At 39.7% G+C, this 54,138-nt stretch overlaps 1 protein-coding gene across 1 annotated transcript; it reads left to right on the top strand.

Annotated features, from left to right (window-relative positions):
• Window positions 1-3,351: 3,351 nt before the first annotated feature.
• Window positions 3,352-41,072, top strand: hoga1 (4-hydroxy-2-oxoglutarate aldolase 1; the record flags this gene model as incomplete). The annotated part of the gene is made up of 5 exons (XM_038308006.1): window positions 3,352-3,510; window positions 4,012-4,146; window positions 27,453-27,549; window positions 38,765-38,898; window positions 40,852-41,072. Coding segments are annotated over 5 exons (675 nt in total), but the record flags the coding sequence as incomplete, so codon positions are not given.
• Window positions 41,073-54,138: the final 13,066 nt, after the last annotated feature.

Raw genomic sequence — 54,138 nt, 5'->3', positions numbered from 1 at the left:
TACTTTTTAGACCTAGAAGCCTTTAAAAAACATACCCAGGAGCAAATTTCACAATAAAAGTCTCCCATTTACGCTCTAATACAGCATCTATTCACCCAATAACATGGAAAACCAGTGATTTCATATTTGGAAATGGATTCTATATCACTGCTGGGCATGATCCTTCCCTTGACACACATCCATGATAGACTTTCAAAATAAGACTAAAGGGAACCTACAAAATAAAAGCCTCTTCCTTACGCACACTCATTCATTGTGCCGTATGGCTTGTAGCCATGACCCAAAGTCAACCAATTTCTTCAAATTACACTACCAAGGCCTGTTGACCACACACCTCAGTTTACATATCTTAATAAGGCTCTAAGATTTACACTGTAATAAAGCATCTGCTAACCTAGTAACATGCAGCCTAAGCCTGCCAACGGTGCTTTCATCACCACAGCGGCTCGTATCATGCAGGTTAGTTTTTTTTTTATAAATTCAGCTCCTTAAGTTCCTCTGCTTCTCATGGTTAGTCTTGCACATAGGTTTGTAAATGTTCAATCCTCAAATGATGACACTGTTTGCTTTATGCTGATGAACCGACACATTTTAAATAATTTTCCAATTGTTTTGCCAAGTCTTGACATTTCCACATATGATTTCAAAATGTTAAGACTTATTCAATACCATCGTCCTCAACATTTTACTTCCCATCCTTAAGCTACTAATTTTTTCTTCAACCAGATAAGATTAAAGTTTTTCTTTGTAATTTCTTTTCTACTTCAGCTAATTTCATACTTTTCAGCCTATGTTGTGAACTTTGGCTTCATTCTGCTCTGTTTCTGGACAGGAATTAAGCTTTTCTTTTTGCTGCATGGTTTGGCTATGCAGCTTTTAAGATGAGTTTCTTTCTGCCATTTTAGTGCCAAATAATTCTACCCTAAAAAAATCTTCAGATGATTCAATTGTTTTCTGCAGTTTGAAGTTTCTGATGACTTCCTATCACATTTTCATATGTTCTGCAGTTAATTTCAGCTTTATTCATTCAGCAAAAGCATTCCCACTTGCTGTTTCTCCGAAACAGCTTTTTCTAGTTGACTATTAGTCATGAAAACTTTGTTTGAAGTACCAATGCACTAAACACTTACCAAAACATGCTTCCGCAGATTAGATGTGGAGTTATTGAATGTTGCCAGTTCAGTCACCTTTGGCAGACACATCTGGCATTGCATGATGATACTGTCGGCACTCTTGAATTTAAATGAAAAGCAGTCTTTCAAATGTGGCCAAGGATTTTTGTCGTTTTGGGCAGCAGAATTCGATGTTTCAGCTAGCATTTCTAGTGAAACGTTCTCTGAACCGTCGTAGCTCTCCTGATCCACCTCCATCTCGTTCCCGATCTCCTACAGAAAGACTTGGCGCCCGGTAGCCTAGATCTACATGCTGATCACGTCACTCACTGTAGTACTTCCGGGCCCGATTTTTTGCCTTAGTTTCGGTTTTCCAAAGTTTTGTTTTACTCAGTAACGGATGGGATTTGTAATGTAACGAAATACAATACTTCACTCAAAACGTAATCAAGTAAAATTTAAATTACCGATTTTAAAAACTACTTGAAAAATACAAAATACACAAAAAACCTACTCAATACAGTAACTTGAGTAAATGTATTTCGTTACTTTCCAGCTCTGCTTTTAGATCCTTTTATTTCCGATTGTACTCGAATCTTCATTCTGACATATTTACTAGAAACATTTTTGAGCTGATCAGGCCTTCAATCCAATTGTATCCATGTAAATGTAGGTTTTGTTTAAACATCTCAGGTCAATTATGGAAAAAGATTGATATTTATTTCACATATGGTACACATGTGAATCCAATGCAAAAGCACATGTATACGTTTGCAACTGAAAATGTTCAAATTAAAAGTATGTCATTTAGATGCAAAAACCCATGTGCCTCAAATTTGAATCACAGGTGCTTTAATAGGAATATTATTTTCACATGTGAAACAACATGCGTGATCATGTGGAGAATGTAAACCACGTGCGAAAGATGGGAATCATCTGTTTATTCAGTGTGTTGATTTCTTAGTGAATAAACTTTGAAAATGCGTATAAGTAGTCACATGCCTAAGTGGGCGTAAGGCTGCAGACTTACTGCCGACTCTGAACATCAGATGTCTTCGGTCTAATTAAAATGTAACCTCTGGGATGCTGCAGCCTGCTGCACTGAACAGGCAGTTGTTTTACATAATGAATATTTAAAGATGCTCTGGCTGCCTTGGCGCTCATAAACCACCGACCATCATCAAGCCCTCCCCATAAAAAGATTCAGGGGGATGTGGCCACATGTGTTAATGGGTTTTAAGTCCCTACAATAAAATAGGGATGGGATTCATTTTCAAAAAAATTATATTTTATACTGTTGTTAAACCAGTGAAAAGTATAACCAACGCCTTATTTCAGGGCTCTCCAATGCTGGCCCTTAAAGGGGAACACCGTTTTTTTTTTTTTTACATTGGGCCCTTGATTTTACGTTATTCCATCATGTTCTACTCACCCATATGAGTTTTGTGTCATTTCAAGCCGTTCTGAAGATATTCCGTTAGGTTATATCCAAGTAACGTCTTCCTATGGGCAACGAGGTGAAGGCACAAACTAAACTGTTCATAATTTATCATTTATGGTACGCCAGCATGTCCCCCAGACATCCGCGGTTATATTTTTTATATTTCTATTTTTTAAAAACAAAGCAGAGCGTGCTGATGAAGATTCTCAGTCATCCAGGTTGTAGTCATTCCGTAAAAGTTTAAAAAACAATCCACTGGACTTGTTTTTCCAAGATTTGAAGACGTTTTGCTACCTCTTCAGGAAGCTTTCTCAGTTCAAACTCAAACTCACAGCGGATCCAGACATTTGAATTATTTTATTTTATTTTTTATATATATATAAATACAATTTTTATATAATAAAAAATATATATATAAAAAAAATAATAATCAATGGCATTTAGCTGTATCAAATCTCTTATTTCTTCACATAAAATATGAAATGCTGAAGTAAGTATCCAAGCTTATAGAAAGGAGTGTGATGATTAATTAGATTAATTGATTATTGAAATAATCATCAACTGATTTGGTAATTGAACCAAATTTTTACCCAGAGTAATTATACACTGACTAAAACATGATATTTGGCGAATGAATAACCTACTAGATCCTTAATTAAGATAGAACATTAAAAAAAATAAGTATATATTTAATGCATCTATTCGGTATTTACAATTTATTTAAATTGTGAAATCACTACGTTTTTTTATTTTCAAAAATTCTAAACATTTGTTTATCAGAAATGTTAACTGACTTTATGTAATTTAGTTGCTGGTGTTTTTTTTCCAGCCACCAGGGCAACACTCCGGCTCACGGAGAAGATGGTGGCGGCCGGAGCAGATGCAGTCCTGGTGGTAAACCCTTGCTTCTACAAGGGCAAGATGGACAGCAGCGCTCTAATTCATCATTTCTCAAAGGTCAGCGAACAGGTTTAGAGTATGAACTCATGCATTTTTGGAAATTATGACCTGGGACATAAAGCTAGGACATACACCAACCAGCGTACAGATGAGGTGAATAATAAAGATTCTTCATCAGGGCCTCTTTTTTATTATTACAAAGAGAATGGGGTGGAGAGAGCATGAAGACATTCAGCAAATGTCTCTGTCTTTGGAACCCTGGGCGGCTATGCCAGCAAAGGCCTCTATATGGGTCACAAGCTCTTGCCTTGCAACACCACTGTGCCCCTATGGCATCTCGCATTGGAAAAAAGACAGCATTTGCTTTTTGTGAACATTAAGGTCAAATTCTCTTTACTGTAATCATTAATTGCAGGGCAGCTTCTAAAATAGCGGATATAAAGCTGTATGTTTGAGCCACAGCAAAAATGTATCCTAAGGAGCTTCTGGGGAAGACGATGCTAAACCAAGTCATAGTCAGAATGGAGTTAAACATGTCCTCCCTCACCTGTCCTGCAGGTGGCAGACAGCAGCCCAGTGCCAGTGGTTCTGTACAGCGTGCCGGCCAACACGGGCTTAGAACTGCCTTTGGACGCCGTGGTGGAGCTCGCTCAGCATCCAAACATCCTGGGCCTCAAAGACAGTGGAGGAGATGTAAGCATTATTTATGAAGCATTATTTTATTATTATTGACTTTGACTAAAATCAAATAACTGGGTGCAGTAGATTTTTGTTTGCATTGTGGAGGAGCTACTGCACATGTACAGTTTTTAATAATAGTCTATGGCCAAAGATTTTTGCACCCTGGGCGGAAATACGTTACCAATCGGACAACGAAGGAAACAGCTTTACTCGCCGTTAAAGATTAAATTTTTATCTTGCACATAAAAAAATACATATTAATATATTTTGAAATATTTTAATGTTATAGTCCCTCGATAAGGAGTAGGTGTGAGGAGACAACGAGAAAGCCAAGGGGAAAAGAACACACACAAGACGGCAACAGAAAAACCTGAGAAACAACATAAATGTAGAAACTACAACAAAATAGGAATCAAACCAATAAAACTAGAAAACAAGGAGCAAAGTAAAGCACAACAGAACCAAAACCATGACACACATCTGCATTAGGGATGGAACGTTTTATGAAAACCGTCCGAACCGTTTGGTTCGACTGTCTCTGTTTGGTTCGCGTGTGTTGTGTTCGGTTCATGCGCTGCTCCTTTTTCTCATACGCGAAGCATTTACACTCCAGAGCAGAAGATGGCGGTACTGCGACCAAAGCCAACCACCAGTAGTAAACAAGAAGAAGAAGAAGCGAAGCAGCTGTTAAAGAAAAATTATTATTTTTAGTTTTTAATACAGTTAATCTTATGGCATGTGTAAAAGGTATGTTGAACACTTTTTGAACATATTTCTTAATTTTGAACAAGTTTGTGAAGATAACCTTTCCTTGAACCAAATTACTGAATTTAAGTTTGTTCCTAAGAATTTATGGTAGGAGAGGCCCCGCATTCCACAGCTATCGGTGAAATCTTATCTTATGTTTTCCTTAGCCAGATGACCTTAGAATTCCTGGAGGCCAGGCCGTAAATTAGGGGAAGTTCTAAGTTTTTCTGAGTGTCCAAGGTAGCTTCCAATTGGTCAAGCGGAGATTATAAAACTTTATATACATTTTTTTATACATTATAAAACTTTCTACACAGAAGTAACAAATCAGATTTGCTCTTGCAACTCTCCAAAGATGTCTTTGTATGTCTTTGCTTTCTTTCCTTCTCTCCATTTATGTCAGGTAAATGAATGTATGTCTCCGTTGTTCTGCAGTTTCTGGTGTAAGTTTGTGCATTGTCTTACTTCTAAGTTTATGCATTGTCTTATATTGGATTAAACTCTGTAATTCTGTGACGTCAACACGCATTGCTGGTTTCCTTGGGGCCACATGCAGCTCCCCGAGCGGACCTGGGATCCAAAAGGAAGAGAGAGAGCCAAACTTTTTCCAAAGTTAAATATTTTAGAAGTTTTTCTTCCTTAACACAGCGTAGCCGGGTGAAGCAGAAAAAAATCAGTTGTTGTGGAGGATTGTGTGGGTATGGCGAGTGGGAAAGAACAGGAGTTGGAAGACGCGCCAGCAGCACTTTATAGGTCTGCGGTATGGAACCACTTTGCATTTAGAGTGACCTACGATGACGGCGGAAAGAAAGTTGTTGATAAAAGTGCAACAGTGTGCAAGCATTGTGCAACACGTTTTGTTAATGCTAACAGCAACACGACCAACATGTCATGCTAACCCCGAAATCCCACATACTTTGTCAGCGCTCCGCCCCGCTGCGCTCCAGACCGCCTGCACAAAGCAAAGCCTACAGCCTCCACTGTGGCTCCTGTCCGCTCCGCTCTGAGGTCCTTGGAGATCGTAGAGGGCATGCGCGAAATAATTAAATTCAAAGCAGCAAAACATGCGGAAATTATCCATGGTTTTCGCGGATCATTAAAAATAATTACAATTCATTAATTGTTTTTTTTTTCATTAATTTTAATTTTTTCATTAACTTTTTATTAATTTTTCTATTTTTCGGTGTAACAATAAACATATACCGAACCGAAAACCGTGACCACGAAACCGTGAACCAAACCGAACCGTGGTTTTTGTGAACCGTTCCACCATCAGGAGGTGGTCCCCTGAGATAGAAAGTGCCCTCAGAGACTGTTACAACATCACAGACTGGGACGTGCTGATCAACCCGCATGGTGAGGACATTGAGGGGATGACACACTGTCTGACAGAGTATCTCAACTTCTGCGCAGACGTGGTCTCCCCTGCCAAGACTGTCCGATGTTACCCGAATAACAAGCCCTGGGTAACGCAGGAAGTTAAGGCTGTCCTCAACAAAAAGAAGGCTGCTTTCAGGAGCAAGGACAGGGAGGCCATGAAGGCAGCACAGCAGGAGGTGAAGCACTGTGTGAGGGAAGCCAAGGACAATTATAGGAAAAAAGTGGAGCAGAAGCTGAGGGACAATAACATGCGGGAGGTCTGGGAAGGTGTGAAGACCATTACAGGTCACAACACAAAGACCAGAGCCACAGGGGGGACAATGGAGAGGGCGAACGAGCTGAACAACTTCTTCAACAGGTTCAACCAGCCCATGTCCCCTCCACCCCCACCCTCACTGCAGCCACCTCTCCTCCTTCCCTCTACACACCTCCCTCCAGACATCACAACACCCCCCTCCCCCTCCCCCACCTCAACACAATCCCCGCCTCACATCACAACGGATCAGGTCAGAGGACAGCTGAGGAAGCTCCGGCCCAGGAAAGCAGCAGGCCCAGACAGAGTGTGCCCTAGAGTACTCAAGACCTGCGCTGCAGAACTGGGGGAGCCAGTACAACGGATCTTCAACCTTAGCCTGCAGCTAGGGAGAGTGCCCACCCTCTGGAAGACATCCTGCATCGTGCCGGTACCAAAGAAGAGCAGGCCCAACGAGCTGAATGACTTCCGACCGGTGGCACTCACTTCACACCTGATGAAGACGTTGGAGCGGCTCTTCCTCGGCCTTCTCAGACCCCAGGTGCAACACGCCCAGGACCGCCTGCAGTTCGCATACCAGCCAGGTGTTGGTGTGGAGGATGCTATCCTCTACATATTACATCAAGTCCACTCCCATCTGGATAAGGGAAGTGGCACTGTGAGGATTCTATTTTTGGACTTCTCCAGTGCCTTTAATACCATCCAGCCCCCCTTGCTCCATGACAAACTGAGTAAGATGGGTGTGGACCCCCACCTGGTGCACTGGATTTCGGACTACCTCACTGACAGACCACAGTATGTCAGGCTGAAGGACATCACGTCTGACACTGTGGTCAGCAGCACAGGAGCCCCCCAGGGCACAGTGCTAGCCCCTGCTCTCTTCACCCTGTACACCGCGGACTTCTGTTATGATTCGGAGCTGTGTTACATCCAGAAGTACGCCGATGACTCAGCCATCGTTGGGTGCGTCAGGGATGACAGAGAGGAGGAGTATCGGAGTCTGGTGAGGGACTTCACTGCATGGTGCCACACCAACCACCTACAGCTCAACACCTCTAAGACGAAGGAGCTGGTCATCGACTTTGGGAGGTCCAGACCAAGACCACGACCAGTTCTGTTAGGGGGAGCTGAGGTGGAGGTTGTGGACTCCTACAAATACCTCGGGCTGTGGCTGGACAATAAACTGGACTGGACAACACACACCAGCCACCTGTATGGCAAGACACAGAGTAGGATGTACTTCCTCAGGAGGCTGCAATCTTTTAACATCTGCAGCAAACTGCTGTGGATGTTCTACCAGTCTGTGGTTGCCAGCGTCCTTTTTTACACTGTGGTGTGCTGGGGGGGCAGCACATCTAAGAAGGACACCTCCAGGCTGGATAAACTGATCAGGCGGGCCGGCTCTGTGGTCGGCATGAAACTGGACTCACTGGTGACGGTAGCAGAGAGGAGGACACTGGACAAACTGCTGGACATTATTGACAATGTCAGTCATCCCCTGCACACCGTCATCAGCAACCAGAGGAGCCTGTTCAGTGGGAGGCTGCTCCTTCCTAAATGTAGGACCAACAGACTCAGGAACTCTTTTGTCCCTTATGCCATTAGGGTCTATAACTCCTCTCTGGGGGGGAGTAGGAAATAGAGTTAAGAGAACAGAAGTGAAGGAGTTGTAGATACTCGCTTTGGTTTTTATAATATGGACACTCTTTTTTCTCAACCATTCAAGTGCAATACACTACATCACTGTTAATTTAAGTCATTGTTTTGCTATAGCTCTCTGTATTTATTTGTCTATCCTCATCCCCCAATACATCTTCCTACACCTTATTTAATTGATTTTATTTTTCTATTGTATATACTGTGTCTAAACATCCTCTATTTTCTTGTATGTGCAATTTTTCCTGCTACTGGAAATACAATTTCCCGAAGGGAGTAATCCCAAGGGATTAATAAAGTCAAGTCTAAGTCTAAGTCTCTAATCTGCATCATATTTCTTTTTCTTATTTCCTGATGATTTTCTGACTGTTTCATATTGGTGCTGTTGGGGAAAATGCACTTTATTTTAATTCTTTATAGCGTCTCACAGCAGTCGAAATAACCCACTTTTTAATCGTTTTTTGTGAGGTCAAAAGATGACAACCTTTTTTAAGACTGTAAATTGAATGAAAAGAGAAAGTTGGATTAAATTAAATAGATGAAGGTGCAGGTGCACAAAGGCTTTAAGTGGAGATGAAGCAGACGAAAAGCCATCACACTTGATCTTCACAGTGGGAATACCATTTATTCATCTGACAAGGTCAAATGTGTTAATACCCTGTAGCTCAATCAGCCTTTAATTTTGACCTTTCACCTTTATTTCTTTTTCAATGTCTTTTCCCCCGGTTAAAGTCATGATTTACACAAAATCAATTCCATAAAACTCTTTTCTCAAAACAACACCCAAGTCTTTCAAAATACTAAGTTGTTTTTTTTTTTACCATACAAACTGATGTAATTTTTGTCTGGATGTGTTAACTTCCTCTTTAGCAGAAGGTTTTGCTTTAATTTCACACAAAGCAAAGGATCATAAAGGTTAAACGTTTTACTTTCCTTTACTTTAAATAGGATCTGATGGTTTAGCAAGACTTTTCTTAATGTTCATTATAAGAACATTTTGATGTGAAACTGCTTTTAGTCTGGTGAATGTTTATGTTTAACCCTTTGTAGGAAAAGTTACTGTTTTTGATCACTTGCATACACCTTACAAATGATTTTCTTGTTTGTGACTCTTTGAAACTAAAAGCCAAATCGTTATATATTATAAATTATTATAGTATCACTATAAAGACAAGGCACGTTCTTGTTTTTACGATTTCAATGCATTTTCTATTTTATATTATTTTTATTTTTTCAAAATGTCTGGAGTTTTAGGTCATGTGACTGATATTCGTTTTTATCCAACTTTAATACTTTTACTATTTTTTATAACAAAGAATGTCATTGTTTTATTACATCTTGTATTTTATTACATCATCATCATCATTATACATCATAAGAAATTCATTTGAAGGAAAAGTGTGGTCATATTCAGAATTCAAATTTCTTGAAGTACTTTAAATATAAAATTATAACATACTTTTAAAAAAAAATTACAAGTGTTTTCAATTACCAGTAAGAGTAATTTTCATTTGAATGTGATTTACTGGAGGCATCCATCGGCGGTTGATCAAGTCCCAGTGCTGTATCTGGTCTTTGTCACAATGCGCTATTATCCAAGTCATCTTGAAAACATTTTTCATGCTTGGGTGTCGCTTGGCTGTCATGGGAGCGGTTCACCCAGCAGAGGTGGAGGTGTATGAGAAGAGGGAAGTCTGGGTCTTTGCTAAGACCGCTGACCGTGAAACCTGGGCCCAGGTAAAGCAGAAGATGACATATTTTTCATATTTTTATATTTTTCTGGATATTTATTTTAGATTTATTCACAAAGTTGGGGAGTAACTATGATTAAAAATAAAACTTCTTAATAGGGATGGGAATTCAGAACCGGTTCTGAGCGTTCCAATTCCATGGCACTGTTTGGCAGCTCGCTTAACGATTCTCTTAACGGTTCCAGCCTGCCAGAGCCTAGCGCTAGCCAGCACGACTTATGTCATGTTTTTTTTTATGCAAGTTACGCACACGGCATTCAGTAAGCAAGTACGACATGACCAGGCGTAAGTTTAGAAGAGCAAAAGAAAAAAAATGGCGTCCCATCGGGTAAATTGATCGAAAGTTTGGCTTCATTATAAGGAAGAGAAAGATAGCAACAAGGCCCTTTGCAATCATTGCAAAGTGGCGATAACATCCGCAGGAGGAAATACATCCAACATGCAGAAACACCTGCACACACAACATGGCATATATTTTTTTACGAATGCCGTGTTTTTTGATGCTTCCGGACAGAAGCTAAAGTTACGACCAGCATGGAAGGCAACTCTGGTGGTAAGTAGCTATTTTTATATCACTGGCTGTGCTTAATGTGGTTTCTAGTAAATCATATAACATTTCTGGAAATAAACCAGTTTCCTAACTCTCTTTGGGGTTATTAAACATGCTACAAAGTTTCTCCGCAGTTCAGGGAGCGAGAGAAAGGTGACGCTCGTTTATTTAAATCAGGGGCAAATGAGTTTATTTCCTGAAATTGTTCAGTAATGCTTTTTCATTAAACGGATGCCTTCTCCATTAGATTTAGACGACTGTGATGAGAAGGATAGCCTGGCTGGCTCAGAGGCTGGCAGCTCCCATTCACTGCCTTCTGTTTCCGCCGAGGCAGGCAGAAATAGAATGTCCTAGGCCAAGGTAGATGAATGTCACCGTGCACTTACCAAGTTCATTGTTTCACAGAATTAACAAGAGAATTGATAAGGAATCGAATCGTTTCACAGAATTGTTAAAGGAATCAGAATCATGAAAGTCTTATCAATTCCCAACCCTACTTCTTAATGCTTTGCGAGTAGGAAAATTAGCAAAATTGGAAGTTTATAAAAAACACTTGTTATTTCTTACACCGTAATGACCTCGGATATTTTTGTGTGATGTACATGCAGTAAGTGCAAGTTGATTCTTTCAGGTTTGGTAAATGGCATTTTGGATCGAACGTAATTACATTTAAACAGCCTCCTCCCAGCATTTTACATATTCTAATGATCAGCATATCTTTTGCTGTTTGACTTATTTAAAAGAAATGCAAACCATCTGTTTTCTTTTTAGCTCAGTCTTGTTTACACTCTCAGGTTTGCAGGTCTTTATATCAATGCAGACCTTAAGTACATAAGGCCCTAAGAGCCTTACTCTCTAATATTCCCTCCCACATCTCTCTCTATTGTTGCTAGCGGTTGCTAGCCGTTTGAAAGTTTGTTTGTACAGGAGAAGAAGGCGTATTAAGTCTGTTAGGCTTCAAGGAGCGAAAAGCATCCTTCTATTGAACAGGATTTCCTGTTTGCTGATGACATTATGCAGGGGATTGAAAGGCGTTATATCAAATTTATGAATGTATTGTTTCTGGACTTGATTAGTATAGATAAAATAGTTTGTAAATTCTTTTTTTCTGTATAAAAACAAACAGATTTCTGTTGTGTTTAAAACAACATGGACTGCTTGTCAGACGTTGCTGCAGGGGATGAAGGAGGTGTGGCTGTTGAAGAGCCTAAACCCAAAGTGCATCTAATTTTCTGATACTGGGCTGATTGCAGGGTTGTCTGCTATAAAGAGGAAGGACGGCATGGTCTTGTCAAGCTCTTAATCCCTTTTTGTCAGTGTAGCAAGTGTTTGCACCAAGTTGCAAATGGATTTCTGATTTGGGAAATGACATGTTTGTCCACTTGCTAGGAGATGGCGGTGTGGGTGTTATTAACACACAGAGCAGCCATGTTCCACTGCATATGGCGAGGACCAACACACGGATCATATGTAGGTATGAGGGAACAAGACGAGTTACCGAAAGATTATTTAAAAGATCAGGAATGTCCAAGCATGTCCTACCGTCAGGTTAGGTTTTCTTCAGGATGCCCAAATTGCAATAAGCGTCTCAGTCTTAGCGTCATCCCAAGTCGCACCACATTCTTTTGAAGCCATTTTTAAAAATGTAGCGTTGAGAAGATTTCGATTGTTGTTTATAGTTCTTCTTCTTCTGTTTTGTGGCACTTGGCAAGCAACTTACTGATGTGCATTACCACCAACTTCTCGAAGCTGACTGTAAATAGGAGATGATGCGCTCTGCTCACGCGCTCTTCGTTATCTGAGAACCAAGCCACAACTGAACCATGCCGAGCCCTACAGTTGTTCTACTTTAGCGCGGTTCGGTTGTGTCTGGCCCGGTCCAGTTCAGGGGTAGTGTGACGGGCTACAGAAAGAGTAGTTATTTAAACATAAAAAGAAAATAAAAAAGAAGTTAATATTCAATAACAGTTAAAAAGTTCTCAGTAAAGTAGTGCATGACAGAGTGTAAGCCTAGTAGTTAGAGCAGTGTGCGTGTGCTCTGATAAGGTTGCAAGCAGTGTTGGGCACGTTACTTTGAAAAAGTAATTAGTTATAGTTACTAGTTACTTCTCCCAAAAAGTAACTGAGTAACTAGTTAGTAGTAAAAGTAACTATTGCGTTACTTTTGCGAGTGTATGAAATGAATAACTGGGGATGTCTAATTCTGAAATCCTGTGTTTGGGTTGTTATAGATACTGCAACATGTAGCTATATCCATCCATCCATCCATCCATCCATCCATCCATCCATCCATATTTCTCCCTTTCTCCATATAGGCTAATGATCGTTCACGCTCTCCATAGTTCCCCTGTGGCGCGAGCACAGGGCGGCTGTTACGCGCCTTTAGCGAGCATGCGTGTTTCCTGTCGCTCGCGTGGTGAATCGTGCCGCCGCGCTGTGCGTAGATGCAGGGGAAACCGTATGTGATGGGGAAACACAGCTTGACGTAACACCAGTATATCCATCTGGAAAGTGCTGTTTTGCCGCTGGAGTCCTCCTCACTCTCCATCCTCCCCTCTGTCATGACAAGGCGCGCACGAGTCCTATCATTTCAATTCAATTCAGTTTATTTATATAGCGCCAAATTCACAACACATGTCATCTGAAGACACTTTACAGTTCAACCAGATCATACAGTCAAATTGATACAAAGTTTTCTATCTAAGGAAAACCAGCTGATTGCATCGACTCATTGACTCAAATACAATCCCTCACACTAAGCATGCTTGTAGCGACAGTGGAGAGGAAAAACTCCCTTTCAACAGGAAGAAACCTCCAGAAAACCAGGCTCAGTGTGAGCGGCCATCTGCTGAGGCCGACTGGGGTTCAAGGAGACAGAAGCAGAGACACAAAAAGCAGCTGTAAAAGGCGGCCCCGTCCAGGAAACACACAGCCAGGCAGACGAGCTCTGAGCCAGCTCCCATGTCAGAGGATGAAGAGAGCACATCCAGTTAGTCACAGTCAGAGAAACAGGACCACACTGGAAAACAGGCCGATCTCCAGCATCTATAAACAAGGGTGTTGATGGAAGCAGCACAGCTGATGTTTCTCTCCAGGATGGAGTCACAGCCAAACAGGAACAGACCAGGCAAAGCTACTCTGAGGAAAAGCAGAGAGAGCAGAACGTTAGAGATTGAACTAACAGATTCTGCAGAATAGGAGAATAGAGAAAAAAGGTTAATTGTGCGACCTGAGTAATGTGCAGTAACGGGGTGTCGGCAATTGGAACTGCGTTATAGTTACAGTAAGAGCAGAGATGGGAAGTAACGAAGTACAAATACTTCGTTACTGTACTCAAGTAGATTTTTCTGATATTTTTACTTTACTTTACTACTTATTTTTATGGCGACTTTTTACTTCTACTCCTTACATTTTTACACAAATATCTGTACTTTCTACTCCTTACATTTTAAAAAATTGGCTCGTTACTTTAGTTTTTACTCATTTCAATGGAGTTACCGTTATTATTTTTCACGTCACTGTGAAACTGAGCCGTTTTCCCCCTCTGTTCCCAAAGTGTAGCCGCTGTCTATCACGCACAGCGTCACATCCTTCACTACATTTCCCAGCATGCACCATAAACCGGCCATCATGGCGGCGGCAGTTCCAAACAATTCACCAGGTAATTTACACTAGTTCCGAAATTACAACGTCACCTTTCATTCAACACTTTACTTACTCACCAGCGTAGCAAACTCTGAAGGTACCCACTGCGACAGCTTTAATATACATTCCGTAGTCGGTAATAAAACTTCCCAGTCAAATTACACATTCTCTTCCCTTAGTCCGTCAGCATACTGGTCCGTGTGGAAACACGTACCTTCTTCTTCTCTTCTATTATGGCGGATCACAAGCAACTTTAAGGTGCATACCGCCAACTACTGTACATGAGTGTGTAGCAGCGTTACTTCACATCTATTAGATTCTATTTTTGAATTTTGTATTCTTAAGATACATAAACAATGCTTTCCTTAGTTTATGAATACCTGTTATGTTTCCTTCATTTCCTAATATTCCTTTAAGATTCCATTCATGCCCTATACTTCTAACTATTCTCTTTAATTTTTCCCTTTCGTGTTCATATAACTTACAGTTCATCAGTATGTGTTCTACATTTTCTTTTTCACCACATTTCTCACATTTATCACTATTTTCCTCCCTATTAAATAAAGCATGTCATTTAAGTAGGTATGACCTATTCTTAATCTACTAACTATTATTTCTTCTCTTCTGTTTCTTTCATTAATGTTTCGAATTCGAACTGACTTTTGCACTTCATATAATCTTCTTCCTTTCCTATCTTCGTTCCATATTTTTTGCCATTCCTCCATTTCTTTACTTTTAATAAGTGATCTCCCTTCCCCTTTTCCAAAAGTAATTGAAATCGTTATTTCCCCCTCTAAAGCCCTTTTAGCTAATTTATCTGCCTTTTCATTGCCTTTTACTCCTTCATGTGCCGGCACCCAACAAAACCAAACATCAATGCCACCCCTATATAATCTAAATAAAATATGATGAATTTCTAATACCAAATCTTTTCTATTATTTCCTTCTCCCTTAATACTTTCCACTATTGCTTTAGAGTCTGTGCACACCACCACCCTGATTGGTCGAATCTCCTCCAACCATTGCAAGCCTAATATAACTGCCACCATTTCTGTTGTAAATACCGACAATTGATCTGATATTCTTTTATGAATACATTTTTTAAACTCTGGGATATATATTCCTATACCCACATAACCTTTTAGATTCTTAGAACCATCTGTATAAATTTTAAGGTAATTATTATATGTAGTTCTTAAATAAATATCAGTTTTTATCCCTATTTCATTTATATTCCAATCATTTTTCATTGTATTGATTTGCAAATCTACATTAACCTCAGGTATTAGCCATGGAGGAATAACGCTAATTGGGTTAAATTGAGCTATTTCCTTGTCTTTTAATCTATACTTTTTAATCCATTTCCTAACCATCCATCCAAATCCATTACTTTGGAACTTCACATATTCCCAACAATTTTGCAGAGGAAACACGTACCGCATCGGAGCCAGTCTCTTATCCATTGTCCCAGGGCATTGAAAAAGACTATTAGGGGGCAGGGGTGTTAAGTGGGATTTCAATGAATGTAATAATTGTTTGCATGGTAATAAGTAGGTGAAATGGTAATGTTAGCATGGTTAAATTATTTCATTAATATGTATGTTTTTGTATGAATGATGCTATTGTCTGTATTTATTTTTCTACAATGTTTTTTTTTTTAAATGAACTTTATTTAAACAAGGTGGGTAGAAACAAGTTGGGCAATAAGAACATTAGAATTCTAATTCTATAGAAGGCATAGTAGAGGCAGATTTCAGAATGAAAATACAAAGTAACTTTGATGAGGAAAATAAAAAATGCGTGAGTAATGCTAATAATACAATAAAATAACATAAAGACAAGGGGATTCATATGTTAGGATTAATGTACATCAGTGGGCAGTTCCATTAGTATTTCAGTCAGGTATTTGTAAGATTCAATACATTCAAGAGATGTCAAATATAAATTAAATTCAGATAAAAAAACACTAAAGATAGGGGAGGATCTCAAGACTCTCTGTTTATGAATAAAGAATTTTGCTAAACAAAAAATTAGGTTACAACAGAGTTCTATTGTTTTGTCTTTCAATAGTATTCCAAAAACTACCATATCTCTAGAAATAGAATTAGGGAGTGCAATTTTTTATTTGATCCATCTTTCTAAACAATTCCAAAATGTTTTAGTCTGACTGCATTCATAGAAGACATGGTCTATAGTTTCTACATCACTTTCACAGAATGAGCATTTATTGTCATCAATGTTAAAACGGATTCTTAGTAGTTCTTTTGATGGGTAGATGGCAGATTCTTTAGCTTTTGGTTGTATAGGAAGTTTAAAAAAAAAAGGTCTTGGTATTTCAATTGATTTTTGTTCAAATTTGCAAAGAATGTTATTTTTATTTATTTTCCCAGGGAACAAAGTTTCATTTAGATAGTTTCTAATTGTGTGGTTATTGAATTTTTGATCAGTGATTGATATTCCATTAATAGATAAATCGGGTAGTTTGGGGGTAATTGGATGATATATTATTATATTTTGAATCTGATTAATAAATTGTTCTGGCAAGGCGTTAAGTAATCTTGTAAATTCATCTTTTGGAGGAAGGAACTGATATTTTGTACAGAATTGTTCGTAATTTAATATGTAACCATTAGTGTCCATTAAGTGTATAATAGACCAAATATTCTTCTCCATCCAATCTTTGTAGAATAATGACTTATTGCGATGTAGAATAAATCTATTATTCCATATGATAGAGGAGTGTGGCGAGTAGTTATGAACATATATCATTTTCCATTTTTTCTACAATGTTAACTGTGCTTTATTGGGGATTTCCCTTCCTGTTTAGTTGGGCTGTCCCAATTGGCTGATTATTGGTGGGTCTATTTAAGGGGCACACTCCCAATGGCTTAGGGGTCTGCTTGGAGAGACTGGTTGGAGAAACTGCTCTTGAAGGTCTGCTTAGAGAGACTATATATAAAGTCAGCTTGCTGTGAGGCTGTCAGTGTTTTGTATTGCCTGCAATGGCCGGTTTTGTTTTCTTTATTTGAAAGTATTTTGTTTGTTTTGTTTTTTTTTGTCTTCACCGTTGCACCAGTAAATAAACCGCTACACGCTTTTGAACTGGAATTTTGTTGTCCGCTGGTTCTTACCACCTTTTTGCAAGTCATCTGCTTACTCCTCCTCTGACGTGAGACGGGAGCTGGCGAGCCGTTTTCTCACAAATACCAAATTCAGTCTAATTGGATGGGAATCTACGTTGCATTTGACGCACCACTACAAGATGAATCGACAGATTCGGCGGTATTAATTCGCGGCAAATCATTGCAGCTTGGTGGCGGTGGCGTTAGCATAGTAGTATCGACGACGAGATGATTGAAAATGAACACAACGGAGATCTAGTCCTATTGGCAGACATCCATTTAAAATGTAGGCAACGGCATGAAAAAAGTGGTTTCTACTTTTACTTTTATACTTTAAGTAAATTTACAAGCCTGTACTTTGTTACTTTTACTTGAGTAAAGAAGTTTAATCAGTACTTCCACTTTTACCAGAGTATTTTTTAACACAAGTATCTGTACTTTTACTCAAGTACGGAAAGTGAGTACTTTTGCCATCTCTGAGTAAGAGTAATCATTTTGATTATTCGTTACTAAAAAAGGTAGCGGCGTTAGTAACGCCGTTACTTTCAACGCCGTTACTCCCATCACTGGTTGCAAGTAACCGGTTCGATCTCCACAACCTTCGCTCTGGGTTCCTGAGCAAACCCCTAAACCCCACACTGCTCCCCGGGTGCCGCACAATCGCAGCCCACCGCTCCCCAAATGCAGAGAGTGAATTTCCCCATTGTGGGGTAATAAAGGGATTTACATGATTGTATTTATATTTTCTTCAGGCTAATATGTATTCATGAAAACCAGCTACTAGCATTACAATCAGCAAATGTCAAATAAATGCAATAGAATGTTCATTAATCCTTTGCTCCAGATATTATTTTGAACTCTGGTAAACTTGGCTCTCCCTTGTTTTCAAAATTTGATGAGTATTTATACCACCCACTCAGCTAGAAGGCCTGGGGAAGGAGCTAATGTCAAGTTTAAAAATGCATTAATCAGTACAAAAAATATATTTCTTAACAGTATGTGTGGACTAGATTCTCAGAATAAATTATTAAATGCCTAAAACACCTAAAACATCAACATATGCAGCGTTACACACTTAAAACATAATGAAAAACAAATGGCTATGTTTAATTTTTCTTTTTAAAACTCATAGCAGAGTTCATCACTGAAGCACCTCTATAGGGTTACCCTTACCCTGCTTCTGAATGGCAATAATCTGGTAGTGGTTTTTATTTTATTACACTTGCTGCAAATTAATTTTATTGACAGTACAGACTAAAGTAGAGGTCATAACTTTACATACCCTGGCAGATGGTAAGGACATTTGTTGTCAAAGTAAGATGTGCTTAGATTGGTAGATTACATATCCCAAATTTTTTTAGATCACAAAACTGTGATGTGGCAGCTTTTTCCCAGCTAGTCTAATGAATAAACCGGCTATAAATTCAGTGTTGGGCAAGCTACTTGTCCAGTGTAGTGAGCTAAGCTATCAGTTACTCAACAATAAATGAAGCTTCACTACACCAAAGCTACCACCTAAAGAATTATAGCAAGCTAAGTTACACTAATGTGTTAAAAGTAGCTTAGCTACATCAGAAGCTACTTAACGTTGTACCAAGCTAATGTCAATTCAAAATGAGTTAAAATATTTATTAAAGATCAGCCAATGACATATCACAGTGTAAAAATTGCTTTATGATCAGCATAATAAAAAAAAACTAAAGTAATTACTTGTAGACAAAAAAATAAACAATCTGCTGTTATTAGAACCAAATTAAAGGTACGGTGTAGTGTTCTACACATCGACACATGGCTATGATCTCTAGGGAAAACAAAACCCTACAAAAGGCATCTTATTTCTTTAGGGTCTCCCTTAGAGAAAACTTCTTCAGACCTCAATTAAACAGTCGATTCAAGGAACAAATGAAACTGTTTACAAAAAAGGTGAAAAAATTAAGAAGCTAATTAAGATATATATATATACATTTATGTCTCACTATATAATTTAATTTCTACCTACATATTTATTCATTGTATTTTGGGGGGTAATTAATTGAATGCTTATTTATTTATTGAGCATGTATTTATTTTTATACATGGGAGAGCTGTTCCTCCATACCTAAAAAAATCTTATCTGTGCAAATAAGCCTTAAAACATCTGAACACGTACTTTTTATCAGAGGATTCAACAAGTTTCAAAATCTCTGGCTGCTCTTCTCGCTCTGCTCCTGTCTCCTCCTCCATCCTGTGTGTGTGGCTCTGCGGGTGTCCTTCTTTGAGTTCCACTGCCGTGCACATGCGCATGTTTTGTAGACACAGACAGGAGAGGCAGAATAGAGGCTCATGCGTGAATGTCCAACAAATAACTCCGATTGTTGTTTCAAAAATAGAAAACCTGGTTTCATTTCTTAGTTATGCCCTGGATTTTGTAGCGTTTGTGGATGCTACGTTGCTACTGGAAAGTTACTTGATAAATAAAGCAGCGACGCTACGGTCAAGCTACTGGAAAATGTAATTAAACGAATAGCTTCGCTACATGTAGCGGCGCTACTGCCCATCACTGTCACTGCATGAAAAGTGAGATTTTTGTCCCCGTAAACCCCCGTAAACTCCCGCAGATCTGCCTGATTTTCATCAGTTTCCGACAATTTGCAACCCGTGCTTGTCCGCGTTTGTCGTGCCACAAATTGTCGGAAACGGACTCTGACGTATGTGGAGAGCGATCAGCTGTACTAATGGCCCTAATTAGCATATGAATGCAGCAAACCCGCGCGGCTGGCCAGGTCTGGCTTGAATAACCTACTCAGTATTGGCTGAAACCGCTATTCTCAAACAAATGAAATCGCTCGTGATTGGCAGCAAAACCACACGTGGCCACGCCAGGCTTTAATTTTCTTACTGAGTATTGGATGGAACCACTTCTTTTTAAACAAGTAAAGTCGCTCGTGATTGGTTGGCATATATATATATTTACATATAAATTTACATATATATATTTATTCATATATATATATATATATATTTATTCATTCATATATTTATTCATTCATATGCTGTGTATTAATGTTATCCTACACTACTACACAATTATTATGCTACCATCAAGGACATGAATGAATTTATACAGGAAATGAACATTTGCCAAGAAGCTGTTTATGCAAAGAAAGAGCTTTATTGAAACACACACAACTATATACAACGCGTATCCAAACACATGCGTTTCTAAAAATTAAAAGTCCGTGAACGGTCCGTTTGCTTCCTCGGGGTTGGAGCTAACTGGCAGCATTCCCTCCGAGGCAGGTCCGATGTGCAGACGCCTACTGTGCGCGGCCTTGTACTTCGGCATCGCTTCTAACCGGGACTGCAGCTTAACACAGAGTTCAGTGAGATCCGGCCTACGAAATGGCGGCGACCGTACAATCCATCCAGAGACACCGCCGAGGAAGGCGGACTTCCAGAGTTCCACTTCCTCATCTGCTAGCACACTCTGCCTCGCTTTCAGCAGCTGAAAAAAAAAACAATGAATCAGCGCACTGCGCATGGACACAACACATCTATTAATGCACCTGAAAAATGGTCACCAAATAAAGTCTTACCCTCTTTCTTCTGGCCCGACTCCGAGCAGATAGCCTCCGCACGCAGCGTGTTGGCTGGCTGCGTATATCTGAAGCTCCTGCGTACCGTCTGAAAATACGTCTTACAGGCAGCTGGAAAACAATTAAATGAGAGTGGTATAAATAAAAAATCAAATGCAAGTCACAGTAACAAGGAAGGAGAAAACATTAAAACAAGTCACTTACACACAATGTCGTCTTTATCAACATCGTGCAAATCTGGACTTGCTGATATGACTCCGAGCAAATAGGAGGTCTGTGAAAACAAAATGTAAAAGCTATGATCGGTATCCATCCGTATCCATTTCCTTTTACCGCAGAATGAAAGCATATACTTTAAATCTTACCCTTGCTCCGGTTCATAGCGCCTGCAATTAGTCTCCGAGTTGTTAAGACGGCGTACTGCTTCCTGTAAATCACAAAAAATACACTTTAATAAAGCTTGTTCTTGCAAGGCTACTATTAGCCGCTATTAGCCGTAGCTTAGGCTAGGCTGCTTTTAGCTTAGCAGGCAGTAATCGAACATATATTTACCGCTAGCATCTCTTCTTTGAGTTCGTCTTGTTCGATGCAGAGTCGCCATCGCGTCCAAGAGGAGTTTTACCCCGAAATCCCCCATTCTCCGCTCCAGACCGCCTGCACAAAGCAAAGCATCCATCCTCCACTGTGGATCCAGCCGCGCCGCTCTGAGTTTCTTGGAGATCGTACAGAGCATGCGCGAGATGAACCAGGGTGTCCGCGGATCAATAAAAATAATTAAAAAATCATTCTTTTTTTTTAAATCAAGGCCTTAATTGGCACTAAAATTATTTAAATATGTTTATCGAATAATTTATAATTCTTTAATAAAAAATGCTTATAAAAACAATTTCGTCAGATATACTATATCGCTCCAGGCGGAGAAAAAGCTAGAGGATATATATATACGTATATATGTTTGTGTGTGTGTTTACATACATACAGGAGTCATGGAACTCTGCTTGCAGCTCCTTCATATTTCATGTACACTAATAACTTGTGTACATGGTTCTTGTTGATGGCATTAAAATCATTTCAAATAGCATTAAATTAGAGTCACTCATTCCTGTATGAACCCTGTGAGCGCTTAATTTAATATGACATATTAAAAAAATCCCACCATCATCCAGCATATGTTCAGTTTCTGCCCAAATACATATTTATATTTTTGTAGATTTTTGTGACGGGGATAAGGATAATTCAAAACTGCTTTTTTTGAATGAACTTGTTCTCTTCTCCCAAACATCTCTTTTCATTCCTGTAATAAGAAGTTTCTTTTGAATGGATTTGATTAAAGTTTAAGTCCCTCGGTATAAAATAAATATTTTGATGGAGATGAGAAATCTGCTTCCTCGTTGGTGAATAACCAATAGTTTGGATCCAATCATTTAAATAAACGGTGTTAGTTTTTTTTTTTGTATATATAAGAATTGTGCTATAATTTCTAGTCACCGATCTGTTGCTGCTATATTTTAATTTGACGAACCGGAATTTGTCGATGTTCTTTTTCCTGTTCGGTGCGATTGCAATTGCGGATCTTGACCTGGCCGGACCTTATGACCACAGTGTACCAATCTTCTCATGGCTACTTCCAACAGTATAATGCGCCATGTTATAAAGTGAATAATCTCAGACTCATTTCTTGAAACTTTTCCACTTAAGTAATTGTGAATTGAGCATATTGACAGACAACATTTTATTTTTTATCTTAAATGCAATTTTTTTTTTTTTATTACTGCTCTAAATGTATTGCTCTGTCAGCTAAAGATCTGTTTTGGTCTCTATACTTTAATTAAATAAATCAATTCAAGCTAAAATGTAAGAGGCTATACTGAGCCTGATCTCTTTGTATTCTTACCTTTTAGAAAAATGTCACTTGGAGTAAAACCCCCCCTGCAACCCTGATTTGCATTTGTATAGCTCACAGCATGTTCATTTACATGTTAAAGCCTCCCCTAGAATTCCATGGGGGGGAGGCATGGGGGGAACACTGCCTAAGAGAGTACACGTCAATTTCTGACAATTTACGGGAGTTTTCGGCGAAGCCTGCAAATTGTCGTAAACTGCCGCTAACCTGAAGTTCCACGACAATCTACAGTGCTGCATATTGACGAAAATCCCACTTTTCATGCAGTGTGTCTAGATAATCTCCTCCTGTGTTATAAGCACCTTCCATGTTTTCTGACTCTGCTACATGTTTTTGGTTACCCCTGCCATCGTTTGACTCCAATATCGTCATTGGGATTGAAATGCGATATATTGCACATCTCTACTCCCAAGCTCCTCTTGGGTGTCGCTGTATCCGGATATACCCTTCTAGGCTTCAACAATTTGCAATTTTTGCTGGTTTGTGTCATGTCTCTGTTTGAGAATCTCCTCCATACTCTGCCCTCAGCTCTCCAATTTCCTGCCTTTGATAGATTTAGTCTCCGACACAAACTACATCACCAATGAGGCTGCTGGTGAGCTAAATTTGAAGAGTGAGGATGTGAAGCTTATAGTCCATGGAGTCGGTGGGATGCAAGTGACAGTGGAGACCAAGCACTACATCCTGAAGATCCAGGTCGCAACCCGAGGGAACCCTCAGATCCCACCAGTGTGTTACCGGCTGGACAGCATAGCAGACGTCAATCGCCGTGTGTCGCCCAAGACTGCAAAAATTATTCCCCGACGTTCCTACTGATGACCTGGTCCGTCCCACCAAAATCAAGCACAAAGAAGGCCAACTCGTCCCTCAGAAGGTGTGCTCCGTCGGTGACCTTGTCCTGTGGGATTGTCTCCTTGGAAAAACAGTTGTTGGCTTTCAACCAGATTTCCTGGAAGATGTCAAAGTCACGGCCCATAGCTCTCCCTGAGAGCTTCTGTCCTTCTGCACTCCTGCTTACCCAACCTCCTCAACATGCGACCCAGCTCTACAGAACTATGGTAATTTGTCAGGCATTTAATTCAGATCTACTGGATGCATTGAAAGGTTGAAGGATGGTAGTTCCAGAACAATGGAGTTTACATACACTTGTTCAGCAGAATGTAGAGTCCTACCAAATCCAGTGTTTCCCAATCATAGATCGCATGTATTTTCAATTTATAATAGATATTAGATTAACATATTTACTACATGACAAATCCATTCCATTTGTATATATTTTACATGTGAACTTTCTCTAAAATCATTTTAACACAGTGACTGATACTAGGCAAAAACTGAGCCTTTTTCACTCATGGTGTTCACACTAAAAACACTAATGCTGCTCTTATACCAAAGGCTGATGCGCTTGGAGGGCATTTTTGATTAGCCTCATGAGACCATCCTGATGCTTTCATGGTTTCACTCGCAGATCAGTCTGGAGACTCTCCGTTAAAGAAAATTTGGAGCCGTTCACCAAACGAACGTCCAATCACCGTTGGCTTTGAGGCGGGTTGAGGTGTGACACAACGAGAAGCGTGACAGTGACATGGCGGCTTCAGCCGATGAAACTAGCGTTAGCGTGGCTATCGAGCAAGTTTTATCGGAATTACAGAGTATTTCTTCAGTGAAAGAAGAGCAAAACACTGCTCTGGAGGCTTTTCTCAGAAGAAAAGATGTTTTTGCTCTTCTCCCGACTGGCTTGTGGTTGTGTTTTCGTCGTCGCTCTCTTAGTACGTCATATGCTTCGTTGATCTGATTGGTTTATTTGGCCCGTCTATCACCAACATCAATCAGCCAATCAGCTAACCAGTATTTTCGCCCCTTCCCAAAATTACTTCAAAGGAAGGTTTCCAGATGGATATGCGGAGCAAATCCATCTGGCAGAGTCAGGTCAATTTTTGATGCCATGCAAAGTGTGTTTAGATACATATGACGCCTTTTCCTAGCCTCTATGTAAAACAGAAAATAACATTGAGAGACTGCCTTTATTTATTATGATTAATGGAAAAAAAAGGTAACTTTAAGATGATTTTAAGAGAAAGAGTGCACCTCGGAACGTCTTCTATGCCGTCAGTTCATCAGGATTATAATCCTGGTTTTACATTTTATAGCTGTAAAGGTAGACTGGCCAGGCTCTCAGGGATTTTTCTCGCTCCCGTTTGTAGCAGCTGGAGTTCAATATAAGTGTTTTTGATGGTAAAATCTGAAAGTACCAGAATATAGATTTAAGCATATTTTGCTGACAGGTTTTGATATATTATGTAGTTTTTTTTTTTACACTATTTCCACACGTTTCTTTCTACATAAAAAAATACAAACATCTTTAAATATATACTTGTTTATCAACGCATTTATCAGAGCTTGGAAGCGGTGATAAACATACTGCGTCAGATGCTTAAATTGCTAAAAGACCTTTTGAAGCCCCTTTATGACTTAGACTTTGACAGACTTTTTTGTCATTTTGTACACACAGAGTGTAAACCAAACAAAATTTCGTTCAGTACAGCTCTCAAGCCATTTTCTGAAAGTTCAACAATGATAAAATGTAAACATGGTGATCAAATGTAAACATAAGACTGAGATATGATTTACAGTTTTTCCAACATTCAGCACTTTTTTTCTCCCCGTTTTTTTTTTTTTCAACATTCAGCAATCTAATGGCGGTGGGGAAGAAGCTGTTACAGAATCTGCTGCAGAATCCAGGAATTTGGTGCTGCTGACCACCTCTACAGCTGAGCTGTTGATGAGCAGTGGAGCGTGAGAGCTGTTCCTGGCCGCTGCCGCGAGGCGCAGATCAGTCTGGAGAATCTCCGTTGAAGAAAATTTAGAGCCATTCACCAAACGAACGTCCAATCAGCGTTTGCTTTGAGGCGGGTTGAGGTGTGATGCAACGAGAAGCGCGACAGTTCAGTCTAAAGAACATGGCGGCTTCAGCCGATGAAACTAGCGTTAGCGTGGCTATCAAGCAAGTTTTATCGGAATTACAGAGTATTTATTCCCTGAAAGAAGAGCAAAACACTGCTCTGGAGGTTTTTCTCAGAGGAAAATATGTTTTTGCTCTTCTCCCGACTGGTTTCGGCAAGAGCAGCCTGGCTGTTAGTACGTCATATGCTTCGTTGATCTGATTGGTTTATTTGGCTCGTCTATCACCAACATAGGCCAATCAGCTAACCAGTATTTTCGCCCCTTCCCAAAATTACTTCAACGGAAGGTTTCCAGATGGATATGCAGAGCAAATCCATCTGGCGGAGTCAGGTTAGCGAGACGCCACCTTGATCCACATATTATGCTCGGTCACCATACCATACCAACTTTATTTATGAAGCACTTTATGCACCGGACAGGACCAAAGTGCTGTACACAATCATAAAATACAATAAAATTATAAAATAGAAAAAAAACCGAGTGTAAAATACTTATTAGTATACAAACAGAATAAAACAAAGTAAAAACTCTCAAATTGTGCCAAAAGCCAAGGAAAAAAGATGAGTCTTAAGAAGGGACATAAAAATAGCAAGTGAAGACGCCATAGATTTTGCACATTATCCAGCTACAACAACACTCAAAGGAGTCTGATTTGATGCTGCATTGCTGTGGTGCATTTGTGGATCAGAAATACAACACTTTCTTTTTTTTTCAGCTGGCCAGTTATCTGTCATTCTTAATGCTCTTTCAGTTTTATCATATATATCCTGAACAACTGGGACATTTTACTTATAAAGAAACCTCTTTTTGTGGAAGAAATAAGATCACATACGATGATCCTAACTTTCCTAGATACCAGATGGGAGATGATAACTAGATGTGTAGCTGAACCCAATAAAGAATGCTTAATTCATGAAGCAAACAGGTATGTTTTCCCATGCCCTTCAAATTGAACGTTGCATGCTCACAGCAATAATTACACTTAAAAGAAAAATAAAAGCTAATAAGTTTTCCGGACACCTGGGGAGACGATAGTCTTCCTGCGATATTATTTCTCCCATTAGGGAGCTTTATCTACATAACCCGACTGCTCTAGCTTTCAGGCGACCAGCAGGAGCTCCTATAACCTGATTGACTGACTGATCAATTATAGTCCTGCATGTTTGAAATGACTAATATGAGGAAAGTGAGTGACAGGCTGCGGTTAAAAATACATGCTCTGTGGGAACACTAATGGAGGCTGAGGCAAGATTCGGCAGGTTTTCCCTGCGGAGCTCACAGCCACACATTCTGCCTGCGCTTCCTTTGAACGTTGCAGCTTTATTTGGAGTCTGGGCTTCAGTTTGTAGACTGACAAAAGAAAGTTGCAAGAGGCAAACACAGAAATGGGTCTGATATTCATGAGGTGGTATTCATGAGCGTCTCCCATCCTCTCCGCTAACCACCGTTTGAAGTTAAATCCTTATCTTTTGGCTCGGTGGGAACCATCTGTTTTTCATCATTTCTTCTCCTCCCTCTTCTGTTTCGGATCTTGAACGATCCCCTCCTCCAAAAAAACCTCGGCTCGGTGAGGAGACGATGCTCGTCCCTCACTGAGCGATTTGTTTACTCCTGTGCGATGTTAGGCGTGTTGTAGTCTCCTGTGGGAACCTCTCCTGGGAGTCAAACTACACTCAGATATTTGCTCTGGCAGCTGGAAGGAGCCGACGCTGTAATGCTTCTTCTTTTGACGTGTTTCTCTTTCTCTGTTTTCTTCCTTCATGTTTCCTCAGATTACACGGATCGGCCTGATTGTTCACAGAACCAAGGCTCAGGATTTCCAGGTCTTAGCGGGCTCAGCGGGGTTTCTGATGGCTGCCTATTGTGTTGGTAAGAACCCTCAAAGCGGAGCTGTTGTTCCTCAACAGGGAACCCTCAGCAGCAGTTCCTTTCAACCAGAAGTCAGATGAAAAACCACATCTAATTGTTTTAATATCTTCATGTTTGGTCTTTAGATTTTCCTTTGTAGAAACACATTTATCTGTTTATTCTCAGATCATCAGCACAGGAAATGTCAGAATAACTCTTAGTTGTGGATAGGTAGCTTCAGATATTCCAAATTTTACACAAAAACACAAAAAATACTGAAAAATCTGTTTAAAAAACACCCTTTAAAATCCTTTACTCTATGCCTTACAGTACCTTTGAAATGAACTAAATATTGACAGTTATTGTAGGAACGTCTAGTTGATTATAAAAAGATTTTTATTTTCCTGAGGCAATAATATGATGAGAAACTGAGGCTTATTTTAATTGTCCACTGGTTGGATGGAGACACATAAGGGAAGTAAAAAGTCTCCAAATTTCATCTTGGGGTCAGCAGGTATGTCATGACATTTAGTAGATAGTATTTGCTATCAAATAATGCTCCCCCTAATTAAAGGAATAGTACACCCAAAACATGATTAGCCTTCATTTTCTACTCAACCCCATGCTGAACAACACTCTGGAGTACTTTTTTGATATCTCAAATGCATCTGGAGATCTGGGAGGCTTCTTGCCGTCTGCTGACATTCAAATAATGGAGGTCTATGGCGCCCGAGGCAGAAAGGTCCATAAAAGTCCACAAAAAACGTGTCAGTATTCCTCCATACTGCTCGTCCAATGTATTCCAAGTGTCCTGAGTGGGTAGCGTCCATAATTTACTCGAAACGAAGTCATTTAGAATGTTTTTAGAGCATAAACAGTAGTGTATAGGATTTCCTAAAAGCGCGCGCCTGCGCGTTAATATTGACACGTTTTTTGTGGACTTTTATGGACCTTTCTGCCTCGGGCGCCATAGACCTCCATTATTTGAATGTCAGCAGACAGCAAGAAGCCTCCCAGATCTCCAGATGCATTTGAGATATCAAAAAAGTACTCCAGAGTGTTGTTCAGCATGGGGGTGAGTAGAAAATGAAGGCTAACCATGTTTTGTGTGTACTATTCCTTTAAGAACTCAACAAAGACTTAAATTAGGGATTAAAGGGCTAATCTCTCAGCAGGACCTTGAAAAATGAATTCCTGCTTCATTCGTCTTTAGTAGAACTGATCCGTGCAGCGATGTCTTCATAGGTCTGCCTAAAAATGGATCAGACAGCTGCAGCTGATCCAGAATTCTGCTGCCTGAGTCCTCACTAGAACTAAGAAAATGGAGAACATCAGCCCAGTTCTAAAGTCCTTCCTTTGGCTTCCCACAACTCAGATAATATACTTTAAATTCTTCTGTTCGTAGATAAATCACTGAAATGCTTTGCTCCAAAATACACAACAGACTTGAATCAGAATCAGAAATACTTTAATAATCCCAGAGGGAAATTATTTTTGTTACACGCTCCAGTTACAGTTTTATACAATATATACACACATCCAACTATACAATATAATAAAGAAAAAAAGAGTAAGAATAAAAAGAGATAAAATATATACACATATAGCTCTTCTGTCTATATATCTGTATTTTTATCTATGCGTATGTAAAAACTAAATCCAAATAAAGTGAAAATCCAAGTAAAATGATACACTATATTGCCAAATGTATTTGCTCACCCATCCAAATTATTGGAATCAGGTGTTCCAATCACTTCCATGGCCACAGGTGTATAAATTCAAGCACCTAGGCATGCAGACTGTTTTTACAAACATTTGTGAAAGAATGGGTCGCTCTCAGGAGCTCAGTGAATTCCAGCGTGGAACTGTGATAGGATGCCACCTGTGCAACAAATCCAGTCGTGAAATTTCCTCGCTCCTAAATATTCCACAGTCAACTGTCAGCTGTATTATAAGAAAATGGAAGTGTTTGGGAACGACAGCAACTCAGCCACGAAGTGGTAGGCCACGTAAACTGACGGAGCGGGGTCAGCGGATGCTGACGCGCATAGTGCGAAGAGGTCGCCAACTTTCTGCAGAGTCAATCACTACAGACCTCCAAACTTCATGTGGCCTTCAGATTAGCTCAAGAACAGTGCGCAGAGAGCTTCATGGAATGGGTTTCCATGGTCGAGCAGCTGCATCCAAGCCATACATCACCAAGTGCAATGCAAAGCGTCGGATGCGGTGGTGTAAAGCACGCCGCCACTGGACTCTAGAGCAGTGGAGACGCGTTCTCTGGAGTGACGAATCGCGCTTCTCCATCTGGCAATCTGATGGACGGGTCTGGGTTTGGCGGTTGCCAGGAGAACGGTACTTGTCTGACTGCATTGTGCCAAGTGTAAAGTTTGGTGGAGGGGGGATTATGGTGTGAGGTTGTTTTTCAGGAGCTGGGCTTGGCCCCTTAGTTCCAGTGAAAGGAACTCTGAATGCTTCAGCATACCAAGACATTTTGGACAATTCCATGCTCCCAACTTTGTGGGAACAGTTTGGAGCTGGCCCCTTCCTCTTCCAACATGACTGTGCACCAGTGCACAAAGCAAGGTCCATAAAGACATGGATGACAGAGTCTGGTGTGGATGAACTTGACTGGCCTGCACAGAGTCCTGACCTCAACCCGATAGAACACCTTTGGGATGAATTAGAGCGGAGACTGAGAGCCAGGCCTTCTCGTCCAACATCAGTGTGCGACCTCACAAATGCGCTTCTGGAAGAATGGTCAAAAATTCCCATAAACACACTCCTAAACCTTGTGGACAGCCTTCCCAGAAGAGTTGAAGCTGTTCTAGCTCCAAAGGGTGGACCGACGTCATATTGAACCCTATGGATTAGGAACGGGATGTCACTTAAGCTCATATGTGAGTCAAGGCAGGTGAGCAAATACTTTTGGCAATATAGTGTACGTGGCGTGCAAAAAATAGTGCATAAAAGTCAATTGGGGGTGGGGGTGAATCACCCGAGGAAGGCGTTATAGAGGTTGTTGTCAGTGGATCAACAGCCAGACCTCTCAGCTCTACTGGATCTAATGTATTTGGGAAACCCACCGAACATGGATGATCAGTTTTCAATCCTTATGTAAAATAAATTAATAATGTAAATCCCTTTATTGGTCCACAGTAGGGAAATTTATTCTTTGCATTTTGACCCATCCCCTTGAGGAACAGTAGGCTGCCATTGTGCGGCGCCCGGGAAGCAATCAGGGGTTAAGATACCGTGCTCAGGGACCCAGAGTGGAGGCTGTGGGGATCGAACCGGGTACTTGCAACCTTCTCAAAGCATAATTGCACTGCTTTATCCCACTAGGCCAACACTGCCCTACTAATCTAGAACAAACTCTCAGAAAACTAAAAGTACTGAAAGCCTGAGTTGCTTGAATGGGAGATTAAGAGTGTAATTGTTAATAGCTGCCCCTGACTGTGCTAGCTAAACATTTTTTATCAATCGTTTCATTTTTTTTTTATCTTACCATCTTATTCTAATTGTTTTTATTCTTTTATAATCTTCGTTAACTTTATGCTACTATAATATACTTTTTTTTTTCCTCATTTAAAGTGCTTTTAATTGTCGTGCCACTGAAATGTGCCTTATGAAACTTTTTTCTTTTCCTTGGCTCAGAGCTCAGAGCAGCAAGTCCCAAGGACCCGCAGTGTCACTCCGCTACACTTCTCTCTCTCCTTTCTTCTTCCACTGCACACTGACAGGTATGCAGTGGAAGAAGAAACTGCTCCAGGCAACCCTTCAAGATTTTGTTTCTTTTTTTTTTTGTAAAGCTAGAGGGCAAACATGTCCAACAATGTCATGGCAGTGTGAAAAATAAAGGAATTTGTCTTAAGAAATATAGTAATATAGCGCCAAACTATAAAAAAAACTGCGTGGCTTGAAATAAGGCCACGGTCTGCTTAAGTTTGGAAGGCCTTAAGATCCATCCACTATGGTTTGTTTTGTCTGAAAGAAAGGCTGACATTTTTACTTTATTTAAAAAAAAATGTTTATATATGTATATATATATATATATATATATATGTGTATATATATATATTTGTCTTTTTCTGGTTGAGTTTCACAAACTGCATTCTTTTCAAATTTGAGTTTTACACATTGCATTCTCTTCACTTGAGACATCATGTCTTTTCTCCCAACCTGTTTACATTTGATCACTGCTGCACTTTATGGAATGGAAATGTTTCTGATATACACTCAGTGTAAACAAAAGAACAGTAAAAGTTGTCTAAGTCAAATTCACTTCGAGGCCGAATCACATGCTAATGCTTGACACACATATTGACAAATAAAAACATTGCTAACACCCAGCAGACCAATAGAGATGCGTCCTTACTATTACTTTTAAACTATTAATTCAATTCAATTCAGTTTATTTATATAGCGCCAAATTCACAACACATGTCATCTCAAGGCACTTTACAGTTCAACCAGATCATACAGTCAGATTGATTCAAAGTTTTCTATCTAAGGAAAACCAGTTGATTGCATTGACTCATTGACTCAAATACAATCCCTCACACTAAGCATGCTTGTAGCGAAAGTGGAGAGGAAAAACTCCCTTTTAACAGGAAGAAACCTCCAGCAGAACCAGGCTCAGTGTGAGCGGCCATCTGCTGACGCTGACTGGGGTTCAAGGAGACAGAAGCAGAGACACAAAAAGCAGCTGTAAAAGGCGGCCCGGTCCAGGAAACTGTTATATTGTTTAACAGAGACCTGGATGAATTTCTGATTTCCTATGCATAAATGAGCTAATGAGCGGATCGGGAAACAGCGGTGGGGGAAAAAGCACATCATAAATCCAGCTATTTTGTTCCAGATACTGCCTCCCAGTACAGATGCTGGATCTTACAGATTTAAGCTGCCCTGCTGACGCAGCACCTCCTGTAAACATCCTTAGTAACAACAATTTGAGCCCCAGTGATGTGCTGGTTGGTTTCAGCTCAGTCCTGGTGAGCCTATCTTACCAGGATGGAGAAGTGAGATGCTCGTGGTTCCCGTGAATGTGAGTAGGTGACGGAATGCCAGGTTTTCTAAAGGCGACCCACCGCCTCCCTGTAGGCAGACTCATGTTATTCATGATGAAGCCAATCACTGCCGTTTCCTCAGTGAAACCTAGTCATGATGTTTGAACCATGTACGCATTTCCAATGTTGGTGTTAGAGATCAGAAAAGCTGGCTTTTTCTTTTTTAAATAACTTGTCCAGCTTTACTCCCTTTTCAGCCTTATTGTGCTGTTTTCCTCTGAGTTAAAGTATATGAATACAAATCAGGAGATAATGAGGGCTAATCACGAATTTACAAGTAAAAATAGGGGATTTACAGGTACGAATAACATATATTAAAAAATGTGTGAGTATAAAGTACAAATCACAAATTTACAAGTATGAATTACAAATTTTGTTTATTTAAATTACTGCCACCAACTGGAAAGGAGTGTAAGAGCTTCATTACTTGTTCATTAATATTTGTGCTTAACACTATTTTACTTTCCCTATATTTCTGAGAAATATGGCAATTAAGGCATGGCCAAGGAGAAGTTTATACAAACCTTTTACATTTAGTAAAACTTATATTTGAAACAATGTTCCAATAGTGTCGGGTTCATAAATGTAGGTTTGCAAAAGAAGAACTGAAATACACAATATTGGATACAATTTCTGCAGACAGGAGAGACAGTTGAACCCCAGATTCAAACACACTGTCTCCCACTGGACCTCCTTCATAGAGCGTTTTATTACCAGAACATCACACATGGATACAAACAGAGTATACACTCACCGGCCACTTTATTAGGTACACCTGTCAGACTGCTCGTTAACACTTAATTTCTAGGCAGCCAATCACATGGCGGCAACTCAGTGCATTTAGGCATGTAGACATGGTCAAGACAATCTCCTGCAGTTCAAACCGAGCATCATTATGGGGAAGAAAGGTGATTTGAGTGACTTTGAACGTGGCATGATTGTTGGTGCCAGAAGGGCTGGTCTGAGTATTTCAGAAACTGCTGATCTACTGGGATTTTCACGCACAACAATCTCTAGGGTTTACAGAGAATGGTCCGAAAAAGAAAAAACATCCAGTGAGCGGCAGTTCTGTGGGCGGAAATGCCTTGTTGATGCCAGAGGTCAGAGGAGAATGGCCAGACTGGTTCGAGCTGATAGAAGGGCAACAGTGACTCAAATAACCACCTGTTACAACCAAGGTGGGCAGAAGAGCATCTCTGAACGAACAGTACGTCGAACTTTGAGGCAGATGGGCTACAGCAGCAGAAGACCACACCGGGTGCCACTCCTTTCAGCTAAGAACAGGAAACTGAGGCTACAATTTGCACAAGCTCAATTGGACAATAGAAGATTGGAAAAACGTTGCCTGGTCTGATGAGTCTCGATTTCTGCTGCAACATTCGGATGGTAGGGTCAGAATTTGGCGTCTACAACATGAAAGCATGGATCCATCCTGCCTTGTATCAACGGTTCAGGCTGGTGGTGGTGGTGTCATGGTGTGGGGAATATTTTCTTGGCACTCTTTGGGCCCCTTGGTACCAATTGAGCATCGTTGCAACGCCACAGCCTACCTGAGTATTGTTGCTGACCATGTCCATCCCTTTATGACCACAATGTACCCAACTTCTGATGGCTACTTTCAGCAGGATAATGCGCCATGTCATAAAGCTGGAATCATCTCAGACTGGTTTCTTGAACATGACAATGAGTTCACTGTACTCAAATGGCCTCCACAGTCACCAGATCTCAATCCAATAGAGCATCTTTGGGATGTGGTGGAACGGGAGATTCGCATCATGGATGTGCAGCCGACAAATCTGCGGCAACTGTGTGATGCCATCATGTCAATATGGACCAAACTCCCTGAGGAATGCTTCCAGCACCTTGTTGAATCTATGCCACGAAGAATTGAGGCAGTTCTGAAGGCAAAAGGGGGTCCAACCCGTTACTAGAATGGGGTACCTAATAAAGTGGCCGGTGAGTGTAGTTCTGACAGAACAATTGATCAGTTCATGAAGACAGAACGCTCCATCAGAATGACATGGCAGGATGGTCTCCTGACTGAATCATGAGACAGGAGTGGAGCATCGCCTCGGACAAATGTTTCATAAACACACATTAATTTTATATATTTTTATTATAATTGATTTATGTCTATTGAATAATAATAACAATTTCAGACAGTTATGCATATGTTTTAACAATGTTATAAAATATGAACAAAGAAATATATTCACAAATTTGTGAAACTCCACAGAGTCTTACCATGCAGACCACTTTACAGATGTTTAGGATAGATTGGTTTCCATCGTGAGTTGCTGTGACCCAGTGAGTCATTTTCTCTGACTGACAGCCCTGTTAGACTTCTTCACACACACCTTTAACCATCGTCATCATCAGGATGGAGGGGGGGCTGTTACCGAAATCTTGCAGAGTTTGGAGCTTTGATGGGAAATCAAAAGTGCTGACATGTTGCTGCACTTAAAGGCTTCCCAGATCTGGCTTGCTGACCTGTCAAATCAAAACTCTTGGATTTCAACAAAGCTTTCAAGTCTTTTTTAATTTGATCAAACCAGCCTTGCTTTGGACTGCTGCCTGTATTCCCATAATTACATTAGTTTGATGTTGGCTCCAACAGGGAAGAGTGTATATATATGTATTTTCTTTTTACCATTTTTCTGTCAAATGCTGTTTCCATTATTTTTCGGAGATAAAATATTGATGACAAAGGGCAGAGCAAAAATAAAAAACACAGGTGAAAAGCAAAGTACAACCCATTTATTAATAGTTTATTAAACTACGTTCACAGGAAATACCTTTAAAGTTATGAGGGGAACTTTACAAATACTGCTGAGTGGGATAATAGAGATCAAATAAAGCAGAATGAGCAAAATGTTCTCTATATCCTCCAGGAGCATAACCATATAGCAGCACACATAAAGAAAGTACCTCAGGATAAGTTAAAGATTTTGAATGAGGTAAAATAACGGTAGAGCTACAGTGTGGCCAAGGTAGAGCTTAGGAGTAATGTCTGTCTGAGATGAAATTTACAGCCCGCTGGATCGGGCTGTAAACGCTCTACCTGCACCTACCTCTATTTAGCCACCGACTAACCAAACGCTTTTTTTAACTTTAAGATTTTAAGCCTACCTTTAAATGTAGACAGAGTGTTTGTCTCACAGACTAAAACTAGTAGTTGGTTTCATTGGACAGGAGCCTGATAATGTATTTTGTGGCAAAGCCATTCAGTGATCTATAGACTGTAAAATACAGGGAGCCAGTGGAATTGTGCGTTTACAAACTCGTTGTTTGCAGCAAGGGCAAAGGATTTACATTATTGGGCTGAAACAATTAATCGGATTAATCATGATTAATTGGTTATTGAAATAATTGTCAACTAATTTATTATTTAATTAATCATTAACTGGACTATAGAGACTCTAATACATGTCTTTAGCTGGCAGAGCAACCCACCTTGAGCAGCAATTATACCAAAATTGTAAAAAAAGAAGTTAACATTTTGCATTTAAGTTATAAAAACTTTTTTCGTAAATGGCATGTACTTATATAGCGCCTTTATTCAAGTCAGGAGACTTGACCAAAGCGCTTTACACTACATTAATTTACCCATTCACGCACACACTCACACACTGATGGTGGGAAGCTACATTGTAGCCACAGCTGCCCTGGGGCTCACTGACAGAAGCGGGGCTGCCGTACACTGGCGCCACCGGGCCCTCTGACCACCATCAGTAGACAATGTAGGTGAAGTGTCTTGCCCAAGGACACAACGACACTGAAAGTCAGAGTTGGGGCTTGAACCGTCAATCCTTCGATTTCAGGGCAAACTCCTACGTCCAATGCCACTGTCGCCCCAGTGTCTGTCAATATCCTCTATCCAGAACTCCTCAATTGGAAAACTTTTAGTTTCACCTGGTTTTATTTCTTAAAAAGTCTTTTTTATTCGAATAGGTGAAAAAATAATTGACAGATTTATCGATTTGCAAAATAATGGTTAGTTTCAGGCCTATTACATAGTATCACTATGAAAAAGGTGCGAGAGAACGGTGAAGTGGCCAGCGGTGAATTCTACGCTGAGGGCAGGGACCAGTGAAGTTGGTTCATGATGACTTGGATAATAGCGCACTGTGAGAAACACCAGGTACCGCACTGGTGATACCACACTTTGACGTCACAAACCGGTAGGTATCAGTAGTGTTCTTTGACAATCATGGATGCCTAAAGTAAATTACATTCAGATTGAATTACTCTTAATTGAAAACACATCATTTATTGGGCAGTATGTAGTAATTGTACATTTAAAGTACTTTCAGAAGAAGTAGATTCTTGGTCATCTAGGTCAGGCATCCCCAACCTCGGTCCTCGAGGGCCGCTGTCCTGCAGGTTTTAGAGGTTTCCCTGCTTTAGCAGATTTTTTTGCACAACAATTAGGCCTGTCACGATAATCAATAAATCAATTGATCACACGATAAATAAAAACTATCCACGTCATTTCATTTATCTGCTATATCGTCTCTGCCTGTGTTTTTCTCCTTCTATTGATGATTCTTGATGCTATCCACTAACCCCTCCCCTTCCTCATTTTTGAGGAGGGAGGAAGAGTGGACTATCGCATCAGGTCGTCAGCGCGCATCATTTTGAGCTTTAGAGCCCCGTGAGGAGTTAGAAGAGTTAGCGAGGTAACAAAACACATCTTATGTCTTATGTTGGGGGGAAAAGCTCGAAATGGAACTGGTTTCAAAGCCGAGCACAACAGCCGCAGTGTGCGAGTATTTCGGATTCAAACCAAATGACCAAGGCAAACCGCTGAAACTATGCGAGCCAGTATGTCGCATTTGTCATAAAACAGTAGCAACTAAGAGCAGCAATACAACCAACCTACACATGCACCTTAAGCACAACCACCCAGCAAAGTTTCTCCAGCTGGGGAGAAAAAGCATAAGCGGTGTCCCGCCTGTGTCTTCAAGTTTGCGACAGTCCACCGTCACTTAAGCAATTAATTGACAGGCAGCATACAAAAAGGACGGCGCTAAGTGGCGCGCGCTTACAGACAGCGTAGTTCATTTAATTGCTAATGAGATGCTCCCATTTAATATTGTTGAAAAGCCGGCATTTCAAAAAATGTTGCAGACATTTGATAGACAGGATGAACTCCCGAGGAAAACATACATATCACAAACGTGATATGTTGTACATACGTTTTTATTTCCACTCTGGTTTTATCTTGTGTTTAGTTTTTATTCAAGTGTATTTTTAGTTAACAGAGACTGAGAGTCCATTTGATTTTTATTTCTCGTTTTATTTTGTTAACCAGTTCCAACACTGGAACTGGTTAACAAAATAAGTGTTCTGTCGAAAATAAAGTGTGTTGATCTTTGGCATGAAAATGCATGCATTATTATGTAATATCCATTAAATCAGTGTAAAGAGGTCTTCAAACAATATTATAGTTTATCGCAATAATTTATGAGACAATTAATCTTTCAGCAAAATTTGTTATCGTGACAGGCCTAACCACACTACCATAAATCATTTCTATATGGTCAATCATTTGAGTTGGACCCAGTAAAATAATGGATCATAGAGAAGGGTTCTTCATAAATGTAGTGTGAAGAGCGCACAACCCATGTATGGAGGCCTCAATGTGGCCGACACGGGTTCGAATCCAGCCTGTGGTCCTTTGCCGCATGTCTCTACCCCCTATCCTACCCCCTTTCCTGTCAGCCAACTGCATAAAAATATGCACCATTAGTGCCTTAAATCTTAAAAAAAAAAAGATCTCATAAACTGATGTCATTTTAAACTCCTGCTTCAGAATATCACAAATGTTTCAGTTCAGTTTAGATCTAATCAGAATTAGAGCTAGCTAAAACAAAATACATTTTTTTTTAAAGTTGTTTCAAAGTATTTATTTTTTATTGTATTACATCATCACAACATGATAACCGAAAGGAAGAAGCTGGATGCTAATTGTCCTTTCTGATCAACTCCACTGTAACAAAATCATGTTTCTCACATTTTTGCACATTAAGTTTAAAATTTAGGAACATTAAAACTCACCCCTTGTAAATTTAATGTCAAACATAAATTTAACTCAGAAGATAAGAAGCAAATCATCTGTAGATAAAACCTCTCTGTGTGTTGACCTCTGATTGGCCCTGTGTGTGCAGGTGCTGTTGGTGGAGTGTGCGCCTTGGCCAACGTGCTGGGACAGGAGCTGTGTGAACTGGAGCGTCTGTGTCAGTCTGGGCATTGGGGGGCAGCCAAAGTCCTGCAGCAGCGGCTCATCGAACCCAACGCAGCTGTAAGTACCACCTCTCATCCGGCAGCTGAATAAAACAGTACCTACTCTGCGGGGCTGGAATTAAAAAAGTTTTTACTAATAAAACTGATCAACAGGCTGGAAAAAATCACTCAAAGTATTTCCATTTTACTTAGGTAAGACATGTTACCATTACATCACATCTTAAGAACAGTATAATACCATCAGAGAGGGATTAATTGGAAACAGCGGTGATGAGAATACTGAATGCTCAGCCTAAAATAACTGCTTGTTTCCTATTTCTAAATCCCAGCATTACTAAATGGTCATGGTACAATTACAGACATCAACATGCCTTTTTTTTTTGGACAGGTGCATTTATGCCCCTGTCCAAAATAATTAGTTGAATAATTATGGGAACAGTGTAGAATATTAAAATTATCTAACAACAGTGTCCAGATTTGTGTGCTTTCCTTTGTTCAAAAACATTGGAGAACAAACGGCAGCATGAAACATCATTAGGGAACACAGCAGACAGGTCAGGGAGAAAACTGTAGAGATGTTAAAAGTAGGGCAAAAAAAAAAAAAAAACTCAACCTAACATTACTTAACGCAGCTCTATCCATCATCTGAATCTGCAGGTGCAAACCTCCCACACCAAATTAGGCAGGAAGAGCATTAATAAGAGAAGCAGCATAGCTGCCCATAGTAATTCTGATGGAGATCAAGGCTCAGGGAGAATCTATTGAAATAACAAATTTAACCTTTATGAACAAAGGTCAAGAACAAAGCAATTGGTTAAAAGAAAATAAGAAAATATTTCAATTCAATTCAGCTTTTTTATATAGCGCCATTTCACAACACGTCATCTCAAGGCACTTTACAGTTCAACCAGATGATACAGTCAGATTGATTTAAAGTTTTCTATCTAAAGAAAACCAGTTGATTGCATCGACTCATTGACTTGAAGGCAATCCCTCACACCAAGCATGCTTGTAGCGACAGAGGGGAGAAAAACTCCCTTTTAACAGGAAGAATCCTCCAGCAGAACCAGGCTCAGTGTGAGCGGCCATCTGCTGAGGCCGACTGGGGTTCAAGGAGACAGAAGCAGAGATAGAAAAAGCAGCTGTAAAAGGAGGCAGCATCCAGGAAACACACAGCCAGGCAGATGAGCTCCGAGCCTGCGCCCATGTCAGAGTATGAAGAGAGCACATCCAGTTAGTCACAGCCAGAGAAACAGGACTACACTGGAAAAACATCTATAAACTGAGCTGATGCTTCTCTTTAGATCTTAATGTCCACAACTCATGACAGAAAGAATATTTTAGTACAAAGATTGAGGACCAGGCAAGGCAAGTCATCAAGGAAAGTGTGGAATTTTTGAATGGCTACTACTGTAAATAAAATAAGTCATTGGCTCAAACTTTTTGATCCAAATCAGCAGAAACCAAATGCATCTATGCTAATAAGCATTTGTAATTTTTTTTTTTTCAAGCATAATATCTTATACAACACAATATGCACTTAGTAATAAGTTAATACTTGGTTACACATAATTAATAACATGTATTTACTATCCGTATTAAAGTTGTACCGTTAAGGGATATACTTTTAAAAAAAAGTATGGTATTTATTGCCTAAACGATGAAAAAGTCTTTTTATGAATGATTATTTTCACCTGGATAAGAAAAGGGAAATAAAAAAAGCTAATTCTGAATGATGAATGTCAGAGCTGTGTGCTCAGCGCGGCTCAGAGATGCTCTGGGACTGAGTGATTGGCTGCTGAGTGTGCTTAAGGCCATCCACAGGATTGTTAAGGACTGCTAAATGCCACTGCTCTCAAACACTCGGCCTCCCACCGCACACACAGCTCCAAGTCAAGTCGGTCAGAAAATACCAAAGATTAACACGTTTTCTTTACTGCCACTGTTCCTATGTTCACTTAATGTAGTGGGCGGGGGTGTATAGAAATTGATTGAGGCTCCTTGTTGCTAGGTGACCAGGAAATTGGGAGTTCCCGCCCTGAAGCAGGCGATGGAGTGGTTTGGTTACCACGGCGGCGCCTGCCGTTCTCCTCTACGGCCGCTCACAGAGGCAGAGACCCAGCAGCTGAGACGGGATTTCTCCACCAACGGATGGCTGTGAAAGCGGAGCATGTATTCAACCTGTAGGAATCTTAAACAGCAATAATAAAATCAATTTACTCTTTGATGATATCTGAATCCTTGTCTGTTTTGAGAATTAACTTTAAACATCCAAACTTTAAACATCTCAAAGAACTCAGCCCATTGCATCATCGGGACACGGAAAAGGCATGACAGAACTGCTCTTATACTGACTTATACTGTCCGTCATTGGAGTCAGACTTCTGCTGAAAGTGAACACCTAATAATTATTAATACTATAAGAGCTGTTTTATTTAAAACATGTCCTCATAAACTACTCTCCGTCTGTATGTTGAACGTTTTGTGGGTCCAGTTTTAATAGAATACGGGCTCCAAAAAATCAGAGCAGCTTTAGATGAAAATAAATGCTATGGCTTACTGAAACAATGCCACATTACTACGGACTGTCGAGTGAAAAAAGTATTCAACTATTCATCCTAGTTAAATAAACTGAGATCGATGGATTTCACTCAGTCGGCACATTTATTCATATCTTTGCAAAGAGAGAACAGTCATCATGAAGTCCTTATGGCACAGCATTCTGCTCTGTTCTGCTAGAGCAGGGTTCGTCCCCCCTTACTTAGAACACTGCAAAAGTAGTCAAAGTCAAAACAAATTACAGACACTTTGGTTAACAGTAACATGTTATGAATAAACCTTGAGAAAGAATCTAGTTTATTATGGGAGGAAGCTATGTCTGGTCTACAAACACCATCCTGCAGAGAATTGTGTGGCATAGGACATTTCTGGAACACCTGAAATTCACATTCAGGTGAAATGTCACCTGAGGTGACCAGGTAGGACCCGGAAGTAGGCATTCTGCTAAATATTACTATACCTACAGCTGGATAATCCCTAAAACATTTAAACCAGCCACCTCAGCAGGCTCCTTTCGACATGTGGCCTCAATAATCATGTGGTAAACCGGTGGATAGTAATACATTTCTGAAGACTTTTCTAATAATACTTCTGTAATATTTAGCTTTTATCACTAGTTGTTTGTCAGTTTTACATTTGGTAGCTGGTTTATTACTCATACCTATAATATCCATGTATAATTACCCATTATCTTGATTTTTAATGTATTCACACAGACTCCATTTATAAATGATAGTTATTCCCTTTCTTTAGTCCTTAGAGGGGTATAGTATCTACAAATTTTAAGGATCTACACTTTACTGTTTTTTCTTTATTTAGACTTTTATTTTGTTACATTAGATACTTAATTATATATACTTTTACTTCTTTACATAAAAATCAGAGGCATTTTTATGCTACAAAGGAAAAAATAACCAGATTTCTCGTGAAAAGGTTTGCTTAGTGAACAAGAGAATAACAACTGCCCTCTCTTGGTCCATACGCCTTATTGGTTTGCTCTCATAATACACAACGTTGTCTGTTCGGTTTTCTAAGTTTTTTTGGAGAAAGTGTCTTTAAAAACCAAAATGTTCATTTCTTTTACTTGTTTAGGGGTTGAGAAAATTATTTGGACCACTACATTTTATTTAACATATTGTCCTGCTTGTTACTGCTAAGACATTCTCTGTTAGTATTAAAATGTAGTGAAATATCTTATGTTTTGTTTGTATTTTTACAAGGTCTGCTCAGTGGCGCAGTGGGTAGCACGGCTGCCAGCAGTTTGCATATCAGCCAGGTTTAGGAGTGTAGGACTCCATCCTCTACCCACTACACCGAGTCCACTCCCACCTGGATAAAAGAAGTCCCACAGCAAGGATTCTTTTCCTGGACTTCTCCAGTGCATTCAGCACCATCCAGCCCTCCCTGCTCAGGGACACCCTGAATAGAAAGGGAGTTGACCCCTGCCTGGTGGCACGGATCTCCAGCTACCTCACAGACAGGCTACAGTATGTCAGGCTGAAAGACACTATCTCTGAAACTGTGACCAGCAGCAGTGGAGTCCCCCCAGGGCACAGTGCTCACCCCTGTCCTCTTCACCTTATAAACCCTCAGACTCCTGTTACAACTCTGAGCTGTGTTACATTCAGAAGTACGCAGATGACACAGCCTTTGTGGGGTGTATCAGGGACAACAAAGAGGAGTCTGGTGGGGGACTTGGTGCTGCACAACCACCTGGAACTCAATATCTCCAAGACGAAGGAGCTGGTCATAGACTTTGGGAGGAATGGACCAAAGACTAAGGCTGTACTACTGGAGGGGCTGAGGTGGAGGCTGTGGATTCATACAAAGACCTTGGAGTGTTGCTGAACAATAAACTGGACTGGTCAACACACACCAACCACCTGAGTAGGAGACATGAGGCCGTTTAACATCTGTAATTAGCTCTTGGAGATGTTCTACCAATCCATTGATGCCAGTGTTCTCTTCTACACCATGGTTTGCTTGGGGAGCAGCACATCCATGAAGGACACCTCCAGACTGGACAAAATGCTCAAGCGAGCCATCTCTGTGATTGGCAAGAAGCTGGAGCTTTTGCGGATGATGGCAAAGACAAGGACACTTAACAAACTCTTGGACATTATGAACAATGCCAGTCACCGTCTGCCAGACATGGGCAATGTGGAGTCAACAAGTCATCTCCATGTCATGTATTTTTTCTACCCAGCCACTGAAGCAGGTGAGTCCAATCTTCACCGTCAATTAACCTGTGCAGATTGGACTCACCTGGTTAATTGGCTGGGTAGATTAAATACATGACATGGAGATGACTTGTTGACTCCACATTGCCCATGTCTGCCATCTGCACACTGTATTCACCACCCAGAGCCTGATCAGTGGGAGATTGCTCCTCTCCAAATGCAGGATCAACAGACTCCTGAACTACTTTGTTACCCAAGCCATCAAGCTGTACACCTCCTCACTTTGGGGGAAGGAGGAGATGATAGGAAGAGGGACAAGGGTCAGCAACCTCTCCTTGGACAGCTTATGAAAAACATGACCTATTGTCACTCCTGTGCAATATTCTTCTCACTGTGCAATAACACATGCAAACTATTGTGTAGCCTGTGTAATTTTCTACCTATTTATAAGATGAATACAAGTGCAACAATCCAAGTCAACTACTGTGTAGTGTGCTGGTGAAGATTATCAGTATGTGGACTGTGATTACTGTGTAGTCTGTATAATTTCCACTTATTTATATGGTCAGTACATTTCTGCAGTGCAAATGCAATAACCCAAGTCAACTACTATGTAGTCCTGCTTAGCTCTCTGCTGTGCACAGAGTTTTATATCTAAGGGAAACCGATTCCAGGACATTACAACTCTTTTTTTTGTACTATATACAATCTTTTTATATTGTCTGTCGTATTTTGATCTTTAATGGCATCTTACTTTAATTCTTTGTACTCTATATAAGCTACTGGAATCAGGATATTCCTGATGGAGTAATCCCAAGGGATAAATAAAGTTAAGTCTAAGTCAACCTAGAACAGAAACACACTTCTTTATAGTACATTTCTGAAAAAGAAATGAAAAATTTAACTACTGGGTACTTGAAAAAGGTAATAATGGCCGAAGAAGGCAGATATAGAGAGCAGATAGAGGAGAGTGAAGAGAAGCTGGATGTTTCTAGTCGGTGTCATCATTGCTTATAATAAAAAACAACACAAATATGACTTTTTATTTTTTTTGTTTTTTACCAGTAGTGTTAGTAATTGTGGAGACCCTTGTATCCTACTGTTAACAGGTGCTTCTACTGGGATCCGGAGCCAGTATCACCAGAGCCTTTTCTGTGTAAGCCTTTGTCTGTTATCCTTTGACTTTCTTGTGTAATGGCATTATATGTGCGTGTCTCATTAAGCGGCTATCTGCTCAGCTGTAAAGGTTGGACTTTTTCTCAAAACCTCAAACACAGACATGATGAAGGTTTTCACAGAGACTTCAGATCAGCCACAGTTCAGTGGGAGGCAGGGCTGTAGGTCACCGCTGCAGTTTGCTGCAGAATGCCAGAGCACTCTTTGATGTGAAAAAGTTAAAAACCATAATTACAGTAATTAAAGCCAAGTATGGCAGGTAGCCATGGCAATGGCAGCCTTTGGCTTTTCCCACACAACAGTTGCTTTGCTTTTATCTTACCAAGAGCCCAATTAGCACCTTTTGTAGCTGAAGATATTTTCAGAACTGCCTACCGGATCATAAAGAAAGGATGTGATGTGTTTTCCTCTGTTCCTGTGTGACAAGGACGCGTCAGTGGAGGAAAGCTCTCAGTGCAAACAGTCAGAGAAACCATTCAGTTTGAAGTCACAAACTGCCTGTATTATTGCCCATCAAGGACAGCTTGTGTTTATTGGAGGAATTCATGCCAGAAATGTCCTTTGCCCTCTGAGTTAAATGTTTTATGATTTGAGGTGTTTTAGTTTAGTTTTTTTTTAATTAACAACTAATTAACCTCTGCACACACATTGTTGGGTGATCGTTGACTTGTCAGACCTTTTAAATACTGTTAGCATTCAAAGCCGAAGCCGTCATTCAGGATTCGGAGGTCACTTCCTCTTTATGAGCAGACTTTTCAGCATCCGTTTCTATTTAAGCGACAATTGCCCTGGGTCCATTTTATAGTCTCAGACCTGAGCTGGGGTTTTCTATTTACTCTGAAGGATACCTTGAATACACCCTGAATCAGATTTTTTTTTTTTTTTCATATTTAATTTTTTCAAAACTTTTATCATAAACAAACTAAAATCCATACAGCAGAAAATCCCAAAATAAAAAAGAGGTGTACACAATACAAACATTTTTCTATTACAGGTAATATATGGGGGTCGGGAAAATGTAACACCCAATTGGTCCTAAATCTTATTGAAACCGTCTAATTTAAGGAATACCAGTTTTAGTCCGTGAGGCAGACACCCTGTCTACTTTTAAGGCTAGGCTTAAAACCTTCCTTTTTGATAAAGCTTATAGTTAGAGTGGCTCAGGTTATCCTGAGCTATCTCTATAGTTATGCTGCTATAGGCTTAGACTGCTGGAGGACATAGGGACCCCTAGTTCATCATTTTTCTTCATTCAATCTCTATTCTCCCACTCTGCAGAATCTGTTTGTTCCATCTCTGTTTTCCAGTTTGGTCCTGTTACTCTGACTCTGACTGGCTGGAGGTGCTCTCTTCATCCTCTGGAGCTAGTCTGCCTTTTGTATCTCTGCTTCTGTCTCCTTGAACCCCAGTCGGCCTCAGCAGATGGCCGCTCACGCTGAGCCTGGTTCTGCTGGAGGTTTCTTCCTGTTAAAAGGGAGTTTTTCCTCTCCACTGTCACTACAAGCATGCTTAGTGTGAGGGATTGCATTCGAGTCAATGAGTCGATACAATCAACTGGTTTTCCTTAGAAGAAAACTTTGAATCAATTTGACTGCATGATCTGGTGAACAGTAAAGTGCCTTGAGATGACGTGTTGTGAATTGGCTCTTTATAAATGAACTGAATGCAATTGAACTGAATTGAAATGTGGTTTGTTCCATGGCCAATATGGGGTGGACAAGATTGTACAATACAGTCATCTAGGTTATGGAGGTTTCACAACTTACCCATCCTCTGTTGATGGATTTTTTTTTTTTTTGCGTTAAACTCAACATTGCAACAAACATTTGGTATTTTTTGTCCACATGTTTAAAGTACAAAGTATCAAATAATAATTTTTCTAAATTTAAAGTTGCATATTCACGTTATTTGACTTTTTTTATTATTCATAAAGCAGTAACTATTTTACATTGCAAGAAAAATGAATTGTTGCAAGACTTGTGAATACACAAACTCCTGAAAATACATTTTGCCAGAAGCCAACAGCTGCATTATCCTTGAATACAGAGTCAATGTAATGCAGTGACGTGTATGAGACCCACCAGAGGCAGCAGAGGCCAACTGGCTCCGGCGGTTTTAGCTGAAATACCCTCTATGCCTTTTTTGAAAAAAGGGAACAAGGACGGGATTTGTGCTTTTGTGTAAAGGAAGGTTCCTCCGATCTGAATTTGGTAGAAGTATTTATTTTTTTTTTTTTAGCTTTGTTGGTTGAAAGAAAAAAATCAAGAATGTGATTCGTTTCAACAGTTACTGCTGCTGTGATTGGCTAAAAGCTCGACATGTGACATGTGAGGCATCTGCCACTCGTGATTTACTCAAGAAACTTAAAGAACTAAGTTTGAGTCAGGTTTATGCCAGTTTAATATCTCTATCTGGTTGCATCCAAAGTCTTTCCAAAAGATGAAAATGTCCTGCTGGCATATTAGGTGGAATTTTGAGTTTTACGCTTAGTTTTTTTTTCTCATTATGTTAGTTGAAATAGACATTTTTATATTTGCAATAACAATAAAGGTACAACACAGCACATGTATACGAATGTCCTCCAATATGAAATGATTTGCTTCTCCTTCCCATTTTGTATTAATATAATCTGCGCCTTAAATTCCTGAAGAACCTTATATAATGTTGATGTTGAAATAAAACCTAAATCATCTAAATACGTTTTGAGATAAATCTTCAAAATGTGCATTTTAAAAAAAATTATTATGTTTGGTTTACACACGTAAACAAAACTGTTACTTCCCCTCGTTTATTGAAAGAAAAACCCACAATGGTTACAAAAATAACTTTAATTTAACAAAACAAATAACTAAAAATTCTATGAAGATATATACAGTGCTTAAAAGGTTAAAGGGAACATGCAAATAACACATCCTGGATCTGAATGAATACATGAAGCGGCCCTACAATGCAATGCCACCCCACACTATTGCTGATCGACTGCATAACTGGTATGCTGAAAGATGTTGCACGCAGCAGATCACTCTCCTCCGTGTCTCCAGACTCTGTCACGTCCGTCACATCTGCTCAGTGTGAACCTGCTTTCATCCGTGAGGAGCTCAGGGCGTCAGATACGATTTTGACAATCCTGATGTTCTCTGGCAAACGCCAAGCGTCCTGCACAGTGTTGGGTTGTAAGCACAATGCCCATCTGTGGACGTCAGGACCTGGTACGTACAAAATTTACCAAACTACATGTTGAGAAAACACAAAGCCTCTGTAACAAAGTCCAATGGACAGATGAGACAAAAAATGGACAGTTTTACCAATGATTTACCATTTTAACAGATGGAAAAATTAAGAATATCAAGAAAAAAACTCTGTCCCTATTGTGAAACATGGCGGAGACTCTGTAATGCTCTGCACACAGTGCCAAAGCTACCAGTACCTTGTTGAAGGACCATGGTATCCCTGTTCTTAATTGGCCAGCAAACTCTCCTGACCTTAACCCCATAGAAAATCTATGGGGTATTGTGAAGAAGAAGATGCAATACACCAGACCCAACAATTCAGAAGAGCTAAAAGCCACTATTAGAGCAACCTGGGCTATCATAACACCTGAGCAGTGCCACAGACTGATCGACTCCATGCCACGCCGCATTGCTGCAGTAATACAGGCCAAAGGAGGCCCAACTAAATACTGAGTGCTGTACATGCTCATACTTTTCATGTTCATACTTTTCAGTTGGCCAACATTTCTATAAATCCTTTGTTTTTATTGGTCTTCAGTAATATTCTAATTTTCTGATATGATGAATTTGAGATTTTCATTTGTTGTCAATTGTAATCATCAAAATTAAACAAAATAAACATCTGAAATATATGAGTTTGTATGTAATGTATGAATATAATATACAAGTTTCACTTTTTAAATGGAATTACTGAAATCAATCTACTTTTTCATGATATTCTAATTTTATGACCAGCACCTGTAATCACACTTTCTGAATTATTTCTGTTTTTTTGTGTTACACTACAGAGGAGAATATACTGTCTGTAAAGTAGGACATTATTGTGAAATGGAAGGAAAAGTACATTTGTTTTTCAAAAAACATCACTAATCACTCCACCATACACCATCTTTAAAAAATTAGATTTTTTTACTGTTTACTTTCTACCCCATATTAAAAAGGTCCAATAAAGTCTCTTCTTATTCAGGAAGCTGAAGCAGACGGATTTCTTTACTCAGCTGCACACAAACTCTTATAGGATCACTGCTGAAAACATCCTGGGTTCTTGGTGTGAGAGAGTGAGAACTGCACAGCACAGAAGAGGAAGGACTTAGTATGAGTGGTAAAAACAGCACAGGGGATTATGGGAAACCGTCTACCGGATCTCTATATTTGTTTGAGATGCACAAGTCCAGAAAAGGGTCAGATGCAGTGCTACAGATCCAGCCAATATGTTAGATCTAGGATAGAGACCATATATTTAGGGTCTATAGCAGAGGGCTGTACCCTGCGGCTCTCAAAATAAAAAACAGTTGCTCTTTATCACTTTGGTTAAAAACAGTAAATATTCAAGTTTTTAAAAATAGATATAAAACAGATGATGGTTTAAGCATTTTTTTTTTTTCCATTGACTAATTGTGTTAAATTTCCAAACTAAATTGAATAAATATATTGTTTTGGTGTTTTTTTTTTAAAGTGGCTTAAATGTTTGTGTGTTTTACAAAATCTTTGACAAATGTAAGCAACCCACTCATTTTTTAATTACTGTCATGGTTTTGGTTCTGTTTAAGTTTTATCTCTGAGTTTTCATTGGTCTTATTTCCATTTTTGTGTTCTAGTTATTTTTTTAATTGTATTTGTGTTCTTAAATATTTCTATTTTTTTGCCCTCTTGTGTCAGCCTCCTTTTCCCCTAACTCCCTTATTGCCTCTGTTCACACCTGCTCCCAATCTGCTAATTAGCCTGGTCTTTCTTTCTCTCTGCCATTTATTCTCCTCCTGTTCAGTCATTCTTTGTTGGTTTGTCATCATTTCTTTACCCCCTTATTCCTAGTTTCAGTTTTCTTGTTTTTTGAAGATGAATGTTTTTGGATTTTTGCTTCTTTTACCCTTTTTGTTTAATTAAATCTGAATTCTTGTTTTTTTAAACCACCTCAGCTTCAGCCTCTGCATTTGGGTCCTGTCTAACTTTCACCAAACCTGACGATTACATTCAAAATAAAAGAATAGTCCTTTGAAAAGGACATATCTCTTGTGGTAGATATTCATAAAATCTAAGTGATGTTTTTCTTTATTAAAAAAAGGCCATGTAATGTTTGCTGGACTGAAGTAAAGAATGATTCATTGGATTGTAAAGGTTTCAGAGCTACTGTACATGTTGGAAATTTGTGTTTTTTTGCCAGGAGAGGTGTCTGACCTTGTTCAGCTCTCTCAAAGTAGACCCCAATCACCAAAGTGGTGTGATGTAGAGATGCCATAAAATAGCATAGATCTTAGTGAGTTTGTTAAAAACTATCTTTAGCCCTGAAGACAACCTGACACAGTACAACAGTACAGTCCATAAGAAACAGAAAAACAGGCAAGCAATCATGTACAATAATGTGTCAGATTTTTCCACTGTGTATTAGAAAGGACAAAAATATATAGTACATCAAAAAACCTTATGAACAAAACAATTTTTTTTTTTTTGCACTTTAACATCAATAATGCAGAATGTTTTAGAAGTAAACTAGGTTTATTAGCTCTTGGAACAATATTTAGGATTAAATGTGCGGGGTGGAAATAAGGTCCTCCCCCCTCTAGATGATGGGTTCCCAAACCTTTCAGCCCAAGAACCAAAAAAAATGTCTTTCTCGAAGTAATATATAAAATATATAATGTGTGTGTTGCCACAGTGTATATACTGTATAAACCCCCATGCACCTTTTCTTCCTTTGGCACCTTCTTCTTCTCTTTAACTTCTTTAACAAGTATATTTCTTTAATCAATCAATCAATTATTGTAAAAAAAAAAGAAATGTCACAACCCCCCACTTAGTGTTTCAAAAATAAATGTTTAAGAAATATCCTTGGTATTTTACGGAGGAATGCTGTCATGAATGCGAGACAGACAGACCGAGTATTCAAGGTGAAGCAGGCAGTGGGAAAGTTCAAAACGTTTATTAAAACAAACATAATAGATGTAGAATTGTGGATCTGTGGACCACAGTGGCTGCAGTAGGGGGGGCAGGGAACCGCCCAATCACAGACACTCTGGAGGGAGAAACACAGGTAGGTGACCACGATCATCTGATGGGAGTTCCATGCGTCGAGCAACAAGTTCAGACAGAAACGCACAGATGCATACAGGCAGGCTCAGTGGTTGAGGAACAGAGAGAGACATGGTATTACTGCAGAACTTTAAACTGTTCTCCACCTAGGAGCCAGGACCCGATCTGGAGACAAGACAAACACTAAAAACCTTTCAACCCACTGGCCACCGGGAATTAGGACACGGACCTTGGAAATTAAAATCAAAACTAATGAAAAAAAAACAGACAAATGTCATATGATGATCTGGCCCGGATAGCTGGGCTGAACTGTACATATAGCAGAGGGAGCAGGTCAATAAGATGAATGATGATTAGAGAGTGGGGTGGGAACAACAGGTGAAATTAGTAATTACGGTCAGCTATCAGGGCAGATCATGACAAATGCTTTAGATCAGCACACATCCATGATCTAGTCAAAGTCCAGACCTTGTCGCTATTGAGACTCTATGAGGAAAAAAAACGAATACTGATGTTCTTTTTACAGTCTACTAAAAATGAACAATTACAAATATCTAACAAAGCTGTTAGAGGCATACCCTGATAGAGGAGTGGGTGAACTGGAGCAGAGAGTAGCTCTAAACATATTTTACTCTTTCATTGGCTAAATACAAAGACTATGATTTGTGAAACACTTTGCCAGCCATGTATCATTTACTATTCATGTCAATGAGTGGTAAAAGCTACTTTATGTTGGTCTATGACACAACATTTACAACACAACACTGGGGTTCGTCTTGAAGTCATGACCAACTGTAGAATGATAACTTCTTTCTATTATATTAGAACATGTATCCCATGCTGTTGCTTCTAAAGGCTTAGGCTGCTGGAGGACATGAGGACCCACTTTTAATCAGTTTGCTTTATCCTATCTCTGTTATCTTATTCTGCAACACTTCTTATTTAACCCCGTACGTTTATGTCCTTTTCTGCTTTTTTCCATCATCCTTCATCTGGTCTATTCCTATTTAGGTGTGACACCAACCTTGAAGTAGATGCCAGCTGCTTCCCTCTCCTTGAAACCCCAGTCAGCCTCAGTAGAAACTGGGCGTTGCGCTAATGGAGGTTTCTTCTTCCTCTCCACTGTTGCGGCAGCACACAGTTTGAGGGATTGCTGTAGACTCAACAACACAATGCATGCAATTATCTGTCACCATATGCTCATACAAGAGGAGTAATCTGATTGCATATTTTCAATGACTCAATGCAATCAGGTGGTTTTCTTTAAATAGAAAACTTTTCACCAATGTCTCAGTAAAATTACTTAAGATGACATTTGTGAACTGGAGCAAAATAATAAACTGAATTGAACTGAATTAAACAAAAAAGTTGTGTAGACATTTCCTTTCCGATCTGCTCTGTTTGTCCATCACCATAACCTAACAAACTTATATTTATTAACCCATCAAGCTCTAACTGAGATTTTTTTCTTGTTTGGATTCTTTTGAATCGAGGACACGGTTGATAGAAACTAAATCTCAAAGATGAGACTTTGCAAAATGATTCAAAACTGTGATCCACAAGTGGCTTCGGAACTCAGATGAGATGCTGATGACTGATTACACTTCTATAAGTGACCCTTAACCCTGTACACATGCGTAATGGAATCGGTATGAAAGCATAAAAACACACCAGGGCTTTGATGCCATTAGTTCCACCTGTCCTTCTACAAAATAGTATGCTTCAGTGACAATTCAACAGGCATGCTTTTTATTTTGTTGCAAAGATCACAACTGTGGTTTGAGGCTGTGACCTTGCTCTGGTTGACAAGGTTCCAGCCATGAGTTCATCTTAATTAACCTATTCAAGGATACTATGAGGAGGACTCTTTTCATACCCGATCTGTAAGATTTTTCACTAAGTGGGGTCAAAGCGCTACAGATTTTTTTTTTTTTCACTAAAGGACTAAATAATTAAGTCTCAAATAAGATTTTTTTCAAAGAGCCATGCCATTACTATATGACTCCAAGACACAGAAACCTTTCATAGCTATCCATGCAGAGATGTTCTTTCAGGGACGGATCACAAAAAGGCTTTTTTATTCTTGTTCAGTCTAAGATTTTTTTTTTTCACGCTTAATTTTTAATTAATACAGCAAAAAACCATTGCCAAAGACTTAACTATGTATTTTACATCTACAGAAACATGTTATTTGAGAAATGAAACCATGATGATCAGCTTTGTTGATGTTGCAGTGGCTGTAAAACCACCACATGGAGGCGACACCTCCTCCTTTGCTGCTTCTGCACTGCTCGATCTGCATCAAGGGCGTCCCTTTGATCTCTCTCAGAGAATGTTGGACCCACAGGGTAAGTGATGCCATCACTTACAGTGTATGGGGGGGTTCCTGCTACTGGGGAGAGTAAATAACGAGTCAGCAGAAGCTGCCCTGCATCCTGCAGCGTCAGAGGGAGGAGGGTGAGTGACAGAGAGGACATCAGTTCCAACCCTTCCTACAAACATGAACCTCCTTTTCATCATCCCTCATCAGCATTAGCTGTATCATGTCTCTACACTCTTACATGATCCAATTTTTCCTTCTTCTCTCCAGCACTGTGGTATTTAATGATTTGACCTCTGCCGTCTGTGTCCTATATCCTTTTAGTTCTACGGATTGAAATGGAATTTAGAATATTCCCAGATTTCTCCTCGCTCTATTTGTCTCACTTTCCCTCTCACCTTCCCTGTGGTTATCTGCTCTCTGACTCAAACCAAACTCTGTCCGTTTCTCTCCTTGCAACAGGAGCTGCACTACAGCTGCCAGCAAATAATAACAGTTTGCTCTATGTCTGCGTAGTAGCATTTCAAACAAAAAACACAGCTGAACTTTCTGTGTTCTTTAAACTATAAATAAGAATTTTTGCAGGTCTGTTAATGATGATAAATGATAAAGAGTTATTATATTCCCAGCAGGAAAAGCCTTGTTTTGGAGTCCGCTAGTGTTATAGATCCAGATCAGCTGAGGCCCATATCATAAAACTGGTTTACTGAAAACTCAGTTTTTTAAATTGGAAATCAGTTTTTCCGTTTCATAAAAGAGTTTCTTCAAACTCTGTTTCTGTTACCATTGTAACATTCTCCTCAGAA

Source organism: Cyprinodon tularosa, unplaced genomic scaffold, assembly GCF_016077235.1.
Source record: "Cyprinodon tularosa strain WSP-4 unplaced genomic scaffold, ASM1607723v1 ctg628, whole genome shotgun sequence".
NCBI classification, from domain to species: Eukaryota; Metazoa; Chordata; class Actinopteri; order Cyprinodontiformes; family Cyprinodontidae; genus Cyprinodon; species Cyprinodon tularosa.
Note: the sequence above shows the minus strand (reverse complement) of the source record. Positions and strands in the feature narration are given on the sequence as shown.